At 47.3% G+C, this 71,424-nt stretch overlaps 2 protein-coding genes across 2 annotated transcripts; both read left to right on the top strand.

Annotated features, from left to right (window-relative positions):
- The first annotated feature begins 26,876 nt into the window (after nt 1-26,876).
- Nucleotides 26,877-39,765, top strand: AEN (apoptosis enhancing nuclease). Its single transcript, XM_082617484.1, has 4 exons — nt 26,877-27,060; nt 32,056-32,632; nt 35,038-35,238; nt 36,200-39,765. Exons 2-4 carry the CDS (start codon nt 32,120-32,122, stop codon nt 36,434-36,436), a joined length of 951 nt encoding a protein of 316 aa, XP_082473610.1. The 5' UTR covers nt 26,877-27,060; nt 32,056-32,119; the 3' UTR covers nt 36,437-39,765.
- Nucleotides 39,766-42,698: 2,933 nt separating this feature from the next.
- Nucleotides 42,699-56,102, top strand: ISG20 (interferon stimulated exonuclease gene 20). Its single transcript, XM_082616850.1, has 4 exons — nt 42,699-42,945; nt 43,241-43,492; nt 54,151-54,351; nt 55,887-56,102. Exons 2-4 carry the CDS (start codon nt 43,265-43,267, stop codon nt 55,971-55,973), a joined length of 516 nt encoding a protein of 171 aa, XP_082472976.1. The 5' UTR covers nt 42,699-42,945; nt 43,241-43,264; the 3' UTR covers nt 55,974-56,102.
- Nucleotides 56,103-71,424: the final 15,322 nt, after the last annotated feature.

The raw sequence follows: 71,424 nt of genomic DNA, 5'->3' as shown, positions 1-71,424 counted from the left end.
CTGTATTATCCATGGGTCTGTTTCTGGGCTCTCTAGTCAAGTCTGTCAGCATATTTTAACTTCTCTATGGCTATTCCATCCAGTACTAATTACTGGATGGAATAGCTTTATGATAAACTTTGATATTTCATAGGGAAGTCTCCCTCCTTAATCCTCATAATTCTCTTCAGTATTCTTGGCTTTTTTGTCTTCATATAAATTTTAAGATCAGTTTGTTAAGTTCACACAAGAAATCCCCTTTTTATTAGAACTGTCATAAATTTATAAACTAAGGAAAATTAACATTGTAATGTTATTATCATAATCCACAAATATGCCATGTCTCTCCATTTATTTAGGTCTTCTTTTATAACTTTCAATAAAATTTTAGAATAGGGACTTCCCTGGCGGTCCACTTGTTGGGACTCCACGCTTCCACTGCAGGGGGCAAGGGTCTGATCCCTGGTCAGGGAATTAAGATCCCGCATGCTGTGCAGCACGGCCAACTGATTAAAAAATAAAATAAAATAAAATTTTAGAATATCCTCAATAAGTAACACATCATTATTAGATTTATTCTTAGGTACCTAAGAATTTTTCTTGTTATTCCGAATAACTTCATTTATTAAATTACCTTTTTGAGTAAGGTGTTGCTCAGGAATGCTATTGATTTTTTTAAATTGAGAAATAGGTCACACACCATAAAATTCACCCTTTTAGGATGTACAATTCAGCGGTTTTTAGCATATTCACAAGGTTTTGCAATTCCAGAATATTTTCGTCACCACAAAAATAAACACTGCACCATTAGCTGTCACTCCCCATTTCCCACTCTCCTTAGTTCCCGGCAGCCACTAATTTGTTTTTTGTCTCTATGGACTTACCTCCTCTGGAAATAAGTTCATATTAATATAATCATACAGTATGTGGCCTTTTGCATCTGGCTTCTTTCACTTAGCATAGTGTTTTCCAGATCTGTCCATGCTGTAGCATGTATCAGGACTTTAAATAATATTCCACTATTTGGATAGACCACATTTGTTTATTCATTTAGCAGTTGATGGACATTTGAGTTGCTTCCACTTTTTCGCTGTTATGAATAATGCTGCTATGAACATTGTGTTTACAAGTTTTTATGTAAACATGTTTTCAATAACCTTGTGTATGTACCTAAACGTGGAAATGTTGGGTCATATGGTAAATCGAGTTAACATTTTGAAGAACTGCCAAACTGTTTTCCAAGGCAGCTGCACCATTTTACACTCCCACTAACAACGTATGAGGGTTCCAAAATCTCCACATCCTTGCCCGCTCTTGTTCTCAAACGCTTTTAAAATTATAGCCATCCTAGTGGGTATATCTCATTGTGGCTTTGATTTGCATGTCCCTAATGGCTAATGATGTTGCATATCTTTTTGCCTGCTTGTTGGACATTTATATATCTTCTTTGGAGAGCTGTATATTCAAATCTTCCACCCACTTTTTAATTGAGGTGTTTTTTTTTTTTTTTTTTTTTTGTGGTACGAGGGCCTCTCACTGTTGTGGCCTCTCCCGTTGCAGAGCACAGGCTCCGGACGCGCAGGCTCAGCGGCCATGGCTCACGGGCCCAGCCGCTCTGCGGCATGTGGGATCTTCCCGGCCGGGGCACGAACCCGTGTCCCCTGCATCAGCAGGCAGACTCTCAACCACTGCGCCATCAGGGAAGCCCCTGAGGTGTGTTTTTATTATTGAGTTATAAAAGTTCTTTAAGGATCCTAGACTCTTATCACATATGTGATCTGCAAATATTTTCCTCCATTCTATGGGTTATCTTTCCATTTCTTGGTAGTGTCCTTTGCAACACAAACGTTTTTAATTTTGATTAAGTTCAATTTATCTATTTTTCCTTTGGTTGCTTGAGCTTTAAGTGTCATATTTTAGAAAGCTTTGCCTAAGCCACATGGGTATAAGTTCACAGACTTATACCAGTGTTTTGTAGTTTTAGCTCTTACCTTTTCGTCTTTGATCCATTTTGAGTAAATTTTTGTATACTGTGTGAGGTTACAAGTTCAAAATCGCACTTTTGCATATAGATATCCAGTTGTCCCACTACTATTTATTAAAGAGACTCTTCTTTTCACCATTGAATTATCTTGGCACTGTTGTTGAAAATCAATTGACCATAGACATATGGATTTATTTCTGGACCTCAACTTTATTCCACTGATCTATGTTTATCCTTATGCCAGTACCATGTAGTCTTAATCAGGGTAGTTTTGCAGTAAGTTTTGAAATTGTGAAGTGTGAGTCCTCCAACTTTGTTCTTCTTTTTCAAGAGTGTTTTGGTTATTCTGGGTCCCTTGAATTCCAATGTGAATTTTAGGAACAGCATGTCAATTTCTGCAAACACAGCAACAAAAAAGAGCAGCCGGAATTTTGATATGGATTGTGTTGCATCTGTAGATCAATTTATGTATATTGTCATTTTAACAATATTAAGTCTTCCAATACATGAATATGGGATATTTTCCCACTGATTTAGATGTTTAAATTTCTTGCAGCAATGATTTCTAGTTTTTGAGGTACAAGTCTCACACATCTTTCATTAAATTTATTCCTCACATTCTATTACTTTTGATGCTATTGCAAGTGGAATTGTTTCCTTAATTTCACTTTTGGATTGTTCATTGCTAGAAATAGAACTGATTTTGTATATTGCTAACCTGCAAACTTGCTGAGTTTGTTTATTAGTTTTAATTGATTTTTTTGGATTCCTTAATAATTTTTCATATAAAAGAACATGTTATCTGCAAATAGAGAAGTTTACTTATCCCTTTCTAATCCTTTTATTTCTTTGTCTTGCTGAATAGCCCTGAATAGAAATTCCAGTACAATATAGAATATAAGTGGTGAGACCTTACATCTTCATCTTGTTCCTGATCTAAGGAGGAAAACTCTGTCTTTCACCATCAAGTGTGATGTTAGCTATGAGGTTTTTTGTTTTTTTGTTTTGTTTTAAGACACCTTTTATCAGTTTGAGGAAGTTCCTTTCCACTCTTAGCCTGTTGGAAGTTTCTATCATGAAAGGGTGTAGAATTTTGTCAAAAGCTTTTTCTTGTCTATTGAATTGATCTTGTGGGTTTTTCCCCCATTATTCTATTGATATGGGGTGTTACAGTGATTGATTTCTAGATTTTAAATCAGTCTTGCATTCCTAGAATAAATCCCTCTTGGTCATGGTGTAAAATTCTTTTAATATGCCTCTGGATTTGGTTTTCTAGTATTTTCTTGAGGATTTTTGCATCTGTACTCATAAGGACTGTTTATCTGTAGTTTTCTTTTCTTATGATGTCTCTATCTGGTTTGATACGGGGGTAATACTGGCCTCAGAGAATGAGTCTGGAAATGTTCCCTCCTTTTCTATTTTTTGGAAGAATTTGCAAAGGATTGGTGTTAATTCTTCTTGAAATATTTGGTAGAATTCAACAGTGAAGCCACCTGGTCCTGGGCTTTTCTTTGAGAGAAGTTTTTTGATTGCTGATTTGATCTCTTCACTTGTTAGGGTCTGTTCAGATTTTCTATTTCTTCTTGAGACAATTTTAATAATTTGTGTATCCCTAGGAATTTGCCCATATCATTTATGTTACCTAATTTGTTGGCATACATCGTTCATAGTATTCTCTTACAATGATTCTTCTTTCTGTAAGGTTAGCAGTAATATTTCCTCTTTCACTCCTGATTTTAGTAATTTGAATCTTCTCTCTCATTTTCTTGGTCAAGCTACGTAGAGAATTGTTAATTTCTATGATCTTTTAAAATAACCACTTTCAGTTTCATTGATTTTCAATTATGTTATTGATTTTTGATACTGATATTTTATCAAATAATCTTAGTTCATAACATTTGTCTGCAGACTCTCTTAAATTTTCTATATAGATGATCCTGTATTCTGAAATGAGGACAATTTGGTACCTTCATGGTCCAATCCAGTACCATGTTGATTACAAGCAGTCACATTCCTGACTTCAAAGAGAATTGTTCTTATATTTCAATATTAAATGTGATGTTAGCTGTGAGTAGACACCCTTTATTAAGGAGTAGCAATTTCCTTTCATTCCAGGTTGGCTAAAAGGTTTCATCTTAAATCAATATTGAATTTTATCAAATGCTTCTAGATTTATTCAGTTGCTTATAAGATTTTTTCTTTTAATCTATTAAAAATTAATTAATTTACATAGATTTTTCCAAATATTAAAAATTCTCGGATTTCTCTGGTGGTGCAGTGGTTAAGAATCCGCCTGCCAGGGGCCTCCCTGGTGGCGCAGTGGTTGAGAGTCCGCCTGCCGATGCAGGGGATACGGGTTCGTGCCCCGGTCTGGGAGGATCCCATATGCCGCGGAGCGGCTGGGCCCGTGAGCCATGGCCGCTGGGCCTGCGCGTCCGGAGCCTGTGCTCCGCAACGGGGGAGGCCACAACAGTGAGAGGCCCGCATACCGCAAAAAAAAAAAAAAAAAAGAATTCGCCTGCCAATGCAGGGGACACAGGTTCCATCCCTGGTCCAGGAGGATCCCACATGCTGTGGAGAACTGAGCCGATGTGTCACAACTACTGAGCCTGTGCTCTAGAGCCCGCAAGCCACAACTACTGGAGCCTGTGTGCCACAACTACTGAAGCCCGTGCACCTAGAGTCCGTGCTCCATGACAAGAGAAGCCACCGCAATGAGAAGCCCGCACACCGCAATAAAGAGTAGCCCCCCCTCGCCGCATCTAGAGAAAGCCTGTGCACAGAAACAAAGACCCAACGCAACCAAAAATAAATAAATAAATTAATTAATTAAAAAAAATCTTACACTCCTTGAATAAACTTTACTTGCTTATTATATGAATTTAGCTTACTAAAATTTATTTTGTGTTTTCTACACCTATGTATATAAATAAGATGGGCCTATACATTTATTTCCCATATTTCTTGTGGTTTGTTGTTGTTGTCTTTCTTCCCTTCCTTCCTCCCTCCCTCTCTCCCTCCCTCCCTTCCTTCCTTCCTTCTTTTTCTGGTAAGTGTGGTTATGTAATACAGAGTTATTCTGTTCCTCAACGCTATGGTAGAATTTGCATATAAAACCATCTGAACCTGATGGTTTGTGTGTTTTAGGGCAGAGCCTGGTGGATTTTTGTTAAAGATTCATCAATTCAATGATATCTTCCTGGCCAATTACTTAATCATTAAAATCATTGTCATGCCCCATTTAATGCTTTCTTCTTTAAATTCTACGTTAAATATGGACACAAAAGGGGGAAAGTGGCGGGGGGGCAGGGGGGGCAGTGGTGGTGGTGGGATGAATTGGGAGATTGGGATTGACATGTATACACTAATATGTATAAAACAGATAACTAATAAGAACCTGCTGTATAAAAAAATTAAATAAAATTCAATAAATAAATAAATAAATAAATAAATAAATAAATAAATTCTACGATAGTTGTTACACCAAGTTTGTTTTGGTTAGTATTGTCCAAATATACTTTTTCTTAACTCTTGACATTCAAAGTTTCTATATCCATGTGATTATGTATGTCTCTTAAAATTTGGTTATAGCTGGATTTTTTAAAGCTATCTGAACATTTCTGTTTCTTAACTGGAAGATATAGTACACAGACTTATTGTGATTAGAAATATTATAATTATTTCTACCTTCTTATTTATTGTTTTCTATTCACCTTGGTTTTTTTCTTCTTTTCTTTTTCTTTCTCAAGGCTTATCCATGTTGTAGCATATGTCAGGATTTTCTTCCTTTTTAAGGCTGAATAATATTCCATTGATGTATATGCCACATTTTGTTTATCCATTCATCTATTGATGGATACTTGGGTTGCTTCCACCTCTTGGCTTTTATGAATAATGCTGCTATAAACATGGGTGTATAAATATATAATCACCTCCTTTTCAACTTAAAAAAAATCTCCTGGTCTTGCACAGTTTTCCACACTTGGGGAAAATGATGAATTTCCCATTCCTTACAATGTATTTGTATTGTATTATCCAATAATAATCCTGTGTCACTTTTAGAATTGCCCAGATTAGCTGAACCATCAAATTTATAACATATATTTATTTATATAATTTATACCTTTTATATATTTATAATTCTCCATTACTGGATTTTAATTTCCCAGAGATAAGTATAGTCTAAATTTTAGAACTGCCTTTCAAAGAACTAGTGTTCATTGTCGAAATTATACTTTATCTTTAAAGAACAGTCATCTCTCATCTTTAGATATGATGTCATCCCACCAGTTATTGGGCTAATCCTTGAAATTAAAATTTAAAGCTCTTTTGGTAATCTAGAAAGGGTTGAGAAATGCAACTCATTTGAGATGAAAGCTGAGAGATCCTTAGTTCGCTGTGATACCCACCGTGTGTGTAGCAGGTGAGGTAACTGTGTTTGCTGTACTTGTTCTCTGATTCCACATTTGAGATGTGTGGTTGCTAACATGGGACAGGTGCTTTCTTAACCACCCATAGCAAGTGAGTCTCTCAGCAGCTGTAATCTAATTTCATTAGATTACAAGATTGAAAAGCTTCATTATGAAATGTTAACCCGCCTGGAAACTCAGTTACACCTTCAGAATGCCTGACCTTCCCATAATCTTTTTTTTTTTTTTTTTTCTCACTGTGGAGCATGCAGAACTTCCCAGACCAGGGATGGAACCCGCGCCCCCTGCAGTGTAAGTGCAGATTCTTAACCCCTGGGCCACCAGGGAAGTCCTCCCATAATCTTTTGACAACTGGTCTAAGTTTTCCAAATTCCAAGAAATAAATGGATGAGGATATTGAGGAATCTAGCAGTACCCGGGGTTACCTTTATTTGGCTAGTGGTGATGGAAGTTAAAGTCAGCTAAGCTGCCAATCTGCCCTCCAGTTAAATTTTAATCTAAAGAAGAATTTTTATCCATAGAGAAGATGTCTATTTCCTGTGAAGAGGGAGTGTCTAAAAGTCAAATTCCAGAAGAAGCCATCACTTATCAGCTGTGTGGTTTCTAGCAAGTTATTTAAACAGTTGTTAAACAAAGCTAGAGAAAAGAATACCCAATCTAACAGGGTTGTTGTGATAATTAAATATGGCAATATTTAAGTGTTCATTTTTTTATTAGTAGCTGTTATAAATTTATGTAAAATACTGGATGTGAGAGCACTAAAAAATGTGAAGTACTATTAAAAATGTAAGGAAAATGTAATTATCATCATCATCATTGTTACTTCAGGTTTGGAAGGACGCATGGTCAGGAAGTATATATTAGGAACAGAACCAAGCTTATTGGGAAGGAGGATGAGGCCAACCAGCTCGGCTGATGATGCATCTGAGTCTACTAGCAACCAAATGTCTAGTATCAGCTCTTTACTGATAAGGTCAAACCATCTCGTGGTCACTGAATACCCCAGGCAAGGTCTGAAGTAACCTACATAGAGTCTAAGACACAGTCTCCACATTTGTCCCAGTTAAGTCCATCTGGAAGAGTGCTAGATAAGTAATAGATCCCTAATATATTTCACCTACTCTTATATTTGTATCATATTACATGTTAATTATAGAAACTGCATAGTCACGTTTCAGATAATTTAGAAAACATGATAAAAAGAAAAAATTAAAAAATAATAATTTAATAAATAAATAAAATTAGATAAAAAAGAAAAAAGCCACCTACAATCTCTTCACTTTAGCGGAAAGTTTATCACACTTTGATGTACTCTGTCATGTATTTTCTGAATGCATGAAGCCATGAGTTTAATCATAACGGTAAAGGCAATTCTACATTCTACTCATTTCCCTCCTTAAAACTATATCATGAGTGTTTTCTTTGCTTATGTTTCAACATTAACATAGGGTTTTAGAGTTGGTAGAACATTCCACCCATTCAATAGACAACGTGCCAGTCTCCCATTGTTGGATATCTATGTCACCTCCATTTTTTTTTTTTTTTTTTTTTTTTTTTGCGGTATGTGGGCCTTTCACTGTTGTGGCCTCTCCCGTTGCGGAGCACGGGCTCCGGATGCTCAGGCTCAGCGGCCATGGCTCACGGGCCCAGCCGCTCTGTGGCATGTGAGATCTTCCCGGACCGGGGCACGAACCCGTGTCCCCTGATTCGGCAGGCGGACTCTCAACCACTGCGCCACCAGGGAAGCCCTTGTCACCATTTTTAAAAAGTATGTAATGCTATAATGGACAATTTTATGCGTTTAGATTTTCCTGTAATTAAGATTATTTTATTAGAATAGATCCACAGAAAAATTCCTGGCCCAAAGGGAATGAATATGTTTATGGACCTTGATACAAGTTGCAAAATTACATTCGCATGAATTTAACCAACTTAAAATCTTCACAAGTTATTAGTGCTCATTTCACCATATGCTCTCCAGCATTGGGAAGTAGACATTTTAATTTTTTGTTAACATCATATGTGAAAAATGGTATCCCACATTTTCAAAATTTACATTTCTAGAAGCCCCAGCCCTGATCCGGCAGCAGGTCTAAATGAGGACTGTCAGTTGTCAGTTTGCAGCTGCAGCCTCAGAATGATTTTCGGGGTGTTGGCGGCCTCCACCATGGAGGCTCTGCTGGTGTTTGGAGCCTGAACCTAGCTCCACAGGCCTGGAGGGCTCCGCTGCCCAAGGACCGCTAACCAGCCATGTGGCTGACAAGGTCTTGGTGCTCCGTGCCTCTGAAGTGTGAGAGCCGAGTTCAGGACACAGGTCACTGGTCCACCAGAGACCCTACGGCTTCACGTAGTATCAAACGGCAAAAGCTCTCCCAGAGACCTCCATCTCAACGCTAAGACCTAGCTCCACTCAACGGCCAGCAAGCTCCAGTGCTGGACACCCTATGCCAAACAACTAGCAAGACAGGAACACAACCCCACCCATTAGCAGAGAAGCTGCCTAAAATCATAATAAGGTCACAGACACCCCAAAACACACCACTGGACGTGGTTCTGCCCAGCAGAAAGACAAGATTCAGCCTCATCCACCAGAACACAGGCACCAGTCCCCTCCACCAGGAAACCTACACAACCCACTGAACCAACTTTAGCCACTGGGGGCAGACACCAAAAACAACGGGAACTACGAACCTGCAGCCTGCAAAAAGGAGACCCCAAACACAGTAAGCTAAGAAAAATGAGAAGACAGAGAAACACACAGCAGATGAGGGAGCAAGGTAAAAACCCACCAGACCAAACAAATGAAGAGGAAATATGCAGTCTATCTGAAAAAGAATTCAGAGTAATGATAGTAGAGATGATCCAAAATCTTGGAAATAGAATGGAGAAAATACAAGAAACATTTAACAAGGACCTACAGGAACTAAAGAGCAAACAAACAATGATGAACAACACAATAAGTGAAATTAAAAATTCTCTAGAAGGAATCAATAGAAGAATAACTGAGGCAGAAGAATGGATAAGTGACCTGGAAGATAAAATAGTGGAAATAACTATCTCAGACCAGAATAAAGAAAAAAGAATGAAAAGAATTGATGACAGTCTCAGAGACCTCTGGGGCAACATTAAATGCACCAATATTCGAATTATAGGAGTCCCAGAAGAAGAAGAGAAAAAGAAAGGGACTGAGAAGATATTTGAAGAGATTATAGTTGAAAACTTCCCTAATATGGGAAAGGAAATAGTCAGTCAAGTCCAGGAAGCACAGAGAGTCCCATACAGGATAAACAAGGAGAAACACGCCAAGACACATATTAATCAAACTATCAAAAATTAAATACAAAGAAAAAAATATTAAAAGCAGCAAGGGAAAAACAACAAATAACAACAAGGGAATCCTCATAAGGGTAACAGCTGATCTTTCAGCAGAAACTCTGCAAGCCAGAAGGGAGTAGCAGGACATAGTTACACATGTGTACTAGCCACTTGAGAGCATGTGTGTGTGCACACATACACACACAACACTGAAAGGTTACTATTTTAGGTGCAAATAAATTGAATAAATTTGGGGTCAAAGAAAAAAAATTACATTTCTATATTAAATAAAGCAGAATTTTTGCCCAAATGTTGGTATATTCGTTGTTTTTCCACTTTTGTAAATTGTCTGTTTAATCCTCTTAACCCCTGAATAAATAATTTTGATGATTCATATAAGGGAGACAATTGGGTCTTTCCAGCAGAAAGAGCACTGATAACTCAAGGTGAGTTATGCAGTATGACCTCTGCTTCTTCATCTATAAAACGGGCAGTTTCTAGAATCAAGAGAGATACACCATGTGAAATACTTGGTGAACTCTCAAGCATTTTAGAAAGGTAATGAATAGAGAATTAATATTATTACTCTCAATTCATTGACAGCCTAGAGTTCTAAGATTCACAAAGAGAATGGCTCTAAGAAAAATATACTGGGTGAAGGGGCAAAATCAGGCCAAATGACGAGATGTTGGAGGACACCATGTACTACCTAGAAACCTAACAGGTTCCCACCAAGAGACAGATGCAGAATCTGTTCCCAGACCTAATTTTCCTGAATAAGCTAAAAGTAATCCATATTGGGCAAGATTTGGAGTTGATCTAGTACAAAGTTACCTTGGCTTTCAACTAAAATTTCCAGACACTTGGATAGGAGAGCAAGTACATATAAATAGAAACCTCTTTCTCCTTAGGGGGAATTCTACTGCTAAGGGGGAGAAAAGATACTCACCCTTCCCAACTGTTGCATATATTCAAAATGCACATTTAATGACTGTTCCAGTAAGTGTGGCTGTATAAGTGTGAATACCTGAGGCACAGCTATTGATATATGGCTCCGTTGTTGATGGTGGTGGGTTTTGCTGGTTTGTTAACATGTTGATTGTGTTCACGAGAATTTTTTTTTTACAGCTACATTTAAACTGCCAGTCAGAAAATGTAAAACATTGTTATGTTTAGGTGGTGAGTGATTAAAGTTTTTTCTTCTCCCTATTTTTCTGTATTTTTATTAATGAGATATTTTAGTCCTTAGATCTAGAAATGTAAAGAATGTTCTGTGTGAGCAAATATCTGGGTGATCAATGAAAAACATGATTTTTAAAATGTTTCCAGATACCTGCATATTTTGAAATGTGAAAATGGAAGGGGGGTGAAAACAGCCTTATTAGCAGGAAATAGGCTGCTCTGTGTGGTCTGGTTGTGGGTAGCACAGATGTCTGTGTGTCAGTCAAAGGTCTGCACCTGCACGGCACCAGCCAGCCAGTAGTGAAGCAAAAATTTCAGCTTGAGTGAAGCCATTATCAGTTCCTGTCAAACACAGGAGGGCAGAAAACTCACATGACTGCAGGGCCTGACAGATGACAGTAATGAAGTGAGCAGGTGAGGTGGGGACAAAAATATTTCACTTTCCTCTCTACTACTAAAAAAAAAAAACGATAAGGTTGGTGATAAATGGCCTTGGTGACACTGACAAAAAGGAGAGGTGGGCCTAGGTTGGACGGGACCCCAGCCCTTCCTATGGGGTCAGTGCTTTTTGGCGTGCACAATGCCAACTCCCATGTTCAAGAGACACAGAAATCCCAGACTTCTGTGCAAACATTTTCGATCTTGAAGACAAGTACTTCAAATATTTTAAATTCTGTAAGAGCCCAGTAAACACTTTGTGCCCCATCTGGCACCCTCGGCCGCCAGTTCGCGAACCCTAGATCCATGGGTTTTTCTCCATTGGTTTGGTTGCTTTCTGAAGCAAAAGGGTAAGGTTGGAGTCTCGGTTTACCCGCGTATACAGGCGAGGATTGGGGCAGGTGGTTCTGTGCCGGCGCTGCCTGGGTGCGCTCGCGCGGGGATGCGCGTGCCTGAAGAGTTGGTGAGAAGGGTGAGCGTTTGCATACTTGAATTCGGGGAGAACTAGTCTGCGTGTGGTCAGGCGATCTGGGTCTGATCTGCCAAGGCGCGGAGATTTGGGGGAAGTGGGGCTATAGGAATTGTCCCTGTGGAAATGAAGCTTTCTGCGGGATCGCCCTTTGGGAGTATCCTTGGAGTTCTAGGGCCCCTCTCCTGCCCTGGTCAGCTGGGGCAGTGGGACAAGGACCAGGACAGACAGGTGGACCCGGGTCTAGCTCTAGTGCCTGTCCCGTGAGGGTAAAGCTGGCTTGAGCACTTATGCGGGACCCTACTCCAGCATTCAACCCCGGAGGGGCTCGGGATCCCGGAGCCCAACCGCTCCGGAGGAGACAGGAAAAGCGGTGAGCTCCTGGCCCGCCGCCCTCCACGGGCTGTTGCTATGGCCACAGGGGACTTTTGATGTGAAGTGCGGTGACCCCCCCCACTTCCCTTCTTTGCCTGCCTTCTGGATGACGTCATGGACGTCCGCGGCCCTGACGGGCCACCTGTGGGTTGGTCTCGCTTTAAAGCAGCTGTTCTCCACCGGCCCCCGCAGCCGCAGCGACTCTTGTCATCACCGAGAGGACCATGCCGGGACTCTGGACCTGCCTCTCGCCCTGGCGGAGCGGCCACTGCTCCGGACAGCACTGATTACCTGAGAGAGGCAAGTATTCAAGGGATGCTTCACAAATTATCTTCCTGAAAGCGCAACCGCCTCTCCGCCCCTCCCCCTTGCCCCTGATCTGCAGCTTTTGGTGGGAGAAGGGACGAGCCAGCGGTGGTGGCTGAGGGGCTTTCTTACAGAAAGAAGTCGAGAGCAGCGGTCTTTCTCCCTAGCCGTGGAGACCCATGCCAGGTAAAGTCCCGACCAGGGTCCCCCGTCCGATTCTCTGTCCCAGGTCGAGGGCTCGGGATTGGAAGAACAGCCGACTGGAACTGAGTGAGGTTCGCGAGGCTGAGTCTGGGGCTGCTTCGGAAGGCCGGAGGAGGGGGCAGTCGGGCTTGGCATCTGCTAAAGGTGCCGAGCCCGCCGCCAAATTCACGAAGAGGAGGGAAGACGGTGAGGGCGCCTAGAAAGCGGGAAGCGGCTCCTAAACCCGGCACCCGAGCGCTCCTGACGGGGTGCTCGACCAGCTCGAGTTGTGGGGACATCTAGTTCTCGGACCCACTCTCGGGGCGACGCCGAAACCCGGTTTGCCGTTTGTCTGGCTCGGTCCGGCACCCCGTCGGAGATGGGCAGCACCACAGCCTCTGGAGTGGGCGGTCTCCGGCCCCAGCCTCCCCAAGCCCACCGCCGCCGCCTGGTCTCCAGCGCTGCTCGCCCTTCAGATTCCGGATGCAGCGGACCTGTTGCGTGCAGAAAAGCGGCGGGGTGAGGTGTTCCAGGCCTCTCCTCCCTGCCTTGCCAGCCACGGCGCGCCACAAGATCTGAGCGCCGGGAGTCCCGCGACTTTGCCTGCAGACTCCCAGAGAGCCCAGTGCTGAAAGAGAAAATGGGAGAACTGCCGGGGGGCAACTGGGTAGCCACCCCACTGCAAAGGGCTCTTCGTACCAGCTGCGATTGGGGCAAATTATCCCACTAACCCGGGGAGGGAAACGTAGAGGCGCGGGGGATTGAGCCCGGGAGGGAGTCGGGTCCGCTGAAAAAGCGCATCTGGTGCAGACACGTCCGAGTCTCGCCTTTGACCCCGGCGGACGGAGCGCCTGCACTTCAGCTCCCTGCCTCGGGGTTAGAACCGAGCTGCTCAAGGTCCCCAGAGCCCCTTCACGGCGAGTCCGAAGCTCCAGCTTCAGCACCAGACGCTGGACAGCGCCCCGCCGAATTGCGCCCAAGGGTGGGTTCCTGCGGGCTACTCCGCTTCCTAGCCCGTCGCCGCTCGCAGTCTCTCAGATCCCACTCGGAGGAGACAAGGAGGTGAGACAGGGTTCACCGAGAAATGGATGGGGAGGATACTCATCTTCCTCGTTTCTCCAGGAGCTTAGGTATCGGATTCTAGGAGGGCATTCTATCTTCCTTCCGGTAAAAGCAGCTGGAATAACTTGGTGCTAAATGCAGGCAGGATGCCGAAGAGAAAAGAGGCGCGCCTGTAAGTGGTGAGCTTAGTTACGCACAAGCGGGAAAGTGATTCTACCGGGAACCCCAGGCACTGGTGTACTGTGAAAGGTCGCCACATTCAAGTCATGTTCTCTCTACCGCTTCCCCCCACCCCGACTCCCGCCCTGCCTCTCTCCCCACAATCCCCATATGCCTTAACGCCAGTGAATGAAGGGAAAAGCGTGGGATGGTGGGAGAAGATATTGAGGTCGAGGTAAAAAGCACATTTTATCAGGGTTGCCATAGCTCGGTGTAAACGAAATCTGTCCTAATTGAACATCAAGGTCTGCATTTTTAGCCAAAGGCGCCCAATGTGCCCTTTGTATGAGGAGCTGAATGTTCTGCCAGGAAGGAAAAAAGCCGCAGAGGGGAAGACGTTATCACAAAAGGGCTAACAGAGGTGGGGGAGGAGGAGAAGGGGACAGGACCCTGGCACTAGAGTGTGGTTACCAGGCAACCAGCCCCAGCCTCTTGTTGCCTTGGTTACAGTGAGTGGAGGGGCTTTGGCCATTGATTATCCGTGAGCACCTTTATTCTTAAAAATATCTGCTGGGGAGCCCCTGCTTTCCCCCGTGTGGATGTGAGTCAACAACCGCCCCAGCAAAATCCCTGGGGGTTAAGAGGAAATCCTGGAAGGCAAATTTTTCCTTTGAAGTCAAGGTGCCTGGCGAAGCAGCTACCTTTCCACCACCGCAGTCCTTCCCACCCTCTCCCTTGCCCCCTTCAGAGAGGTGAGCATATCCTACTCTGTCCTTTCTCTGGGATTTACAATTAGGGCTTTTATTTTTTTCATGTGGTCCTTTAGACGCAAGGGCTTCCCCCACTCCGACCCCGCATGCTTTGCTTTTCCCCCTTTAAATGAGAAAGACACATTTGCTCTTCATGGATGAACTGGAGGGAGAGCGGCTTTCTCCTGGGTTTGGCAGTGGTTCCTCCCTCCCTCAGCACCTCTCTCATGCTGGAAGGGGTGAATTCTAGATCATCACCTCTTTTCACCTCTTCCCGCAGACCACACAGAAAGCACAGATAGGTAGACACGGGACTCCCTTAGCAAAAGCCACTAGCATCACCAGCCTCAGATTCCTCAAAATTCTCTTTTCTTCCTCTTCAGCTCTGCCTTCATAATTAGGGAATGCAGCACTTAAAGCTTCTAATACTCTGATCTTTTTCATTTCCCTGGATTGACAAACATTGATTCCACTTTTCACCTGTCAGACTTGTCTGCCTGCATTCATTTGTAGTATCTGGGTAGAAAATCATTTTACCCATAATTTTCCCAAGGCAGCTATAACATTCTCAGAATGATTTAAGGGGAAATCACTAGTAAGTTAATAGAACAACCTGTGTTCTGTGCACTACTTCATCTAGAACACTTCTTAAGAGCCATGAACTTTGTCTTTTCACAACAAAACCTTGTTCTAAACTGAGCTATCACTTGACAATCCAGGAATGGAGGAAATCTCTATTCCAGGCAGTAACTATCATATCTTTATCTTTGTTGCCCTGCATCACAAACACACATATCTTTCCTTTTCACTTTTTCTTCACTCATTGCTAATGTAAAATTTTTAAAAATCATTATAATTTCAGACTAAGTTGAAGGCCAAAATTATCCTCCATGGGCTGGCTAGATATAGTTTTGGGGACATTTGCATTAAAATGCTTCTCCTTCACATGTTACTATAGAAACTTGTTTTTAGTCCAGACTAGACAGCTGGTCTGCTTTTTGTACTTTTCTTCCCAAAGAAGTGCCTTCCTTTATGAATTCTCTGGGGCAGCTATCATTGATCACATCAATAATGTCCCATAGCAACAGTGGTTTCTTTTTTCTTTTTTAAAAATTATTATTCCCTTTCTGCTCATTTTCTTTATGGACAAAGGTTTTACTTTCCTTTCAAGAAAAGAACTGAGATCTTATTCGCCAGAAAGGAAGAAGCATTCTTTCATTGGTTGGTGTGTATTGCCTTGTTAACCAATCAGAGCATGCCATTTATCCTTTTCTGACTAGCTAAGTGAGCAGAGTACCCAGAATGATTGAATCTGCGTTAGTACCATCCAGTAGCAAAGGTTGGAACTCAGAGTTCTGAGACCCAGGATATGCTATTTGCTTTGACTAATCCAGATTGCATTTGACTTGCAATGATGAATTCACTACCTAGTTATTTGTAGCTTACTTGAACACATCTGGATTACACGTTATTCTATGATTCTTTTTGTTCATTTTAAAATATATTATGATCATCTTTCCAAGTCAGTGCAGATTATTGGTATCAGCACACCAGTGGTCCAGGGATCTTTCTGATTTCCCTTAGAAGTGTAGAATTAGTCCCCACCCTTAGGGATTTGGTGAAAATCTGGGAGGATGAGAATGGGAAGTCAGAAGAGAGAAGAGCTTTGTTACTTATGATGAACAGATATCTCAGCTTTTGGATTCATTCTGTCCAACTTTGGTGTCCCTGGTAGTTTTTGTTTTGTTTTGTTTTTCTATTTTAATTCTTCACAGCTGCCCTACTGGCCTGTATTTTCAGTGACAAATAGAAAAGCTGGATGGATGGAAACAATGACCCTCTAATTAGGTGTAAGAGAAGACATAACTTCTCAGGAAGGCTGTGGCAGGTAGGTGGTGGAGATCCCTGGAACTGGAGATTACCCCAGTCTGTCATGGCACTGGAGTTGGGCAGGTCTATTTTTTTCTTTCTTCCTCCACCAAACAGCCCTATTTAAGGATGTTGGCATTAGTCTCCACTTCTCTAAAAGGAAGGGGGCATCAAAGTTCCTTCCCTTCCAAGACAGAAACCGTCTGACAACAGCCTGAGAAATCTTAATGTAAGTACAGACTCCCTTGGTCGATCTTTTCTTGTTTTTTGCTGGAGGGGATGCTGGGAATGGACAGATGCTTGACCATGATGGTGCTATCAAGAGCCACCTCCTTTAGTGACCCAATCTGTGCCAGAGTTTGAGTGGGACCATGACCAGAGTATAAGCCCTTCAATATTAGGGGCCATGTCATGCACACCTGTGATTCCCTGGAGCTTAGTCATGCTTAACGTAGGGGCCCAGCAAATATTTGAACTGAATCCTACAGGCTAGTGTTAGGACAAGTCCCTCAACTTCCTTTTTATGACAGTGGCAGCTCTAGCCCTGCACCCTCCCCCACCCATCTCTTCCAAAAGCTTCGTATTCCCTAGCTGTCTTCACAAAAGATAAATGAAGGCTCAGTTAATTGTTTCCATGGTTACATGGAAGTGGCCACATTGAGGATCCCTATCACCCCTTACTGTCTGAAGGAAAAAGAGAGGAGGGGTTTGGGGATCTTTGTCACGGAGGAAACCATGGAAACAAGCGTTGCTAAGGGGATGGCTCTAAATTCAGAGGAAAGAAACTAGAAGTGGGGAGAGGGAGTTGGTGGGCTCAAGGGCAGGTCATTTTTCAAGGTACATTTCTCTGAGGCTAGAGCAGCCTCTTTCACTTCTTGCATCCTCCCCCAACACAGACAGAGCCCAGAGTTAAAAAATTTTAGAAAACTGGGGCCACTGTCAAGCTCAAGTCCATCTTTATTGGTCCTGCAAGGGAAAAGCCAATGAAAATGGAGTAATTGTGTTCACACCTCATGATTATACTCATTTCTGAACTTTGCCTCTTTGCCAATCAGTTTTGTATGCTATGAGCCAGGCGCTGTGCCAGGCACTGGAAAATAATCATCAGCAAAACAGTCCCTACTCTCAAGGTGAGCTGATAGCAGGACAGCCACTTGGTGGCTCTAGGGCCAGGGTTGCTCACATGGGCTGGATTGGACAGTCCTGCATGGCAGTGTCCAGAGGGCTGTCAGGAGTCTCTCCAAACTCTTTTTGTAATACCTATTAGCTTATCTATTACCACCTGAAGTTTGCCTGAGAGCTCACTGAGAAAGGCCTGTTTTCCCTGGGAATACCTAGGGCTCTAGCCCCTCTGGTGAACACCTTGCACCTTGCCCTATTAGCACTCAGGCCCTTGTCTCTGAAACTATACACCAAGGATGATGAACTAGTCCTCTCTCAACAGTGCCAAAGAGATGCAGGGGTTTTTTTTGTTTTTTTTTTTTAATTTTTTGGCTTCACCACGCAGGGTGCAGGATCTTAGTTCCCTGACCAGGGACTGAACCCACACCCCCTGCAATGGAAGTGCGGAGTCTTAACCACCGAACCGCCAGGGAAGTCCCTATTATTATTATTATTATCATTATCATTTTACAAAAAATTAAAGGCAACAAGTCCCTCTTTCTTCCTTGATGGGTTAGCTGGGGGGTGGGAGTTCTCAGCTCCCTGCAGCTTGAAGTTGGAGAGTTAGCACCTCACTGGGGAGTGGAGAGATGGGGGGGGGTCTTAACCTCCTGGGGAGGGATACCCCTCTCTTAAATCCAGCTGAGAGCTGGGGGGCTGGGCCTCCGAGCTTGGTTCTGCCAGTCTTCTCCATGTCCCCCCTCTAACCTTCAGTTTCTCTGGGCCAGCCCTTCCCCACTCAGGGTGCACAGAACAAGCCCAGGGATGGCGGGCTGGGCTACAGAGGTAGAGTTGTAATTAAAAAGAGAAAGAATTGGGCTTCCCTGGCGGCGCAGTGGTTGAGAGTCCCGCCTGCCGATGCAGGGGACACGGGTTCGTGCCCCGGTCCGGGAGGATCCCACATGCCTCTGAGCGGCTGGGCCCGTGAGCCATGGCCGCTGAGCCTGCGCGTCCGGAGCCTGCCTGTGCTCCGCAACGGGTGAGGCCACAACAGAGAGAGGCCCGCGTACCGCAAAAAAAAAAAAGAAAGAAAGAATTAAAAGCAGCACCAAAAGGGAAGGGTAATTACCCTTCAGCTGCTGCAGAAATACAATTAGGGCCGTGCACTCTGAGCCGCCAGGATATTGTGGCTTTTGCTAATTATGAAGCGGATATGCCCTGGCAGCACAATTAGAGGCCGGCCAGGCACCGGGGGCCTGGCCTCTCCTCCATCAGTGCCCAGGCCTGGGGAAATTCAGCCCGGAGCCCAGTGCCGGGACTGGCTGGGTGGAGGTGGGGGCGCAGGACCAGGACTCCACCCTCCCCCGGCCCACAACCGGTGTCCCTTTTCCTCTCCTGCCTATTCTGCTAGGCCCAGCCCCCATCCCCACTTCACTCGGAGCCGTGGCTCTGTAAGCAGTGGGTGGATTGTCACCCTGTGCCTTCACCGTGGAGTAGGGCGGAGATGGGAAAGGGGAGGCTGGTAGAGAGGGGTCACCGTGACCTGGAGCTCTTCGTTTTTCCCTTCTCCGTGATAGTACAGCGCTTTGTGATTCCCGGAAAAAGGTAGAGAAATGAGCCGCCCGCTGTCTCCCTTTAAAAATAAGGTCCCCCTATTATTAAAGAAATACGTTCATTAGAGGAAATGAAACACTCCAAAGAAAAAGAAAATAAGAATACAATTCCTCCCCCCCCCATCCCCATCAGAGGCTCCGGAGAATTCTGGGGTGGGGGAGGGGTGGTGGGCTGGTGGGAGGAGGTGACCTTGGGGGTGGAGGCGGGGACACAAGCTGGCCCGGCGGGAGTGTCGGGCTGGCCGAACGCCTGGCCGGAGCGGCGGGTGCGGCCGTGGACCAGCCAGCCCCATCTGGAAGACTAGTGATTTTGTTGTTGTCTCCCTGCGTTCAACAACAAGTCCCAGTCTGCCGCATGGTGCCGGCCGCCGCAGCGAGGGGGAGAGGGGCGGGGCGCTGGGGCTGGGGGCGGGCCGCGCACTTGGTGGCTCTTCCTCCGTGTGTTGTTTCTGTGCCTTCTGTCTCCTAGAAAGCACCTCTGGAAACTACCTTGAGCACTCCCTTGGGCAGCACACCTCAGGCGGACTCTTCCAGAAACAAGGACAGACTACAGTGTGTGTGTGTGAGAGAGAGAGAGAGAGAGAGAGAGAGAGAGTGTGTGTGTGTGTGTGTGTGTGTGTGTGTGTGTGTGGTGGGGTGCGGGGAAGCATGAGGGTGGGAGGGATGGACTGGGTCTCAGTCCTCTGGGAGTGGCGAGCTGCTTCCACACCACTGACAAGGGCAGGGAGAGAGAATCCCCCCGCAGGGGCCCAGGCGTCTAGTTGTCTCTGGCAGGAGAGAGCCAGAGCGTGTGCAGGCACAAAGGGGCATGTACTTATGACCAGGGTGCCTGTGACGTTGGTGCCCTGGCAGCCACCTGGAGGACACGCCTAACCCTGGCCGGCCCGGACCTCACCTTGGCTACCCCAGGGAGGAGAGAGTGGACTTGTGTGTGCAGAACTTCTTGGCCCCAGAATCTGCCTCCGTGCTGTTGGGCCCAGAAGTGTCGCCAAGGGAAAACTGAGGTGAGAAAGCCCAGCCCCACAACTGAGCCTGGAAACCAGTCCCCCACTATGGCAGAAGCAGTGATCATACAAACCATTTCCCATCCTTTGTCCATGCCTCCGTGTGGGGGGCACCTTACCCTCAGATGGTCACCAAGTTCCAATGGTGAGACTCTCAGTGGGACAAACTTTTCAAGCAGCAAACTCAGATGCCCTCCCCAGTCCTTTCTAAGTATATTCCCACCCTCCTCCTCCACCCTGGAGAAGGAGGCACTCCTGGGGCCCTTGGGCCAGAGAAGGGAAGTGTTGGTCAGCAGCCTCGGGAGGCAAAAAAATGACTGGGAAAGTGTTTGTTTGTTTGTTTGTTTTAGAACACTAACACATTTTACCAATTTAAATTGGGTTGGGAGTTGTACTCCTTTAGGGAACCCTAAAAATGCAACCATTGTTAAGCTCACCCTGCCTCTGCCCCTCGCCAGCTGTGTGACCTTTGGCAAGACACTTAACCTCTCTGAACCAATCAGTCCTTCACTTCCACCCAGAGGCTGTTGCTGTCAGTGTCTCAGCTCCTCCAAACTGGCTCTCTCCTCCATTTCCTGCCTCTTAAATTCTCTTTACTCCAATCTTGCCTTAAACCAGTGGGCAGCCAGTCCTATTAGAAATCTCATTCACACTTGAGAAGGCTGCAAATTGGTGTCACTCAGCAGGTGCCTGCCCTTCACTGGAGGAAAGAGGCCTGGATTGGGCAGAAGGGGGCAGAGGTGGGGAACAGGGGAGGAGGGGAGTCAAATCTCTCCCAGGCAGTCCTCAGTATCCAGGGCTGCTATGGAGACAGAAGGGAGAGAGATCCTGCCTCAGTGAAACAAGCATCTGGAGAGGGTAGTGGGGTGCACTCCTGATTTGAGAGATGGACAAGAGTGCCCCTGTTGATATGTAGCAAGGTGCAAAATAGAGGGAGCAAGGCATTCCCTGGGGGGTGGGGAGGGAGTCCTGGCTTCAAAGTCGGACACACCCCAGTTCCAATCCTGGCTGCACCACTTACTAGCTGTGTGACTTTGAGGCAGTCACTTAACATCTCTGAGCCTCAGATTCTTTAATTGTAAAATGGAATTGATCACATCTACCTTGCTAGGTTATGTTTATTAATCAATGGAAGTGCCAATAATATATAATGGCATATGTAAATACTCAACAGTAGTCTCTTTTGCCTCCTCTTTCATAGTTTTTCTTTTCCAGGATCTGGGGTACCCACAAGTCCCCTTCCCTGAAGTAGCAACAAATGAGAACCACCATGTCTCTATTTGTCTCCTACATCGCATAGAAGTTTTATCCCATTTAAACGTTTATTCTTCCCCTCCCCAGATCAGTATCTTGTTCACTTCAGGAGGCTCAATATATGTTTAAAGAATGATTATAGACCAAATGTCCCCGCCCCCACCCCCCTCCTTCTCTTCCCTCCCCGCACTTCTCCGTTTTAAAAATGCAGAAACCAAGACTTAGGTTGTATGATTTACCTCTAAGTCACTCGGCAAAATAGACAGCTTACTACTTCTTAAGGTAACTTTCTAAGAGTCTCAGAACACAAAATGGTTGGTGATCCAAGTGTCGGGCATCTGGAGTCCCCTTACCTCAACTGCATCGCCCGGGTTTATGCAGCCAGCAGCCAGATCTGCGCGTGCGTTTCCAGGGATGAGCGGGGAGGCAGCGCCCTCCGATGGATCCTGTAGGTAGCTGCGCCTTAGCGCCCAGTCTCAATCTTGGCTGCAAGCTAGAATCACCTGATAAGCTTTAAAAATCTCCATATTCAGGTCACATTGCAGACCTGTTATATCAGAATCTTGGTGTGTCACCCAAGTGTCAATATTTTTTAAAGCTCCGCAGGCAATTCTAATGTTCAGCCAAGATTGAGCAATAATTACAATAATTACAAAGATTAATTTTATATGTGAAATAAAAGCAATAATTACAGATTAATTTTATATGTGAAGAAATTGTAGTGTAGTGTAGAAATTGTAGTGTAGAATGGAAAACGTTAACGGTGGAGAATAAAATTCCCCTGGATCAAATCTTGCCAGTTTTCCACAAAAAGTCAGTCATGTGAGACTTGACATGGTTCTAAAAATCCTGGAAAATCTCTGGATTTTCCAACTCCCCTGGAGTTGGGAGAAGGTATAAAATACCGTAATTGTCTTGATGACAGGCTGTGTCCAGGTAGGTTCAAAGTCACTGTTGGATCAAGAGTGCTAGTAGAGCGGGAATGTGCTTGAATAAGATAAGTTATTTACATTGGCTTCCAGGTTGTGTCCGCTTCATACCCTCTAACACATCGGATTTTAAACTTGAGCATGCATGAGGGAGCTGTTAATCTGCTTGTTAAAACACAGATCGCTGGGCCCCACCCACCCCTGAATTTCTGAGTCAGTGGGTCCAACAAATTTCCAGGTGATGCCTAGGCTGCTGGTTTAGAGAATCGCTGCTACAAAAAATGGCCAGATCGACACCCGCCTTCAGGTCTGCACCTGGTCCAGCAACATGGGAATCCCCGTAGCATCCCAAATAGTCCTCAAAACAGGCATGCAAGGAAGGCAGAATGGTACTTCAGAGTGTGGCATAATGATTTGTAAGCACAAAACACAGGTCAAGTCTGATGTCTCAAGTGCTTCTGGATTGACAAGGTTGGGGGGGATAGGGTGGGGTCCCTGGGGGCTTTGATCATGGGCTTTCCCCCACCAAGCCCCAACTCAAAAGGGTCTGTTATAGAGGAGCCCCAGTCTTTGTGGAAGGAGGAGATAGTTTCATTTCAGGAATGGGAAGGTGAAGTCCCTAAAGGTTGGGGTTGGAGGTACTGCCATTCACAGTCAAGATGCCAGTATTGGGCCATCCATATTGTATACTTGTGGACCTTCAACTTTTTTGCTTGATAATATCTTCTATCGTAAGTTGTGGTAGTTACAAATGATGTATCGTAAATATTGACATCTTTAAAAAAATGTGTCTGTAAATGAATGTAGTGGACACATAAATATCTATCAGAGCAATTTGATACTAACATTAACCATTTTTAAAATACATGAAAAAACTCTTACCATCAATGTTAAATTTTATCTGAGTCCTATGCTCCTGGAAAGCAGCAATGGTGAAGAAATTTCTCCCATCCTTTTGTGTTCCACAAACTAGTTACTGCAAAGAAACACCCTGCCCCATATGACTGTGATAAGACTCCAGGATTCCCCCATTGTTTACCTATGACGAGTCCTGGCACAGACACTCCAAATTCCCACGGACACTCCAAATTCCCATTCTTTGCCTCATTGATGATTAGCTGAACTGCTGAACCCATGGATCAATTGGAATAAAACGCTCATTAACCAAAATTTGGTTAAGCTTCTTTTCTTCCCCTAGGTCCCTGAACTATGGCCCACCCTCAGCCAGAGCCAGTTTACAATCCCTCCTTAATGACCCCTCCAGGGAATAGGCTGGCCTCAGGGTAAAACAATCTCCATATCTAATATCAATTTACTAACCTAATAGGATCTGGGATCTGGTCACTGCCACCTCCATATCCTGTTCTTTCTAGCCCCCTTTACTCCTCCTTGTAAAGGAAAACCCTTTTTGCCTACCCTTGAGAACTAGCAGAGCATTTTCTCTATTGCAATAAATATCCCCTCCCAAACACCCGCCCCCCTAATCCTTTCAAATAAAGTCTCTCCTTACTAAATCTGGATTTGTTTTTTATTACATGCAACATTCTTTTTTCTTCTTCAACTTACACTTCCATTCAACTTCCACTATGGAGATTTATCCTAGCATAATCTATTTTCATGCTTGGCAATATTTTCTGTAGAACCTGATCATACTTTAATGTCACAAAATTATGTATATCAATTTGAACTTGTTAACTCTAGAAAAATGTCCTGTGACCCATGAGGTTCCACGTGTTATTTTTTTTTCCTTCTGGATTGAGACATTGTTGCTATTATTTCTATTACAAGTGAGCAAATGATAAATATACAACATTTCATTACGTGAGAAATAATCTTTACACATAAAAAGTGAGTTTTAATTAGAAATGCCATTGGAAACATGTCTCTAGGAGATAGATGGGGCCAGTTATTTTTCATTAAGTTTATAAATCTGGGGATGAATATCACTTTTTGCAAGAATGGGAAAGAGTTGGGCCTTCTGTTTTGTTTTTATGGATGTAAACACTGATAAAAACATTGTTCACATAAAAAGCAGATAGAAGTGGAAGGAGTTTTCTCTGGCAATGTCAGCTCTTTTCATTTCTGTTAATTATCTAGCCTGAAAAAAATTTTTTTAATGACCCATTAGCTGGCAACATGATTAAATCCTCCTCGGATCATAGCGAAAGCAAAGAATCAGAAACCCACCAGACTTGTAGAAGGGTTTCTTGCCCAATCCTCAATAATAACCCATATTTAGAGCAGTCTTGTTGAAACTGATAGGTGTCATTTCAGGCGAGCTCCGAAAAGCCTGGTCCTTTATGTCTCAGCACAGAAAGAATTCAGCAAGAGGCAAAGTGATAGATAAGAAGTGATTTATTAGAATGGGACGCTTGTGAGGCTTACAAGCGGGAAGGCAAGAGGATGCCACGCCCAAGAACTTAGTGGGAACTTAGATTTATAATCAAAGGAAAAGGGGGGAGGGGGAAAAGACCACTTTCTTCTTCATTCTTTTTTTTTTTTTTTTTTTTTTTTTTTTGCGGTACGCCTCTCACTGTTGTGGCCTCTCCCGTTGTGGAGCACAGGCTCCGGACGCGCAGGCTCAGCGGCCATGGCTCACGGGCCCAGCCGCTCCATGGCATGTGGGATCTTCACAGACCGGGGCAGGAACCCGTGTCCCCTGCATCGGCAGGTGGACTCTCAACCACTGCGCCACCAGGGAAGCCCCTCTTCTTCATTCTTGAGTAGACGTCATGCTTCCATCATCAACTCCTCGTCCAGGTTGGGCAGGGGAGTTTTTTGTCCCTACGTGGTCAAGCCAGGACTCTAAAAATTATTTCAGGTCTCTGTACAATGAGCACCTTTCCATACTGAGCTCACTGGGCAGGATGTGGGTCTCATGCCACCATTGTTTTATTGTTTTGGGGCATGTCTCGTGCTTCTGTCACATGGATTTTGTGGCTAGGCAAGCCTGCTTGGTTTTATGGTTAAGTAAACCTGCTTTCTTGAATGATCATTAATCTTACTGTGGTCTCCCAAAGCCTCCTAAAGTTCCCTATCTACAATCCCATAATGGGGTTTCTAAGCTGACTATTTATTATCCTACTCAATCCCTATCATTATTTTTCTTCTTCCCCAAAACTACTTTTATTTCCCAGGGTAATGCCATAGAGCAAGATTTAGAATGTGTGTGTGTGACTTTCCTTTGTAAAGTGGGAGACAGCTGGTTATAAAAAGGGAGAGGGAAGCTGGACTCCAAGGACTCCAGGTCTATTCCCAGGTCTAGTCCCATGGAAGTTGAGGATCTGGTTACTGACTCTCTTAAAATCCTCCTTGCCCCGAGAGTTGCCTCTGACAGAGTCTCCATGTCTGAAAACAGCTACTCTGCATCCCCTTCCCTTCTGCTCTCTGTCCTCTCAATGTTGCCTCCGAAAGAGCTCTGGAATCTGTCCCAAGCTCTTTATCCTCTCTACCACTCTGGCCACCAGAATCTTATCCCACCTGAATGCCCACAATCACCCCAACACCCACGCCTCTTTCTCCAGGCCTGGTCCATTCCTTTCCTACTGCAGCCAGAGTGAGCTTCCCCAAACGCAAATCCGCTGGTGAACCAGCTCTGGCTTGAATTTCTTCCAGCTCCCCCAAGACTTCAGGAATCTGAGTAGAAAGCCTTATCCCTCTAGTGGCCTTCTCCTTTGTCCTGCTTCCCTCAAATCTGTAACCAGGTCAGAAATAGCCAATTTTTGGAACATGTACCCCTGGCCTTCTGAGTACATTTGCGATGCCACTGCTGCTTGCACAATGGAGCTAGAAGGAATCTGACTGCGTTGGTCTTTGTTTGGACCCTCGCTGTTTTCCCTTAATTTCTTGAAATGTCAATTTCCTTAATTGTAAAACAGAAATAATAGTACACATCTCAAAGCGTTCGTCAGATTAAAGGGGTGTATTGCCTGGCACACTGTTAATGCTCACATAATAAATGCAAACTCATTGTTATTGTTTTTATTATTCACATTGCACTGTTATCTGTTAACCTCTGTTACTGCGCCAAACCATGAGCAACTAGAGTCCCCAGCGATTGTTCTTATTCTGTGTATCCCAATGCCGAGCCCATAGTTAGGAACTTATTACTTATGAGTAAAGTATCGCAAAAGGATAAATGAAAAAGTAGCGCCGAAGGAGCAAACCTGACTTTTAAAAATCTTTTTTTAGTGGCTATCGTGTATATTATTTCACTGAAACCCCTCGACACCCGAGGAGGTAGGAGTTATTCCTATTCTGCAGATGTGGGTGTGTATTCTGTAAGTCAGCCTGCCTTTAGTGGCACGGAGCTCATAGGAGCCCACATCCCGGCCCAGGGAGCGGGATGGATTGGACAAAAGTGGGAGCAGAAGTGGGCGATAGGAGGCCACGATCCCCTCCAAACGCTTTAAAATTTCCCGCGGGCTGGGCCAGCCTTGGGCACAAACCACACCCCTCTAGAAGTCCCCGCCCCTTACGCTCCCAAGCGCCAACCCGCAGCGAGCCAGGCTCCCGGCCAATCAGAAGAGGTCTTAGGCGGGCGCTGCGGTTCAGCAAGCCAACAGGCTGGCGGCCGGAGCAGGGCTTGCCCGGGCGTGTTGGAGCTGCAGGTTCCCTGGACGCCACGTGCTGGCGTGAGAAGACTCGCTGGGCTTCCAGGTGATCTCGGGGACCATGCTGGGGATCACGGGGTCGGGTAGGCTGGCGCGACGTGTCCCCGGCCGTAGGGCCCCGCGCGGTGTGTCCGCCCCCGGCTTGTGGCGGGGGACGCCCGGCCGGCCCGGCCCGGCTCCCGGGCTCCCCCAAGTGCAGGCCTGGCCCCGGGCACCGCCTGGCCCCCATCCCACCCTGCTCGGGGGTCTCGGGCCTGAGTGGGCGGCGCTGGGCGATGGGGCTCGGCCTGGTGGGTGTCTGCCCGGCCGCCGCGACCAGTGAGTGACCAATGCCTCCAGTCCTTCCCTGGGTGAGGCCGGACTCCCACACGTCACTCCTCGGAACGCCGGCGCGGGGGGAGATCGTGCAGGGCTCTCCTCTGACTGTTCTCGTCTTGTGAACTTTTAGTAGCACAGGGGATCTTACCGAGCCAGCTTTTCTCAAATTCGGGCGATTATTAGTATCATGGCAAGGGGGTGGGGCCGCGCACTCTTTGAAATACAGATTCCAGGCCCCGTTTCCCCAAATGGCAGTTACGAAGGTGTGGGGAGTAGGCCTGGAAATCAGCCTTTTAAACAGACGTTTAAACAGACTAGGTTGGGGAAGCCCCTAACCTAGTTCAGTGCAGGATTTCATAAACCCTCGTTTTAAGTTAGGAGACAGTGCCTTGGTCCAGTTGATCTAGCTCTTTAGGGCCAGAGCAGGGTCTAGAACTGCCCACCTTCCTGATCAGCCAGCAGGTTGGTGGCCCTGAGGGCACTGGGAATTCTGACTTCGAGGTTCCTTTGGGCCTTTGCCCAAAGACCTGGTGGCTGCTGATTCAAAGTGCTGGTTCTGGGCTGGAGAGAGATTTGTTTGCCTCACTGAAATACTTTTATTTGAGCAAAACTTCTCCTGAGCTTCCCTAAGCTCCATGTGGGAGCCCAGGATGAGGAAGGTGTCCCCTTGATGATTAATTGTTGGTTCTGACGTGTCAGCTAGGTCAGGGCATGTAGAGAACTGCTTTCATCTCTTGCCACACAGGGCCAGGGCCACAGAGACCTTTTTTTCTCAGGGATCCTAATTTCTGGCTTCTTTGAAACCTTGGCAACAGTGTTAGGGAGGCCACTGACCCTTGTCCTGGCCTCAGCTCCTGACCTGTAAGGTCCTTAGCCGTCCCAGAGAAGGGAAAGGGCCCTCCTCCCCTACAAAAGTCAGTTATTAGTGGGTCTCTGTCTTCTTAGGCCTCCCCATTACTGGGCTGAGACAAATTGAGGTTCTGTATTTGTCAGCCTTAATATGTGACTTGTCAATATGAGGAAGTTGATTACAGTTAAGAGCCCTTTTAAAAAGGAGAAGACTTCTTGGGGAAGGGATAAGCAAGCAGAGGGAGGATAAGTCAGGATGGGTCACTGTGCCTCCCCCTGGCCCAGGCATCACCAAATGGCAGTTCATCTCCCCTCCCATTTCTCTTAGCCTCTGCCGCTATTGCAGCACTCTCCAGGAACAGTTCTTTCTCACTGTCCGCACTGCACCCATCTCCTCTCCCCTTACCTCCTTGCTTTCCAATTGCTGCACCAAACTCCTTGCCTTCCAACAATGGATGTGCTTTGCCTCCTGGACTTTGTGTCTGTGTTTTTTTCTGTCTGGATGCCCTTCCCTTCTTGGGCTCCTGGTAGACCTTTCTGAACCCTTCAAAGTGTCCCCTCCACTGCCAGGGCTTTTCTAACCTAGCGCTTCTGCTTTTTAAATACCTGGCCTGGTGACTCAGGCATGGGTCCTTTGTCCATTGCTCCCATCCTGAGCACACTCTTGTAAGTTCCTGACTACTTCTCTTCCGACCAAACCAGAGTTCCCTGAGGATGTGGTCACTTCCAGCTCTGTAGTCCCCACAGTCTGGCAGATAGCAGGCCTGGTGTCAGCTTCCGGAGAGGATCCGCTCCATGCCAGGTTCCGGGCTGGCTGTAGGGGAAGGGACAGAGACAAACAAAGCTCTCTACCTGCCTTCAGAGTGCTCTGAGGTAGGCTGTATGTAACTGTTGACTTTGAAGAGTGCAGTAAATTCTCTGATTGTGCTGCAGAACAGAGAGAGGTGAACTTCTTTGCTCCCCAGTTAGACTGTAATTGTATGGGGTCAGGGCTACTGTGCCATATTTCAGTGACCTCCCTAGGTGCCTTTGGGGCTCCCTCACTTGACCTGCCGAGACCAGTATAGGGACACCACCTGGGGTAGGAAAAGCCACCAGAGTGTGACGGGCTTCCCAGAGAGCAGGCAGAAGGTAGAGTGGTAAAAAGCGGACAGGGGCAGTTCCTCCAGCCAGGCCTACCGTGTGCCTTACGCCCAAATGGCATCAGGCTGAAGGTGGGCCCCTCTTCCTCAGCCCTGGGGTACTTTTTTCAGGCCTTTGCCCCTAACATGTCCACTGATTCCTCTCCCTTCTACCTGGAGGGCTACTGTTCCACATTCACGCAGACTTAACCTCTTCAGCCTGTCCTGCTTCCCTGGCACTTCTCACGCAGCCCTTCACACACCTTCTGCTCTGTTTCTGTCTCTGCAGTGAGACTCAACTCTTGGAGTCCAGGATCTTTCTTTGTAACTCTCTGCCCAGCTCTTGCCACAGTTGGGACCCCAGGGGCCTCAGTGTGACATTGGCCTGTGCAACCCGGAGGATTGTTCCAGAAGGGCTTCCTGGAGGATGTAGAAAGGGTAGGGGGGATGTGAGTGGGAAGGGAGGCAGGAGGAAGGCCTGTGGGTTGGGAGTCCAGGCTGAGGCAGCTCTGGCCTGGGAAGAACTGGTTACCAACCATGAGCAGGGGTCTTCACCTCTGGGGGAAAGGGAGCATATAATACGTGCCAGGAGGGAATTCCCCGGTGGTCCAGTGGTTAGGACTCGGCGCTTCCACTGCCGAGGCCTGGGTTCAATCCCTGGTTGGGAAACTAAGATCCCGCAAGCCGGGTGACCATAAATGAATGGATGGATGGATGGATGGATGGCCCGGATTCAATCCCTGGTTGGGGAACTAAGGTCCCACAAGCCGCATGACCAAAAATGAGTGAATGAATGAATGAATGAATAAATAAATAAAATTAAATTAAATTAAAAATCAAATTATTAAAATGGCAAAAGGGACTTCCCTGGCAGTCCAGTGGTTAAGACTCCGTGCTTCCAATGCAGGGTGTGCGGGTTCGACCCCTGGTTGGGGAACTGAGATCCCACATGCCGCTCAGCCAAAATAAATAAATAAATAAAAGGCAAACAATAAAAAGATAAAGTCCTTTAAAAATATACATATATGCAGGGAGCATATAATATATGCATTTTAATGGGGATTTGGCCACAATCCAAATACACACTAACCAAGGGAAACTTGGGACATGACACTGCTGACTGCATAGAAAATCCCTTTGTTCCTATTAAGAATAGTTGATTCAGGAGTTAAGGATGAGCAGCTAAATTTTATCCAGATGTACTAGGAAATAGCATTTTCATGAATACAGATGCAACTAAAATTGGTCACCTATAAAGATTTTAAAGGCTACATCAAGGTATATAGTCTTGACTAAAGACAGATTAATGAACCAAATGACCGTAATAATTAGTATTCTTAATAATAGGGTGGGGGAGGGAAGGATTGGGAGTTTGGGATTAGTAGATGCAAACTATTTTGTATAGCATGGATAAACAACAAGGTCCTACTGTATAGCACAGGGAACTATATTCAATATCCTGTGATAAACCATAATGGAAAAGACTGAAAAAGAATATGTATACATGTAACTGAGTCCCTTTGCTGTACAGCAGAAATTAACAACATTGTAAATAAACTATACGTCAACAGAATTAAAAATAAAGCATAATAAGTTAAAAAAATAATATGCAGATCCTAGCACACATGGATTGTGCCTTTTCCTCTTCACACGGGAAGGAGAGTAGGGCCATTTTATATGCAAAGAACCTGAAGCTCAGTGGTTAGGTAACTTATACAGAGCTGAGTTAGCCCCTGCACTGTCTACTTCAAAGCGCTGGTGTTCTGGTGTGTTCAAAACATACTGGCTGTCTTAATACAGCAAACAAGATGAGGTTTTTCAGGCTACATCCTTCACTGTTGGGAAGATGCCGGCCTTATTGCATGGGATTTGCAAACCCATGTGAACAACAAATATTTTCTGTGGCAGTGGTGTGTGATAGCATCTCTTTACAACCCAGCGTTCAGGGATGGAGAGCTTGTGGGAGGTACCACAGGAATCTGCAGCACTATAGGTCAGGGCTTTTTCTGTTTCTCTTTTAGAGTTGAGCTGCTTTACCAGCACACCAGTGCCTGTAGGCTTCAGTGATTAAACTACATGTCCAACTGTATTTAAATGTTTGTAGACAGTGTTGTGATGAGTGAATTAGAAGAAAGGCCTTTAATAGATTACATCATTTTAGTTAACACATACCAAAAATACAACTATTGCGGGCCTCCTGTGAAATATTTTCTCCAGGTTTTGCTGTGGGTCTTGCGTTCACATTTCATAAAGTTTTTGTTTTTGTTTTTTTTAAAATAGAATATCATATATATGCCATTTCTGTAACCTTTATTTTCTCATAGCCATACCTCTAAAATGTTTTGATGCTAATGGTATTGGAGGTAAACTATGGCTTGGAGGTTGAGAGCATGGATTCTGGGTTCACATCAGCCTTTGTCTAGGTATTAATCGGGCAAGTTACTTAACCTCTGTGCCTCAGTTTTTGTACCTGTGGTATGAGGATAATAATGCTTTGTTCAAGTTGTTGGGAAGATTGAGTGATTCCATGTAAAGTACTTAAAACAGTGGTTTTGCAGGTGGTATTGATTGTATGAGTGCAATTATTATTAAAATAGGTCCTTGACTCCAACTGGGATGCTGAGACAAAGTGTAGGGCTCTGGGGCAGCCTGGCAGTAGAGCACTGCAGGGAGGGAGGAAGAGAGATGGAGGGGCAGGGCTGGCCTGGAACACTCCTCACCCAGCCCCTCTGCCCTATGTGTTCTCTCCCCAGGCTGCCGCCCCGTAGGCAGATTACCTCCCAGACCTCCCTTGCCCTGAGCGGTGAGCTGATTGGGATGGTGGCCCGGGAAGCTCCTGAGTCTGCCCAGTGCCTGTGCCCTTCCCTGGCCAGCCTGAATGCCAAGGATATGCTTCGGAGGAAACACAAGAGGAAGAGCCGACAGCACCAGCGGTTCATGGCCCGGAAGGCCTTGCTGCAGGAGTATGGGTTGCGGAACACACCCCCGGAGCCAGGATCCTCCCCAGACACCGAAGCCACCAGCAGTGTGAGGCAGCGTCCAAGGGCTGAATCGGGAGGTGCCCCAGGCAGCAGAAGGCCCACCCCCAGAGAATCTGCTGGGCCCTTGCCCAGCAAGTGCGTGGCTATCGACTGTGAGATGGTGGGCACGGGACCCCGAGGACGGGTGAGTGAGCTGGCCCGCTGCTCCGTGGTGAGTTACCACGGCGAGGTCCTCTACGACAAGTACATCCAGCCTGAGATGCCCATCGTGGACTACCGCACTCGCTGGAGCGGCATCACCAGGCAGCACATGCGCAAGGCCATCCCCTTCCAGGTGGCCCAGAAAGAGGTGAGGGCAGGGCTGGGGGCTTGGGGTCAGTGTGACGGGCTGGGAAGAGACGCCCCGGGCCTGAGTCAACACTTAGCCACTAGAAGCGAGAGACCATTGGGAAGTTACTTAACTTCTCCAAACAGTGGGTTTCCTCTCCATAGAAAAGGGTGAATAGAAATCCTGCCCTACCTGCGTGGAAGGGGTGCTGGGGTGTCCCATGTGGTAGTGTTTATGGAGAGGCCGCGCTGACTGTAAGATGCAAAATAGCTTCTTTTCTGTTATAAAAGCACTATGTGTCTGTGTAAAATGTGTAAGGCCCACAGTGCTGTCACCTTCAGGTGTTAAATGTTTTGGTATTTTTTTAATGTTAGTTTTTCATTGCTTTGAAAAAAATTAGTGTTAGGACCACACTGACATGCCAGGAATTCCCAAACGTCCTCGAGCATAGGAAACACCTAAATCCTTATTAATGATCTTGGATCCTTGTCCTCAGATTCCTCCATAGAGATTCTGATCCTGCAGGTCTCTAGGCCTTGGGAGGGCTCTGATGTGTGTGTTCCTAAAAACCGTCATGCTGTGTAAACTTTTACGATAAAAACCCCAGAGCTGATGGGGAAAAGGGGTTAGGGACACAATGCCCAAAAAACTTCATTAATGACACCCCAAAAATAAAAAGATAGAAACCTAATAACAGTGGGAGCACAGTTTTGCACAGGTTCAGTGGTTGAGAAGTGCGTAAGTACGGCACTCTGTCTTGAAAAGACCTGGAGCGCTCTGGGAAGTGGGTGTCAGGGGTGGCGGCTCGCACTGTGGGAGGGGTTGAGGGAATTACCCGAAGTCAGGAGGTGGGAAGCCAGGTGTGGGCAGCACGCTGGTGAACTGCGCTGGCTGGTAGACTTGCAAGGCGTGGGCGCTTTCTGGATTCCCCAGTGGCTCTGCTCAGCTAGGTGAGGTTTCTGCATTCACTTTCGCCCTTCTGTTTCTCAAGGGCAAAATTTGTATTATTTTCAAGTCACATCCTAATATATCAATCGTGTTGGAACATTTTGCATTTTCAAACCAAGCGTTGTAGCAGAACTATTTAACATTTCCGGTTTATTCTTGGGATGAGGTGCATTTAGGAAATACTGATATGTCATCTTGTGTCTTCCTTTTTCACATAAGATACACCCTAAGGATTTCTTTCAAAAGGTTATTTATCAAGCAGGTTGATCAGGAATAGAAGCAGCAGGAAGGGAGGTAGGTGGTGAACCCTCCAGCTCCCTGTTGCTTCCCTCAGCCTGCCAAGAGCTGGACCACATTGCATCTGCCTGGACTCTGAGCCAGTGTGGAGTGTGCTGGGTGCCTTCCCACCACATGGCTTGTGTTTGTGTGTGTGTGTGTGTGTGTGTGTGTGTGTGTGTGTGTGTGTGTGTTATGGGGGGATGGTGACTAGAGTGGGGTGGCCCGTGCCTACCACTAAAGTCTAAATGCACCTTATCCATATGCCGTGAAGGCTGAGTTTAGCGATAAACCACGCGTCACTAGCAGAGGCAGCTGTGGGAGGCTGGTGGCTGGTGATAAGGAGATGCCTGTGGCCCTGGACGTGGCCTCCCTAGGGCCTGAGGAGGGCGGGAGGCAGGAAAGAGAGGCGCGCATTGTGTAGCTGGTGAGAGCTGAGCCAGAGAGCGTGTTTCGAGGGTGAGAAGTGGGAGTCCTGTACAGCAGAGGGGCAAAGGGACAGAATCCTGAAGATAAGGACCGTTCCATTAATGCTGTAAAAGCTGCAGTTGGTGATACGTCTCCAGTGCCTGGCACAGTTCTGGGACTTCACCCTGACACACTCCTGTGTGCTGAGCTGTCACAGAGCATCACTAGTCCAGGCAGACATGGTCCCTGCGTGTTACCATGAGCTCACAGTGGGGGGCAGCCAGACAGGCCACGCGGAGCTGAATGTGTGCTTAGAAAATGTGAATCCCCCGAAGGAGAGAACAGTGGGGGTCCTGATGGCGTTGGGGGTGGCCTGCTGATGTGTAAGCTGAGACCTGCCATGAGAGGAGTTGGTGGGGGTGGGGGGTGCCGGGGGGCTGGCGAGGTCTTCCGGGCTGAGAGAGAAGAGCCTGTGCCGGCAGGAAAGAGTGCTTGTATTGGGTCACTTACCCATCCAAGAGCCCCTTAATGCTCACTACCACCCCACCAGTGCCGTCGCCAGCTTTCCTGTTTTGCAGGTGTGGGGGAAGCTTAAGCGGCCCCCTGATTATAGCAAGTAGTGAGTAGAGGGTCTGGATTCAAACTTGGGGCAACTTGGTTGACAGTGGAGCCCGTGGTTGCCCCTCTGCGCTGCCTCACTCCAGAGGGGTCCCCACACCCACTGGTCAGGGTGTCAGGATGTGTCTTGTGCCCACCTGACAGTGGGGCCTTCCCGACTCCTCCTCTGCTCACAGATCCTCAAGCTCCTGAAGGGCAAGGTGTTGGTGGGGCACGCCCTGCACAATGACTTCCAGGCCCTCAAGTACATCCACCCTCGGGGCCAGACCCGGGACACCACTTATGTCCCCAGCCTCCTCAGCCAGCCCAGCCTCCACGCCCGGACCCGCGTCTCTCTCAAGGACCTGGCCCTGCAGCTGCTGCACAAGAAAATCCAGGTGCGTGGTGCAGGGGGGCTGGGGGAGCGAGAGGGCCTGGCCTCCATGCTGGCCTGGCCACGGACAGGCCGTGGGCTGTGCCTCCAGCCTCCCAGTCCCAGTCCTGGGGCTCCCGCATGTCCACACAGCTCTGGGTGTTTTCTCTCCATCGCCCTCCTTCCCCAGTGCTTTGTGACAGCCAGCCACACCCTCCCGGGCTGCTGTCTTTCAGATCTGTCTCCCACCCAGTTCCTGGCTCTGTCCCCACGCTTGCATGTAGAACTCCATCTCCTGCAGCCTTCGGTCAGGGGCAGCTGATCACTCTTGCTCCTGCTGTGCTTCACATTCATAATTCCATCTGCTCCTCAAGGCTTTGAAGCAGGGATTTTTTTTTTTAAATAAATTTACTTATTTTATATATTTATTTTAGGCTGCATTGGGTCTTCGTTGCTGGGCGTGGGCTTTCTCTAGCTGCAGAGAGCGGAGGCTACTCTTCGTTGCGCTGTGCGGGCTTCTCATTGCGGTGGCTTCTCTTGTGGAGCACGGGCTCTAGGCACACGGGCTTCAGTAGTTGTGGTATGCAGGCTCAGTAGTTGTGGCTCGCGGGATCTAGAGCTCAGGCTCAGTAGTTGTGGCTCACAGGCTTCATTGCTCTGCGGCATGTGGGATCTTCCCTGACCAGGGCTTGAACCTGTGTCCCCTGTGTTAGCAGGCGGATTCTTAACCACTGTGCCACCAGGGAAGCCCTGAAGCAGAGATTTTTAACCGGGTTTTCTATTTGAGGAAACAGGCTTCAAGAAGCTAGGCTTGTGGTACAGCTGGGATTCTAGCACTTGTCTGTGTGACTAGGACCCATGCCCTTCTCGCTGTACCAGGCTGTACACCCGCATTCTGAGAGTACGCATCTCTGGGCCAGGACCCGGCCCGGGCCGCTGGGCCCCACCAGGACTGCGGGCAGTGATGCGTGGGCTCTCGTCCACAGGTGGGCCAGCATGGGCACTCGTCGGTGGAAGATGCCGTGACGGCCATGGAGCTCTACCGGCTGGTGGAGGTGCAGTGGGAACAGCAGGAGGCCAGCAGCCTCCAACCCCACCCTGAGGACAGAGAGCCCGACAGCAGCACAGACATGGAGCAGTATATGGAGGACCAGTACTGGCCGGAGGACCTGGCCCAGGGCACCAGCAGAGGAACAGGGGAGGCACCGGGCAGAACGGAGTGAGGGAGGAGAAGCTCCACTGGGGAGCGGGGACCAGGAGAGTGGCTGGGGCCGGATGCCACCAGTGTCCCACAGGGTCTGAAGTGTTGGGACCATCTGCCCACAACACAGTCCCCGATTCTGTGTTTTTGCTGATGGCACTTTATAGGCACCATGAAAATGGCAGGTGGGCTAGCTGCTTGAGCCCAGCAGGAGTAGGGGATGCGCGGGCAGACTTCCCACCCCCAGGCTGTGCTCTCTAAAGGGATGATCTCTCCCTCCTTGGGGGTGGGGGGTGGGGGTGTCCCTATTCAGGAATTCCCTTGTCTCGCCCCAGTGACCTGGGGTAAAGCTCTCTTCCTGTTGTCACCATCTACCTCTTCCTCCACAGTCATTTTCAGGAGAATAACTACACCCTGAAGCTACAGAGTTAAGGCCACTCAAGGGTCATTTTGTCCCTCTCTCTCAGAACTGGAACCCTGGCTGTAGCCATTGTAGGAGCTGCCAGGCTACAATGGAATAGCAGAGACATCAGCTGGTGGGGAGCTGGGTCTTCACTTGCTCACCACCAGAAGTCACCAGGCACTGTTCTGGGAGGAGGGAAGGCAGATAAGCTTTGGGTGGAGTCTGGCATATGTATTTTGACCCAAGTCAGGCATTCCTCCTGCCCACCCAGCGCTAGGCTCTCTTAAGCAAAAGTCTGAGAAACAAGACAGCGGTTTGAATTCTGGGACCCCTGTGCAGAATTGCCCACAGGGATCTTTATTTATTGAGAGCAAGGCCATGGGTCTGTAGGGGAGCAGAGGGCAGGTCCACTGGGACCGGGCCGGGCATCGACAGCTGTGCAGCTGTTGCACACGGGTGGGTGCCCCCAATCACTGTGGTGGTTGGGTTTTCTCCAGATTTCTAAAAATGTTCTGTGTCGGGATTCATCTCCTACCCCTCTTTCCTTGTTTCCTAAGGGGCAGTTTGGGGGTATTGGGGTAACCCGGAGCTCAGGTCACACAGAACCTTTGAGCCCCATCTTTGCTCACCACTCAATAGCTTTGAGACTTAGGCAAGTGTGTGACTTCACTCTTGAGTCTGTTCCCTCATCTGTAAAATGGGAATAATGACACCACCTACCTCACAGGGTTGTTAGGAGGATGAAGTGCTGAGTGCTTGGCCCAGTGCCTGGCGCCTAGTAAGCCGGACCGGCTGTGTTTTCTTTAAGGATCAGTGTTGGGCTTTCCGGGTAACACCTGAACACGCCCTCGGGTTGAGTGCCTTTGACCCAGACAGGACTGTCCTCGTGGCTGTTCCAGCAGGTGGGGCACAGGCCGCTGAGGACAACTCAGAGGTTCCGGGCTCTCACTGTTCCCCGTGATGCTTGGATTTCACGTCAGTCTGAGCAAAGCAGCAGGGCCAGGAAGGGAGAGACACTGAAACCACACAACTGCAAAAGCAGGGCCGCAGATTGCTCTGGGAGCTGGCTGAGTCACTGACCACGCCTGGCCTGGCTCCAGGACTTTGTTCTAGGTTCCTTAAATGTCTGTAGCTGATGCCACACTCACAGTTGAGAAGTAGCTTTGGTTCTTTGGTCTGTGGGTTGAGGAAGGATGAAGCTGCTAGCAGTGGGGAGATGTACGGGGTTTGAAATCAGCTTTGCTGTAAAACCCGGAAAAAAAACTCAATTGAAAAGTGGGTGAAGTGGCCTTTTCTTTGAATTCTTTAGCTAGGGTGGGAGGGTGGCTTGGGGGAGGGATGGTGGGGATGCTGGGGCGCTGAGTCTTGCTGGCTGCTTTGACCTTTGAGGTGGGCGGCTTTCAAGATGATGCTTTGGGATGTAGCAAGAAAATACTACAGAATTTATATAGTTTATTATTTTTTTCCTTTATTTTTTATTTTTTTAACATCTTTATTGGAGTTTAATTGCTTTACAATGTTGTGTTAGTTTCTGCTGTATAACAAAGTGAATCAGCTGTACATATACATATATCCCCATATCTCCTCCTTCTTGCGTCTCCCTCCCACCCTCCCTATCCCACCCCTCTAGGTGGTCACAAAGCACCGAGCTGATCTCCCTGTGCTATGCGGCTGTTTCCCACTATAGTTTATTTTTGCAAATTTTATAACTGCCCTAGTATAGAGCACAAGTTTATTAAACTTCTTTCTCTTTGAAGGTATGTACTCACTTTTTTATTTTTAAAAACTTTTTTTAGTTTTAAATATAAAATACACGATATAAAATTTACCATCTTAGCCATTTTTAAGGGTAGAGTTAAGTAGTGTTACATATATTCACATTGTTGTGCAACCCGTCTCCAGAACTGTATTATCTTGCAAAACTGAGACTCTATACTCATTAAACAATAGCTCCTTATTCCCTCCTCCTTCCAACGCCTGGCAACTACCATCCTTTCTGTTTTTATGAATTTGATTAGGTACCTCGTGTAAGTGGAATCCTACAGTATTTGCCTTTTTGTGTCTGGCTTATTTCACTTAACATAATGTCCTCAGAGTTTGTCCCCAAGGTTGTAGTATGTGTCAGAATTTCCTTCCATTTTAAGGCTAAATAATAATTCATTTGTATGTATATGACACCTTTTGTTCATTCATCCATCCATACATCAACAGACATTTGGGTTACTTCTCCCTCTTGGTTATTGTGAGTAATGCTGCTATGTCTCTCCAGGACCCTGCTTTCAATTCTTTTGGGTATACATCCAGAAGTGGGATTGCTGGACCATGGTAATTGTGTTTGTTTATTTATTTATTTTTGGCCACTCTGTGGCTTGCAGGATCTTAGTTTTCCCCAACCAGGGATTGAACTCCGGCCCACAGCAGTGAAAGCTCAAGTCCTAACCACTGGACTGCCAGGGAATGCCGTGTTTCATTTTTTTTGAGGAATCTCTATACTGTTTTACACAGTGGCTGCACCATTTTACATTCCCACCAACAGTGCACAAGGGTTCTAATTTCTCCATATCCTTACCAACACTTGTTATTTGTGGTCTTTTTGATAATAGTCATCCTGACAGGTGTGAGGTGCTATACCTCGTTGTGGTTTTGATTTGCATTTCCCTGATGATTAGTAAAGTTGAGTATCTTTTTCACATATTTATTGGTATATAGTTTATTTTTAACACATTCTTTTTTATGTCTGTGTTTTAAAAAATGTACCCCAGGGACTTCCCTGGTGGTCCAGTGGTTAAGAATCCTCCTTCCAATGCAGGGGACACGGGTTCAATCCCTGGTTGGGGAACTAAGACCCGACACAGCCAAAAAAGAACAAAAAAACAAAAACACAAAACTATTCCATAGCACAGTTTGACATGTTTTAAGTTGAACCACATTAAATTGCTGGTATTTGACTGAGGTGTTTCCATCTGTGGTATATAATTTAGAAATTCACATACACATTTTAGGGGTACGTGACCAGCTGAGGTTGGAGACAGTTGAGCTGGATTTCAAAGGGCAGGTTGCCTGTAGGGAGAGGTATCTGACCCACCGTTATGATTCATCCACTCAGCCTGTGTCCTGTGCTGGGGGTTCAGAGAAGGCCATACAGTGGCAGCCTTTGAACCTGCTACAGGCACTGCAGGTGGGCCAACTGGCAGGATGCGTGTCTGTGTCTTGTAAGACTGAGAGGTTTGCCCTGAATGACTCACTTTCCTCCTGACCCAAGGAAATTTGTGGATTGGTCTGGCCAATGAGTGACACCAGTTAAACCTGGGAAGCATCCCCACTAGTAGGAAATCCCCAGCCCATCCCCCTGGCTGGGGTCAGGGATTCCTCTCCTAGGCTGTTACTCACCAATGCTTGTGTCCAACCTCAGAGTGCACAACGCATTTGAAAAAATTCAGTGTGATCCAGGCAGGGTTCCAGGTGCAAGTGGGAGGGGGAACAGTAAGTGAACAAGTACAATATGTGGTATCTCAGATGGCATCAATTCTTATAGAAGAAACCCGGGAAGGGGCTGAGGGTGGAGTTTTAAATAGAGGCCAAGAAAGGCCTTGGTGGGAGACCTGAGGGAAAGGGAGAAAACTGGACAGATAACCTGGAGGAAGAGCTTTCCAGACTGGCACAGCAAATGCCCAGGCTCGGGACAGAGAAGAAGCCAGTGTGCAGGAAGGAGGTGAGAAGGGGGTGCTAATTGAAGGTGTGGGACAGGGACTGACCTTGTGGCACGACTGTACATCTCCTTGACCTGAAGGCGCAGACCCGATTATACCCCTGCTAACCTTAGGGCTTAGCACGTGATGAATGAATTAAGGAATGACTGATTTCTTCTGAATTTAGGTCAAACCCTAAAAAAGAGTCTTAGATTGGATAGTGGTGCAAGATGAGATTGGAAAGCTAGGTGGGACAGATGTAAGAGGGTCTTGGGGACTGCGTGGGAGTTGAGGTTTTTTTTTTTTTTTTTTTTTGGAGAGCAGGAAGTCACTGTAGGTTCTTGAGCAAAGTGCCATGACAGTGTAAGAGATTCGATTTTGGAGAACTTAATCTGGTAAGATTTGAAGGATAATTTAGAGCAGGGCATGAAGATGGAGGTAGGGCAGGTGGAGACTGGGGTAGGGTGTGGGTAGAAAAGGAGAAATGCAGAGAAGACTGGAAGATGCAGGTTTGGAGTTGACCACGGAGCAGGTTTAGGACCCGTGGGGAAAAGGATCGCAGGGGCGAGTACGTGTTCTGTCTGAATCCTGAGGTGGCCAGTGGAAGAGAGGGGGTGAGGCCTGTAGTGGGGATGTTGATGTGGGCCGATCACCAGAGGGTGCATGGGGTCCTACGGGGACTGTAGAAACAGAAACCTCCAATTGGATCTTTAGGGGGTTACTTTTTTTTTTTTTGCGGTACGCGGGCCTCTCACTGTTGTGGCCTCTCCCGTTGCGGAGCACAGGCTCCGGACGCGCAGGCTCAGCGGCCATGGCTCACGGGCCTAGCCGCTCCGCGGCACGTGGGATCTTCCCGGACCGGGGCACGAACCTGTGTCCCCTGCATCGGCAGGCGGACTCTCAACCACTGCGCCACCAGGGAAGCCCTAGCGGGGGGTTACTTTTTTAAATGCATGTTCATTTAAAGTAACGGGAATTTTGCTTCATCTCCCCCTAAATCAGGGTGACAATCCTTTATGCATTTGAGAAACAGAAAATTCCCAGACAGCCTGAATTCAAGAAAAAGTAGCTCATTCAGAATGGGAACCCCAAATAACCTCTTCTAACTCAACTTCCCACCAATTGAGCAACAAACAGGAACAATGACTTATCCTTTAAACGTACATCAGTATCTGGTTTTCTTTTTGAGGTCTGTTAAATGAAGCTGGATGTCACTTGGTGAAAACACCGAGAACCTGGGGAAATTCCTTTCCAAGCCACAAATCTTTGTGACAACGGGGGGCTGTCAGATTCAGCTCGACAGCTCAAAGCTTGTTCCATATGGATCTGGGGTAGGAGGCAAGATGGGAGCGCTCAACTCACCACAGTATATAATGGACAATTTCCTCATTAAAGCCAATTCTATTTTTGCCCCGGATGTAACTCACTCATTTATTCAATAAATGTTGAGTGCTCCCTATGTGTTAGGCATTGTTCTAAGGGGTCAAAGTTCTAGCTTGGGAGAGTGTAGCCCCTGGGAAATATGGCCGGGCTGGTAGGGCTCCCTCCAGGCCTGCTTCTCCTTGTCCTCAAACAGTGTCAGTCCAGCTGGAGGCAGAGCACGTCGAGGGCAGACCAATGATCCTTTCTGAGGCATCCCTGAGCCAAGAGAGGCCGTAGGGCTTTACTGGGTCGGCAGTGGGGGCTAGCCCCCCTTGCACCCCAACCTTCTCCTGCCCTTCCCAATCAATAACCTCAGTGTCCCAAGAGCCAGCTCTCCCTGCCCCCATAAAAGACCCTCACAGAGGGACTTCCCTGGTGGTCCATTGGTTAAGACTCCACGCTCCCAATGCAGGGGGCCCGGGTTCGATCCCTGGTCAGGGAACTAGATCCCGCATGCCACAACTAAGAGCCTGCATACCGCAACGAAGATCCCGCATGCCACAACAAAGACCTGGTGCAGCCAAATAAATAAATTAAATTAAATTAAATTAAATTAAATTAATACATACATACATACCTCACAGAGTTGTCAGATTGGTGGTGGCCCCGGAAGTTGTGGGACATTCCCTGGGCTCCAGTCCTGGGGAAGTTTATTCCCCGGGCAGAGGGTGAGAAATGAAAGACAGATGTTGCAATCCACTCCATCCACATCAGCTGCGTCATCCGAGGAGGGGGAGGGCTTGAGCGATTAGTTGGAGGGCAGGGGCAAAGATGGGACACCCAGACTCGGAGCCGGCAGGCTTCGTCAATTCTGACTCAGGACACCGAGCTCCCCACCTGCTGGCCGCCCGAGGAGATGAAGCAGCCCAGTCCACGTGCCCCGCCTCCCGCCCCTGATTTCACTTGATACCAAACCAGAAACTGAAACAGGGTCAGGATTCCCGGCTTGAAGTCAGAGTTGAGTCACTGCTAAGAGCAACTGCAGTAGCTGAGAAGGGGCACCAGAGAGGCAGGCCGGTGAGAGTGGGAGACAGGGTGGTGGGTTCAAGGCATTTCTCCGGGGTAGCAGTCAGGGGAGGTGCTGGGAGGGGGTATCCTGGTCCTGAGGCTGCCGGGCAGGACCAGAGAGAGGCCCTGGGACTGCCAGCTGAAGAAGCCAGTTGGGGTGGCAAGAGGCCAACTTCCTTCTGTGCCAGGTGGTGTTTGTGACAAAGGGCAGGGCAGAGGGTGTAGGCTGGCTGGGAGGTGGCTGAGGACGCCTGGGGTCTCAGCTGGCCCTCATGTGATGCCCTTCCTGCCACTCCCTCTCCAGCACATCTGAGGGTCCCGGTGGAACATGGCAAGAGGCATAAATGTGGTGGCCATGGACTGCGAGATGGTGGGGCTGGGGCCCCTCAGGGAGAGCGGCTTGGCTCGCTGCAGCCTCGTGGACTACCACGGCACCGTGCTCTACGACAAGTTCATCCGGCCTGAGGGCGAGATCACCGACTACAGAACCCCCGTCAGCGGGATCACAGCTCAGAACATGGAGGGGGCCACCCCGTTTGCCGTGGCCAGGCTGGAGGTAAGAGAAGGGCCATATGCCATCCAGGCCAACACACATATACCCCCCCCCCACATACACACTTCCCCAGCACCTCCCCTGGTTGCCGGAGCTGTGACCTGTGACCCCAGCCATGTCAGATTCCCTGCCACCCATGCGTGGGGAGCACCAGAGCATGAGAAACCCGTTGGTGTGTCCATCACATCCCTGAGGCTTCCTGCCATCAGACAACCTTAGACTCGTGTCTGGGAGCAGCCTTCGGGGCATCTGGTACACCTTGCTGGTCTTACGATGGGGAAGCTGAGTCCTGCCTGCTGTTCCCTGCACACTGATTTGGGGGCTAGATTCCTCCTTTCCTCTATACCAGCTGCCTCTGAGGAGCCCTGTGGGGGAAATGGGGGATGGGTCCTGGGTGGAGGCCCTCACTGGCTGGGCGCTTGGCAGGGCGCCCTCCTGGTCCTGAAGGACAGGCCAGCCAGAGTCCACTGAGCTCAGGGAGAGCTTGCTCCCAGACCCACCACAGGCCATCCACTCATAGAGATGGGTGTGGCACACCAAAGTCTCCCATTCTCTTGCCCTTCAACTTGTGACATCTCCAGTCTACTTTCTGTTTCTCTGAATCACTAGAAGAAAACGAAACTCAAAACTCAACCACTCTAGAAGTGGCACCAGGGTTAGCCACTCATGGGAAGGTGAACTCACCTTGGGGAAGTTCATGAAGAACACAGAGAACTGAGGTTCACCTCAATCCCACATACTGCACGTGTGCCAGGCTCCAGGTGCCAGAGATAAGCCCACAACAATAGCCCCTGTTTTCTGAGCACTGGCTACTCACTGGATGCTCTCCTGAGCTCCAACCAGGAGCTCATTCATGCCTCACGAAACAGTCTGCCAAAAGTGTCTTCAGGAGTTGTTAGCTCAGAACTAAGAGGGCCAGGTTTGAATCCTGGCTTTGTTCCTTACCTGCTAAGTTACCTTGAGCAAGTTCCTCACCCTCTCTGTACCCCATTTCACCATCCGGAAAAGAAAATGGGGGTGATGACAGCAGCAATCTCACAGGATTATTGTGAGGGCCTGGAGGCCTGGAGGGCCTGGAGAGAGTGCCTATATAAGTACTCAAAAACTGTTAGCTGTTAGGATTCTTTCCTTGTTGTCCCCATATTACAGATGAGGAAACTGAGGCTTTCTTGAACGAAACAGTGATTTGGTAGGGCTGCTGAAACAAAGTACTACAAGGTGGGTGGCTTAAACAACAGAAATGTCTTCTCTCACAGTTCTAGAGACTAGTTCTAGAAGTCCCAGATCAAGGTGTCAGCAGGGCTGTTTCCTTCTGAAGGCTGCAAGGGAAAACCTGTTCTGTGTCTCCCTCTTAGCTTTTGACAATTTGCTGGCCATCTCTGATGTTCCTTGGTTTGGAGAAATGTCACCCCAATCTTCACCTTCATATTCACATGGCATTCTCCCTGTGTGCATGTCTCACAAATTTCCCCCTTTTATAAGGATATCAGTTGTATTTGTTAGGGACTCAACCTATTCCATTATGACATCCTAACAATGACGTCTGCAATGACCCTATTTCCAAATAAGTCACATTTTGAGGTGGTTGGGGTTAGGATTTCAACAAATGAATTTGAGGGGGAATGCAATTCAACCCATAACACTAAGCAACTCGCACAAGTTCAGATAACTAGAATGTGGAAGGCTCAAAACCTCTAGAGCTGTGTGTCCAGTAGGGTCCCACCAGTTACGGGTGACAGGTGAGCACCTGAAAAGTGGCTGGTCTGTCTGAACTGAGATGTGCTGTAAGTGTAAAATATGCACTGGATTTCAAAGACTCGAATGAAAAAAGAACCATAAAGTATTTCAATAATTTAAAAATATAGATTATATGTAGAATGGTAGTAGTTTTATATATTTTTATATATTAGGTTAAATAAAACATTAAAACTAATTTCACCTATTTCTCTTTACCTTTTAAAATATGGCTGGTGATGATTTAAAATTACATGTGTGGCTCACGTTATGTTTCTTTCTATTGGACAACACTGTTCTAGAGGTACTAAGAGGGTACTAAGGAGCCTTGAGGAGGGGGCAGAGTACATCAGGGAGGTCCTGGAAAGGCTCCATGAGGCTGGTGCTATTTGCCAAAGGGGAGGGAGGAGTCTGTGTATGCAACTCAGTGGACCATAGAGAGCCACTGAAGATTCTTGAGCAAGAGCATGGCAGGATCAAAACCACTGTCAAGAAAACCTGAATGGGGGTGCTGGGGAGATGGATGGGAGTGAGGAAAGAGATGGCAGCAGAGAGAAGAGTTAGAGACCCCAGGGAGCAGTGCCTTAGTCATCAGTAGCATCCAGAGGATCAGAAAGAAGGAAACATTAGGACAGAGGAGAACAAAGGTGAGTCACCGAGAAGGGGAGGGCAACACGAAGAAAGGTGGTGTGGTTTAGGTGCCGATGGGAGACCCAGGGATACTACATGGAGCTGCCCACACTCAAATCCCCACTGAGCAGTCAGGTGGGCGGCTTGGCCCCATCCCTTCTCCTCCTCCCCAGCCTCCCTCCCCATCCCAGCAGCAGAAAGGGCAGAAAAGAAATGTGATTCTCTGGACACCCTCCAGCACTGGCCTGGGAGTCAGGACACCTCGGTCCTCATCCAGACTTGGTGCCAAAATGCTTTTGTTTCTCAGTTGGAGATTATGCCGGGCCCTTCCAGTGTGTAACAAGGAGTGCCGTCCAGAGTAGGCACTTAACAGCTGTTCGAGGAGGGAGGTGGGGATCTAAAGACCAGGCAGCTCTTTGGAACCACATCTGCGGTTCACATTTCCTGCTCCATCACTTACTGGTTTGTGTGACATTTGGCAAGTTACTGAAACTTTCTGAGCCTGAGTTTCCTCATCAGTGAAGGGGGAGTACTAATGCCTCCTTCCTGGCCTTGTGTAGGTTGGGTGTAGTGATGTTGTCTGTATCCCTAAGCACAGTGCCTGGTTCATGGCTGATGGTCATCAATGTGCCTGTGGAGAGAACAAGGCAGAAAGTCAAATTTTACAACCCGTCTCCTCTCCAACTTCCCTTGAGAACCTCGGTCTTAGATTCTGGCCCTCGTTTTCTGCCTGCTGCACAACGTATGCTCCCTGCCCCTGTCTTCTACCCTGCTGCCAGAGACACTTCCCCAGGCCTGGCTCAGATCATAGCCCCCGCTCCCATCCCCACCCCCTGGTTCAAGTACCTCCAAGGTTCCCATTGCCTAAGGCCCGGCAACCCAACGTCCATGGTCCTCTAAATACCACCTACCTACCTGTTCTGCCTTCTCTCTCAGCTCAGCCATCGCCCATCGTGCTTCAGACCCAATCCTACTCTCTCCCATGCCCCATCCCTTTCCCTAGAAATACTGCCACTCTGGCAGGCCCAGGCCAGAGGAGTCCTGTGTGATGCCCTGCCCGACCTCCTCACCCTCCCCACCCACAACTCTACCCCCCTGGGGGTCTCACCCTCCTTGCTATAGCCCACACACTTCCTTTCTTTCTTTGGCTGTGCCGCCTGGCTTTCGGGATCTTAGTTCCCCAACCAGGGATAGAACCCGTGCCCCCTGCAGTGGAAGCGCTGAGTCCTAACCACTGGACCGCCAGGGAACTCCCATAGCCCACACGCTTTAGAGCTTGCCTAGCCACACACACGGGTCTGTCTAGCTCCACAGCTCCTGCCATGTACTTTATCTGCCCCAGGTTGGATATTGTGCTTTGAACATAGAAGGTGCCCTGAGAATGTTTGTGGGATTGGAGTTGAATTGATTTTCACAATACAGGAGTTCTGGCAGCTGTGTGGAAGAGAATTGCCTCTGCCCTCGTGTTGGCCTTTGCTGTCATAATACAGTAATACACGTACAGCCCAGGGGGCAGGGAGCAAGCACTGTCTTGATTTATTTTTTTAAAAATATTTATTTATTTATTTATTATTTATTATTTATTTTGGCTGCACTGGATCTTCGTTGTGGCATGCGGGACCTTTAGTTGGGGCATGCGGACTTTTAGCACACTGTCTTTAGACTTGGCTGGATGTGGGTCCAATCCCAGCTCTGGCACCTGATTGCCCTGTGTCCTCTGGCTTGTTGCTAAACCTCTCTGTGCCCCTCAGTAGGATCCTCTGTAACACAGGGGTGATGAAGCAGCACAGGTGTATCCAGCATCATGTCCAGGCCCTGTTCTAAGCACTTGTCATACCCCACTACCTTTAGGCCCCACCACAGCCCCGGGAGGTAGTTAACTAGTATCATCACCCCATTTCGCAGATGAGCAAACTTAGGCACAAGGCTGAGCAAACTGTCCAAGAAAGGGGTGGAGCAGAGACTCAACTTCTGGCCTGAGGGCTTGCTTTGTGATGTTCTGATCCTGTGATCAAAGTGTGTAAATGCGCACTGTGAAGGCTAAGTGCCTGATGTACAAATGGGTAGTGTCGGCACAGCGTGGGAGTGAAACTGTGGTATGAGGCAACCGCCATCATCTGTTTTTATGAACGAGGACGCTGAGGCACCTTGACCTCACTCATCACCCACAGTATTTTTTTTTTTTTTTGCGGTACACGGGCCTCTCACTGCTGTGGCCTCTCCCATTGCGGAGCACAGGCTCCGGACGCGCAGGCTCAGCGGCCATGGCTCACGGACCCAGCCGCTCCGCGGCATGTGGGATCTTCCCGGACCGGGGCACGAACCCGTGTCCCCTGCATCGGCAGGCAGACTCTCAACCACTGCGCCACCAGGGAAGCGCACCCACAGTATTTAATCCCAAAGACCAGGCTTACAGATCCCAAGCTGTGCTGGGGAGCCCCCAAAGGGCAGAAGCCTATTAGCCATTTATCAGACCCCACAAGTCCAGGCGACACCTCTCAGCTGGGCCACCAGCTCACCAGGCGTTGGTTTCTTGCAGTCCTTTTTCAAAGGTGGCTCGCCAGCCTGTCTCTTCCTGCAAGTGGGCCTGGCTAGCAGTGAGCCATAGACCAGGCCTTAGAAGCCAGGCGGCCTCCAGGGAGCCACTGAGCCCCCCGGTCCACCCAGGGCCCATGCAGCCACGAGGCACAGGATTTTGAGGGGGCTCCTCTCACCCCCTTTTCTGTTTTTTATTTTTGTAGTGGGATGACATTGCTTTTATAATGCAAGGTAACTGCCTTGTTATCTTCTGATGCCTATAGGTCTCACTGTCATCCAGAACGGTGGTTCTCAGTGCAGATGTGATTTTGCCCACAAGGGCAAATCCGGAGGCGATATCTGGAGGCATTTAACAATATCTGGAGGCATTTTTTTTTTTTTTACAGTAAGATCAGGTATTTTTATTTTATTTTTTAATTTTTATTTTTAACATCTTTATTGGAGTATAATTGCTTTACAATGGTGTGTTAGTTTCTGCTTTATAACAAAGTGAATCAGTTATACATATACATATGTCCCCATATGTCTTGCATCTCCCTCCCTCCCACCCTCCCTATCCCACCCCTCTAGGTGGTCACAAAGCACCGAGCTGATCTCCCTGTGCTATGCGGCTGCTTCCCACTAGCTATCTATTTTACGTTTGGTAGTGTATATATGTCCATGCCACTCTCTCACTTCGTCCCAGCTTACCCTTCCCCCTCCCTGTATCCTCAAGTCCATTCTCTAGTAGGTCTGCATCTTTATTCCCGTCTTGCCCCTAGGTTCTTCTGACATTTTTTCTTTCTTTTTTTTTATTTTTAGATTACATATATATGTGTTAGCATATGGTATTTGTTTTTCTCTTTCTGACTTACTTCACTCTGTATGACAGTCTCTAGGTCCATCCACCTCACTACAAGTAACTCAGTTTCATTCCGTTCTATGGCTGAGTAATATTCCATTGTATATATGTGCCACATCTTCTTTATCCATTCATCTGTCGATGGACACTTAGGTTGCTTCCATGTCCTGGCTATTGTAAATAGTGCTGCAATGAACATTGGGGTGCATGTGTCTTTTTGAATTATGGTTTTCTCCAAGTATATGCCCAGTAATGGGATTGCTGGGTCGTATGGTAGTTCTACTTTTAGTTTTTTAAGGAAACTCCATACTGTTCTCCATAGTGGCTGTATCAATTTACATTCCCACCAACAGTGCAAGAGGATTTGGAGGCATTTCTGATTGTCATAAGTGAGGTGCGGAAGGCCGCTACTGACATCCAGTGGCTTGAGGCCAGGGATGGTGCTGAATGAACATCCTACAATGCACAGGACACACACTCACACCAAAGGAGTATCTGGCCCCAAATGTTAGTAGTTCCAAGGCTGAGAACCCTGTTCTACAGAGAGCCCCACAGATCAGACTGTCAGCACAGGAAGGAACCTGCGAGGAGACCAAGATCCAGAGAGGGGTAGTGACTTGCTAAGGACACACAGCAAGCTGGGCTACAACTCAGTGCTCAGATGCAGGGCTCTCACCTGACAGGTCAATGCTCTTTTAATTCATTTTTTAATCTAACGGTAATTGTCCATAGACTGTAACTCATTTTTGTAAGTAAATGCTCTTTTAATGTTAACCTGGTATGCTGAGTAGCATCCAGCCCATGACTGGGATTGGGGAATGATAATGACACTCTTAGTTTGCAGATAAAGAAACTAAATCTTGTGTGGCATCGTGGTTTAGGTGGGAAACAGAAAGGAAGCCACAGTAGCTTGTAAACAGGGACTGGTTTCAGCTGTACCAGTGCTGTAGCCCTTGCCTGGGTCGGAGTGCCCTGTTGGGGCCCCAGCACCTGGCAGGTCTCTCTGGGGCTCAGCCAGATGGAGGAGGATGACTTCGTCATCCAGGTTTACCCCGGGTAAGCAGACAGAAGCTGGGGACAGGGGCACCCAGAGAACTTGGCAGGGCACGGAAGGAAAGAGGGGGACCGGGGCCGCTCCTGAAGATGACAGTAGGGGACCTGGGCCTCCACAAGGGCAACATTCTTCAGAGTCCCTTATAATCATGTCTCCTGGCAGCCAGGAATGAATGAATGGGCAGATGGAAGAACAGATGCATGATGGGAGCAGTGGGCTCTAAGGGGCTGGACAGGCATCCATGCCGGGATTTCCAAACTTGGCAGATGGGAAGAATACCCTGGAACATTTGCTAATGCCCCTCCCCTGGTGGTGTTGATTCTGCAGGTCTGGAGTAGCGCCCTGCCTGCCCTCTGGATTTCTAACAAGGGTCTCGGCTGATTTTTTTGATCAGGCCTGGGAAATACTTGGACTAGAGGGAAAACACAGTGGAAAGAGAATTTGGGCAGACACCAGGGCCTGTCACTCCTCTGCGTGTGACATGGGTACACACCACTGGCACCCCCCCTTCCCCTGTTGGTAAGATGGTATGACAATCCCCGCCTCATAGGGGCCATATTCCTGATTCAAGAAATCTTCAGTGAGTGCCGTCATGGGCCCAGCAGTAGAAATTATTAATTTCCACCCTGAAATTAATAATGCTAATATAATCCCTAGGTTCTCAGTAGGTAGTAATAATAACAGCTCTGATAATAGTGACAGGGTCAGGCAGATCCGGACACCGCATCTCAGCAATCAACTCACCAGCTGTGTGACCTGTGCAAGCCTCTTACCCTCTCTGATCCACAACCCCCTTCACTATAAAACGACACTAAGAATATCCTTGTTGAGAGGCTCCATGATGAGGTGAGGAAAGTACCTGGCCCAGTGCCCGGCAATGAGAACAGATCGATGCATGTCCCTTTCCCCCACCCACTCCAGTTCTTTCCAGGAATTTGAGCCTCCCTCCCCTGTGTTTGACACACCTGCCTCATGACACTGATTCAGGGCAGGTCCGAAGCCAGCAGGTCACACAGCCCTGAGGCCCCTCCAGCTGGCCTCCACACCACCCTGGGTTTCCCTCCCAGCCCTGCCACAGAAAGTCCATGGAGCCTCACCTCCCCAGGCCCTCACCTTACAAATGGGGAAACTGAAGCCCAGAGACCATCTTCGACCTCCCTGAGACCACAGAGCGAGTCCCAGCAGCCTTTCCCTGCCCGGTGCCCAGCATCTTTGTCCTGAAGAGTTGGCATCTCTCTGCTAAACAGACTGTTCTCCTCCTTTCCCTGCTTCTTCCTTCCTTCTGCTTGTCCACCTCTTATCTGTCTCATGATGAGTCTCATGGTCCTGAATGTACCCCTCTCCCCCCGCCACCACCGGGACCCAGGGGCTCGGGAAGTGATGTATTTCCCAGGAATCTATCTCACAATGACTCCACCCTCTTAGGCCTGGGACCGGCTGCTGTGGCTGACTCTAGGGTGGCACAGTCCCCTCAGAGCTTTGTGTGAACTGGGCCTGAGTCAGCTCATAGACAGGAAAACAGGCCCCATTGTTCAGAAACATAAAGGATGTCAGCAAGGAAAGGCGTGTGACCCACAGCTGCCCAGCACAGCCACATCCACTGGCCCTGGGCCTCTACCCCTCCACTGTGTGCTGCCTGAGCCCTTTCCTCCACACGTAGGATTCCCCTCGAGCCGCTGCTCTGAGGTCGTGTGCCCTTACTACTCAGGGTGACCCACAGACCAGCAGAATCAGCACCACCTGCTAGAAATGCAGAATCCCACATCCGAATCCAGATTTTGGTGAGATTCACCAGGGGATTCCTAAGCCCAAGTGTGACAAGAACTGGTGTCCCTCAGGAGTGGCTCAGCTTTATTCTTTGAGTGCTTTCTCCAGTCCCTAGGTTGGGCGAGGGTCTGTCCGGAGGAGGACCCCAAGAAAACCACTGTACCGGTGGGGCAGGCTGGTGACATTACCTGTTGACGGTGGATGGACCGACTCTGCCTCCAGTGCAGTGACCGTGGACAGGTCACCTTGCTTCTTGGAGCCTTAGCTTCTTTCTGCAAAGTGGCCACAAGGGGGAGCAAGTCAAACGCCCCATGGGATGTCTGGGGAAGCCACTAGAAGCAGAAGCAGGACACGGGATGGCGTTAGCCATCCAGAGGGCTCCTTCCTGGGGTACAGAGGAAGAGACGAAGGCTGCCGGAGAGCTGTCCTAGGTGGGCCTGAGATGGCCATGAGCTGCCCTTCAGCTGGCGCCTGGTACAGCTCGCCCCAAGGGCCCCCTTCCGTCCTCCCCAGTGGCAGCCAAGGGAAGGAAAGGTGACCCACCTGTGTGGCCAGTGATCGAGGCTCTCCATAGGGCCACCGTGGGAGAGGAGGTGAGAACGGAGACCTGGGAATACGTGCAGGGCACAAGACTGGGGCACCCTGAGGGCTGCCCTCTGCAGCTTGGCCACTGGGCTGGAGGAGGCCTGGAGCAGGCGGCTCTTCCAGTATAATGTGGTGGTGATAAGCTGGTTTTGAGGGCTGGCCCTGCCACGAACTAGCCGTGTGACTTGTCCCAGTTATCTAATGACTTAGCTTAGCACGTCACCCCAAAACCTAGTGCTCCAAACAGTGTCAATATTTATGTCGCTCAGGCATCTGCAGTCTGGGCAGGGCTCGGCAGACGGGGACAGCTGGTTGGCTGAGGCACCTGGCAGGCCCGGGATTAGAATCACAGGATGGTTCGCTCACCCACCTGTGCCGTGGCTGGTGCTGGGGCTCCTTGGGCACATCTCCCTACGTCAGGGTGGTCCCCCAGCATGGTGGCTTCAGGGTAATTCAGGGCTCCCGGGACACTGGCCCCACAGAGAGATCAGAAGTCACACAGCCCGGCCCATATTCAAGGTGAGGGGAATTAGACTCCATCTTTTCTGTGAGGAGTGTCAAGGAATCTGCAAATATTTTAAATTCATCAGAGTCACCTTGAGTAAATTACTCCACTTCTTAGCACTTTAGTTTTTTCAACTGCAAAATTCAGTTAAACACAACCCTCCCTCATAGCTGTATGGGTTTTCTATGGCTGCTATAACAGAACTGTAGACTGGGTGGTTTAAAAGAACGAAAATTTATTGTCTTACACTTCTGTGGTTCCAAAGTCCGATGTGGGTCTCACTGGGCTGAGATCAAGGTGTCAGTAGGGCCGTGTTCATTTCTGGAGCCTTTGGAGGGGGATCTGTTTCCTTGCCCTTGCCTGCTTCTATGGCTGCCCCTGTTCCTAACTCTCAGCCCCTTCCTCCACCTCCACAGCCAGAGGCAGCCTGTCCAGTTCACATGTCAGATCTCTCTGACCTTCACATATAAGGACCTTGGGATTATGCTGGGCCCACCTGGATCATCCAGAAACTCTCCCTATTTTAAGGCCATTTGATTAGCAACCTCAAGTCCATCTGCAACTTTAATTTTCCCTTGCCATGTAACATGTTCACAGGGCCTGGGGATTAGGGAGTGGGCATCTCTGGGGGGTCAACCCGCCTGCCACAGGAGGGCTGTTAAAGGGATTAAACGACATAATGTATGTGATGCACAACGAATGCCTGGCTCATGGGACCATGGCCATTGCTATCACACAGAAACCACGGAAGGAGTTGTGATGGGCCTTCCGGCATCACTAAACTGTTGAGGGTGAAGGGGCCTGGTCCAGTCTCCTCATTTTATCGATGATATATATGTTCCAAGCCCAGAGAGGGATGGTGATTTGCTCACAGTCACACAGCAAGTCCAGGAGGACTTTGCTCATAGTCACACAGCTCAGGCCAGCCCCCCGTGATGGCACCAAGTTGCCCCAGACCCACCTGAAGTACCCTGGGTGACGTGTAGGGTGTGTGTCTTCCTGGCCAGATTCTGCAGCTCCTCAGAGGCAAGCTGGTGGTGGGTCATGACCTGAAGCACGACTTCAAGGCGCTGAAGGAGAACATGAGAAACTACGCCATCTACGACACGACCGCGGACAAGCTTCTTTGGCGTGAGGCCGGCCTGCTGTACTGCCGGCGTGTCTCCCTCCGCCTGCTGAGCCAGCGCCTCCTTGGGCGGTGCATCCAGGTGAGGACCACCCCTCTCCCAAGCTGGGGCCAGACTGCCGGCTCTGGGGACCTGGCCCTTCCCGCTAGGACTGTAAAGTCTCCCAGTAGCTGCGGAGCAAATATTTGGCCCCAAAGATGCTGAGCCTCCCCTTAGTCCTGAGAGGCTGTGTGCTGTGAGAGGGTAGGGGTTTCTCCAGGAGGGCAGGGCGTTTATGTGAGAGCTGACCCAGGAAGCCCTGGTAGAGCGAGGATGAGCAGCAGGGAAGGGAAGGCACCCAATCAAGGCATTTTTGTGTGTTTTCAAAATCATGCCAGTTTCCCTGTGGGTAACTGAAGCTTAATCCCCCTGCCCAACTCTGCGAAATGGTGTAGAGCACAGAGTGCAGATGTATCCAGGGTGCCCCACTACTTACACACACCTCCCTTTAGGCAGGAACTGATGCTGCTCCCGGGGCCCTAATTCCTCAGCACTTGCAGCCACAGACAGAGCAGGCCCCCCCAGAGCCCCAGGCAGAAGCCTCTGGAATTGCCCCCCAGATAGGAAAGCGGCAGATATCCAATGAGGGGGGTTCCAAAAGTGAGAGAGGGACCCTGAGCTCAAACCCACAGGCAAAGCAGTCTCCAGGAGCCGGCAGGCCTGTGCTGGGGCCTGGGAGCTCACCGAGGTGGAAGGGCCCAGGGAGGCGGGCTGGACACTAGGAGCTGTGGCCACACATGGGCCCTTCCAGCTCAGCGGATGTTTATGAAGCACCTGCTCTGGGCCAGGCTGGACCAGAGGCTGAGCACCTGGGCGAGCAAGGCCCAGCCCATCCTTGAGAAACTCGTGGTTGAACGGAGGGTGGCCCGAGACCTGAGCATCAGCACATCTGTGGGGCTTGTCCACAGAGGGGAGGGCAGGTGTCCTGGAGCAGGGACGGAGGATGGGGGGCAGGCAGGACACCAGGTCTGAGTGGAGTGTGACGGGGGCGTCTTAGTGGAGGAGGCAAGAGAGGGGGCGCCGGGGAGGGGAGAGTCCGATCCCCAGCCTGAGGAGTGGGGGGCGGCTTGGCTGGGGAGCAGGAACGTCAGGGGATGGGCCTGAGGTTGGGCCCCTCTGTTGGGCTTGTGGCACCAAGGACCAAGGACAGAGTGTCAGCACGTGGATTCACTGAAGAGCCCTGTTCACGTGCTGAGCAAGGAGCCCCTTAGAAACATCTGTGTCCACATTCCTCGGTGCCCTGGGGCTCCCTGTGAGAACTGCTTCAGCCCCTCTCGGTCGGAGGCCCAGTCTGCAGTGCCCGGCCCACACCCAGCAGATCGTAATCACCTGGAGGGCACAGGCTGGCCCTCAGGATGCTGGATTCTGTGCCTGGCCATGCCTGGGTCTAGTGCTAATGGGTGAAGCCAGGCCTGCTCCAGCCACCTGCTGAGTACAGGGTGTCAGAGGCCTGGGGAGACTCACCCACTGACCCACTTCAGCCCCGGAAGTCAGGGTGTGAGCAGGGAAGGCCCGGGTCACATGGGCGCCTGGATTCAGCCGCACCCCTAGTCCCCACTCTGTACCTGTGTCTGCAGGACAGCGAGTTGGGACACAACTCGGTGGAAGACCCCAGGGCAACAATGGAGCTCTACCGAATCTCCAGGAGAATTCGAGCACTATGAGGGCTGCCCATCTGGTGGTATTCAGGCCCAGCCTCAAGGACTACAGACCTTCGTCTCTTCAACACAAAAATGCCCTTGTTTTTGGAAAAACATTTTTAGCAATAAAATGGCTCTATATTTTCTCTACTCCCTCGGATTCTCCTCTTGTCTTTTTCTTTCTTCTCTCTGAGCCGGGTGTTGGTGGACACCACCTAGCACTGAAAGGACAACGAACACTTGAGCCAGGATAGGGACAAGTGTCAATTTCCTTAACATCTTGAATCCTGTGGGTCCAGGAAGAAGTTCCTGTGACTTAATACCCCTGCCTCAGGGCTTCCCTGGTGGTGTGGTGGTTGAGCATCCGCCTGCTGATACAGGGGACACGGGTTCGAGCCCTGGTCCGGGAAAATCCCACATGCCGCAGACCCATGATGTTCCCCATTACCTGCGCCAGTCCCCTGCCCTGTCCCCTCCCCCTGGTACTTTAGCTCAGGGAGGAAGGAGCGCAGAGGGACTCGACTGAATAAGGGGCCTGCGAACCTCGGGAGGAGTTTTCAGCCGCTTTCCCCGCAGTCGGGAGGAGGGGCGCTGACGCTGCAGCCGGACCCTGCGCCTCCCTTGCCCCGTTTCCCCTCAGGACGCTCAGGCCGACCCCCTCCCCACGCCCCCCAGGCCCCGCGAGCCAGGCCGAGGGCAGGGGCGAGAGGAGGGACCGAAATTCCCCGGGACCACACGCTGGGGGCCGCTCTTTCTGCACAGCAGCGGCGGGTGGCAGTGAACCCCTGCCCCTCAGAAGCCGATCTTGCCCTGCCGCCAGGGCACCGGACCAGGCGGACGGTCTGCGCCCACTTACCCGGCCCACCGTCCCCACGACTGTCGCGGCTTCGGCCGCCGGGGCCCCTCCAGAGCCGGCAGCCTCAGCGAGGCCGCCCTCCCCTCGGGCTCCGGGGCACTTCCGTGACGGCGGAGGGAAGAGACCCCGAGCCGGGAGTTCCAGCTCTGCGGAAACGCGGGCTATGTTCTGGGCGCAGGGGGTGGGACAGCTCTGCCCCGAGGCCTTCCGGGAGGGAGGGGGGCTCCGGGGGAGGGAGCCGCCAGGAGGGCAGGGCCCCAACGGGGGTCCTGGAGGGGCGGCCCGGCCTGGGGGCCCCGCCCACTGTGACCGCAGCCCAGGCCTTTTTCCTGGAATCCTACACTAAAAAGTTAGAAAGAAAAGCGCTCTGGAGTAAGTATTCACTAATGATTGTTGCTGCTGTGCTTCCTATTCTATTAAACTTGTAAAATCCATAAAACACTTTAAGTTCAAAGTTAACTTTGAATTTTTACCTGTCATTATGTCTCCGCTATTCCCAATTGTGGTTAATGTCAGAGACTGTGGCATCACTAGTTAAAAATGAGTTTGTTAAAAAAATAGAGCTCAGGCCCACCGGACCTACTGAATCACAATCTGCACTTTTACAATCTCCCCAGTGTACTTTTGTACCCATGAATAGTTGAAAGTTTCATTTCTACCTCGACATGTCTTTTCTGTCTGAGATATACACACATTTTATCCAGTTTGATATAAATAAAACACTCAAAAATGCATATGACTGTGTTGAAACCATCATTTTATCATTTCTTTTCCAGATAAGTATAGTCTCTATACTGGTTTTGTAGATCACATGCCATACTCTTTTCTTGTAGTTAGAAATAAGATAGAGAACTTACTTTGTAAAAAAAAAAAAAAGAATATATATATATATATATATATATATATATATATATATATATTAGTGGATAATTGAAGACACTCTTCTAAATTAAAACCAGTTCTCTTAACTTGCTGTTTTCTTCTTGGGTCACATTATGAACTCTTCTCGTGGCCACACGGTATGTGTACATTTAATTTCAGGGACTGCTGGCATTCCAGGATGTGCCCATACATTTCTCTCAAGAGGACTGGGAATGCCTGGACCAAGATCAATGGGAATTGTACAGTGATGTGATGTTAGAGAAGTATAGGAAACTGCTCTCCTTGGGTGAGGATACCTTCCTTCCAGAATTCCTTATCCACCCACAGGGTTTAGAGTCCTTCATTTGTAGAATGTCTCCTGGAATCTTCTGCTTCCTACAATAGGGTTTCAGATTGCAACGTTTCAGGAAAGATTGGGAGTTTGTCGGTATAATTTATCTTATTCTTTAAAATTGCAGTCTCCCTTTTAATATACTTTGTAACTGCTTGGGATGTGTCTATATGAACTGTGTACTATATGCTTCTGTTATAGTCCTTACAATATTTTATTGTCTTATTTTCTGTAACAATTTTCCAAGGATTCTTTGGGCTTAAGGTATATTAAAAGGGAGACTGCAATTCTGGGACTTCCCTGGTGATGCAGTCGTTAACAATTCGCCTGCCAATGCAGGGGACATGGGTTTGATCCCCAGTCTGGGAAGATCCCACGTGCCACGGGGCAACTAAGCCAGGGGGCTACAACTACTGAGCCTGCACGCCACAACTACTGAAGCCAGTGTGCCTTGAGTCCGTGCACCATTTATTTTTTGGAGAATCAAACCACCTCTGAGTGATTAAAATTTAGACTAGCTAGTCAAAATGCTTTATCACCTGTTCTTCTAAAACACTGATCAACGGAACAAGTTTTACTAGGGATAACAGTGTAATTGTGTTCTAGAGTTCATATCGGCAATATGGTTTATGACCTTGATGCTGGATCACGACATTTCAATGGTATAACTGCTATTAACTGTCTGTTTGTTCAACGATTAAAGTCTCACGTGATCTGAGTTCAGACTGGAGTCATCCTGCTTGGTTTCTATCCAGTGCAGATTTCTCCCAGTATGAAAGGACAAGAGTAATACGGCTTACTCTACAAAATGTCTTCAAACTAAATGATGATATAATCTACATTCAATTAATTTATACATACCCTACTGTAGAACAGGGTTTGTTACGCTGGCAGAGCCCAGTAATTATGTAAAACTGAAACCTTTAACTGCACTGGTTCAAGTCCTCTTCCTAAGAATATGTTTATAATCAACATTCTTTCACAAATGACCCAATTTAATTCACCATAGCATTCCTCATATTAACTAAATGGAAAATCCTAAGCTATATACAAATCCAGAAAGGGTCAACAATCATCAGCCCCCATGGATTATTACAAGCCATTGCTGAGGCATTCAAATTACTTATTAAAGAACTTCTATGTCCATCAACACCATCAGTTTATATATTATTGCCCCAATGCTAGCCTTAACCCTGGCTCTCACAACATGAATTCCTCTTCCCATATCTTATCCACTAATTCATATAAATGTAAGCATACTATTTATATTAACCATATCACACCTAGCCATTTTTTCCATCCTCAGATCTGGATGAGCTTCAGATTCAAAATAGTCACTCATTGGAGCCCTAGGTACAGTAAAACATACAATCTCATATGAAGTAATGTAGCAGTTATTCTATTCTCAGTCTTACTGATAAATGGATCATTTACACTTTCAACAGTAATTATTACAGGAGAACACTTATGACTAATTTTCTCCTGACCGCTACCCAGAATTTGATTATCTCCACAGTAGCAGAAATCCAATGAAGCCCCACTTGATTTAACAGAAGTAGAATCAAAACCTGTAATTGTCTTCAGTGTAAAAAATGTAGCAGACCCACTCACCTTGTCCTTCCTAGAGAATATGTCAATTTCCTTATAGTAAACATTTCCACAACAATCTATTTTTAGGAGCATTTGACAATCCCTAGGTGCCAGAATTATATACATCCCAAGTCATCATTAAAACACATCTAACAATCTCCTTTCTATGAATTTGAGCATCCTACCCACACTTTTGATATGATCAACATCTACATCTCTTATAAAAAGTTTTTCACTACTAACATTAGCCCGATGTATATGAGAGTTTTCACTACCTGTCATCACACCAGGCAACCCACCACAAACTTAAGAAATATGTCTGACAAAAGAGTTACTTTGATAGAGTAAATCATAGAAGTTTCAATGCTCTTATTCCTGGAATTTAATTCTTCCTAAGAATTTTACATTCTTCATGCTACCACATTACACCACATGCTATATAGTATGGTTCTCTTAGTAAGGTTCAGGCCCATACCCCCAAAATGTTGTCGTATATCCTTCCTGTACTAGTAAACTCTCATTGTTTTTACTATCATTCTACTGACTATTATCTCAGGAAATATAATTGTATAAGAAACTCACACTGGTTAATGGTATCCCCATTCTTATAAAAAACACGAATCCATAAGCTACAGAAGCATCCAACAAATATTTCCTAAAACAATCTACCACATCAATACTACTTATAATGGCTATTATCATTAATCTAATATACTCTGGTCAAAGAACACAAAGAATAACAAAAATCTTTAATCCAGCAGCATCCACCCTCATGAAAATCGCCCTTGTCACAAAAGTAGGACTTTCCCCATTTCACTTCTGAGTGTCTGAAGTAACACAAGGCATTCCATGAACAGCAGGCCTGATGCTATTTACATGACAAAAGTGCACCCCTATCAGTTTTATACCACATGTCACCATCAATCAACCTAAATTTACTATTAATCATAGTGATATTATAAATCATAGCTGGAGGCTAAGGCAGACTTAGCCATACTCACCTGGAAAAAATTACACCCTCCTCATCAATTGCCCATATAGGATGAATAACAGCTATTATAAAGTATATTCCAATTATAACAATCCTAAACATACTAATTTATATCATAACAACACTCTCTGCTTCTTATTTATGCCCAGATCATGTACTACAAGAGTATCATTATCACACACGTGAGATAAAACACCTCCCTTCACAATCCTTTTCCTCACCATTATAGTATCATTAGGACATCACCCATCACGATCAGGGTTTTTACCCAAATGAATAATTATCCAAGAGATAACAAAAATGATAACATCATTCTACCAACACTGAAAGCCATCATAGCCGTCCTCAACATACATTTCTACTTGCAGCTGACATACTCCACGTCACTAACTATGTTCCCTTCATTAAACAACAGAAAAATAAAACAATTTGAACATACAATGAAATAACCTTCCTATCATTACCAATCATAATATCCACACGATTCCTACACATACACTCATTCAATCAGTGCTGGACTAGGAATTTAGGTCAGTTCAGACCAAGTGCTTTCATAACCCTAAACAAGGAAAATTTACTTAATTCCTAAAACTAAGGATTCCAAGACTTCATCCCACATCAATTGAATGTAAAGCAAACATTGTAATTCAGCCAAATCTTTAGGAGATTGATGAGTTTTAACCCCAGTAAACTTTAGTTAACAGGCAAATCCTCTAGTCAACTGGCTTCAATCTGCTCCTCCTTCATTTGAGAAAGAAAACAAGAGAAAAAAGGCAGGAAAATCTCTGGCAGAATTGAAGCTGTTTCTCTGAAATTACAGTTCAATTTGGTGATTCACCACAGGGTTTGCGAGAAAGAGGGCTCAATCTCTGTCTTTACATTTACAGTCTAAAGCTAGCTCAGTCATTTTACCTCTGTTCATACACTGCTGATTATTTTCAACAGATCACAAACATATCGACATTTTATATTTACTATTTGGTGTTTGAGCTGGAGTAGCAGGCAGCACCTTAAGTATATTAATCCAGGCTGAGATATGCTAACCTGGAGCGCTACTTGGAGATGCCCAGATCTGTAAGGTAGTCATAACAGTCCCTTCACTTGTAATAATTTTCTTTATAGTTGTATCCATTATACTGCAGGGTTTGAAAACTGACTTGGGCCACTAATAAATAGGAAACCAGAGGTTGCATTTTCCCGAATAAATCATATAAACTTTTGACTATTTCCCCCATGATTCTTACTCCTACTCATATCACCAACAGTAGAAGCTGGTTCTGGTACCAGTGGAACCGTGTATTCAGCTCTAGCCTGCAATCTGGCCCATGCAGGAGCTTCTGTCAACCTAACCATTTCCTCCTTACATTTAGCTGGTGTCTCTTCAGTTCTAGGTGCTATTACTTTTATCATTATAGTCTTTCATACAAAACCAGCAGTCATATCCCAATACCAAACACCATTATTTGTTTAATCTTCCCCAAATATAGCCATATTACTATAATTACCAATGTCAGTCCGAGAAGCCAGAATTGCCATACTGTTAAGAGATAGAGATCTCAACACTACTTTCTTTGACCCTGCAGGAGGAGACCGAATCCTATACCAACACCTATTTTGATTCTTTGGTCACCCTGAAGTCTGTATTCATGGCCTACCAGGGTTTGTTATAAACTCACATATCATTACATACTATTTAGGGCAAAAAGTGCCTTTCAGCTATTTGGGAATAGTATGAGTCATGTCTACTGGCTTTTTAGGATTTCTCTTCTGGGCCCATCATATGTTTACCATAGGGATAGCAACTCTTTCTTTAATATTTCTTTTTTTTTCTTTTGGCTGTGTTGGGTCTTGGTTGCTGCACGTGGGCTTTCTATGGTTGTGGTGAGCGGCAGCTACTCTTCGTTGTGGTGTGCGGCCTTTTCATTGCAGTGGCTTCTCTTGTTGCAGAGTATAGGCTCTGGCGTGTGGGCTCAGTAGCTGTGGCTCGCGGGCTCTAGAGGGCAGGCTCAGTAGTTGTAGCACACGGGCTTTTTGCTCCGCGGCATGTGGAATCTTCCCGGACCTGGGATCGAACCCGTTTCCCCTGTTTTGGCAGGCCAATTCTTTACCACTGCATCACCAGGGAAGTCCCTGATTAGCAACTCTTCACGGAGGTAATATTATATAAGATCCCACTCTATTATGAGTTTTAGGCTTTATTTTCCTTTTTGCAGTAGGTGGTTTGACAGGAATCATCTTAGCCAACTCATCCCCAGACACTGTCCTCCAGGATACATACTATGTAGTAGCACACTTCCATGATGTAGTGTCCATGGGAGCAGTCTTCACTATTATAGGAGGCTTCCTACACTGATTCCCACTATTCTCAGGTTACACAGTTAACTCAGCAGTAGCAAAACTCACTTCACAGGTATATTTGTAGTAGTAAATATGACTTCCTGCAGCACTTTCTTGGCCTCTCAGGGAGGTTACTACATTCCTCTGAGGCACACACAACATGAAATATTTTGTCTTTAGGCTCATTCCTCTCAGTAGCAGCAGTAATGCTAATAATCTTCATACTGTGAAAAACATTTGTGTCCAAACGAGAAGTCTCAGCAGTGGAAACGGCTACTCCTAACCTAGAATGGTTGCACGGATGTCCCCCACCATATCCTATATTTGAAGATCCTACCTATGTAAATGTAAAATAAGGAAGGACTCAAGTCCTTTTCAAGCAGTTTGAAGCCAACAGCATAACAATTATGTCTTTCTCAATAAATGAGATAAAAGTAAAAAGTGATGTAAATTTTTCAAAGTTAAATTATAGGCTAAAATAGTGTATATCACGAAGGCATATCAATTTCATTTAGGCTCTCAAGATACAACATCACCGATTATGGAAGAACTTTTACATTTTCATCACACACATTAATAGTGATTTTTAAAAGAAGTTCTCTAGTCCTCTATATTATTTCACTAATATTGACAACTAAACTAACTCATATACGTACAATAGATGCACAGGTAGAGAAAATTTGAACAATTTACCAGCCATTATTGCAATCTTAATTGCCCTATCATCATTGTGAAACCTTTACATGATACATGAAATCAATAACTCTTCCCAAACCATAAAAACTATGGGTCAGTAACGATACTGATGCTACAAATACACAGATTATGAAGATTTAAATGTTGACTCCTCTGTAATCCCCACATCAGAGCTAAAACCAGGAGAATAATGATTAATAGAAGTCAACAACCTAGCAGTATAGAGATAGTCACTGAATATTAGTTTCATCTGAAATTGTTGTACACTCCTGAGCTGTTCCTTCTCAGGCCTAAAAAGAGCTGCTATCCCAGGGCACCTAAATTAAAGAATCTTAATACCAACAGGACCAGGCCTATGTTGTGGACAATGATCAGTAGAAGTCATTTTCCTGAGTTCAAAGACAGGACAGAGGGATATGGCTGAGATATGGGGTGAATCTGGAGCCCATGGGGATGCACTCTCCAAGCTCCAGGATAGGAATGGGGCTTCTGGGGTCCCAGGCCACCCACCACGCCCTCCCGAGCAGGATCTTGGCAACATTCCCTGTCAGTGATGAGGCAGCCCTAGCACTTGTCATGCCCCAGTGCTGTGTCCTATGTGGGTCCCATGCTCTTGGGACCACACCCACACTCTGCAGGTCCACGCTGCAGGGTCCTTCCTGCCTCAGGAGTAGAGACCACACAGCAAGCAGTTTCCTCCCCAACCAGCAGGAGGAGGGAAGGAGAGCAGGGGCACCAGGGGAATCTCACTCAGACAACAACGCCCCAGGGGTGCCAGCGGGGACAGTGATGATGCAGATGAGGCACAGACCAAGAGACGGAACCAGAGGACCCAAAAGGCAGCTGGTCAGGTCCTGGCTCATCTGCACGCTGGACACCTTTGTCCCTCATACACCCCCTTCCTCATACACCCTCTCCTTAAATGCAGATTCTTCAGATGCAAACAGGCAGAGCTTCAGACTGAAAGTCAGCTCTTCCAAAGTGACCCATCAGCAAACACGGCAGGATTCCACTCCAGTGGGCGACCTGGAGTCCACAACTCAGGGACTGAAGTGGATATCGGTGCCAGGGGCAGTGGGAGGGAATGGGGAGTGAGACTTCCATGGTTGTGGAATTTTGGTTTTGCAAGATGAAAAGTTCTAGGAATGGTGGTGATGGCTCCACGAGAAAGTGAATAGATCTGATGCCTCAGAAACGTGCACTTAAAATGGTGATGATGGTAAAGGGTATGTGACGTGTGTTTTATTTCACTTAAAATAAATTCTTAAAATAATGTCTTGTTCATTGAGATTCCATTTCGACTCCCCTTCGTCACAAATGTCGGAGGCCCAGACACAGTCCCCTACCTTAGGGGCCATCATGGTACCCTCACACGGCACATGGGAGACCATTCTTGGGGGGGGCTAGTCTGTGCTCACCTGACCTCTGTTCAGGGGGACCCAGGCAGTGGTGACCCCCATAGATTAGACATATGATATGATATGTTATTAATATGATACCACCAAGTGTTGTCACTCACCAGAACACAGAGCAGCAACCCATTCAAACATGCCTGACCTCATATGAATGTGAGAAGATTAAGAGAAGAAAAGGTAGCACAGGTTAATCAGGGCAACACCCTTAATGCAGAGGTTGGAAATCTCAAAGGGGAAAAGACACACTGCAGGCAAAGAGCACATATGGGGTCTCCCCGTACATGTGATCCTGACCCATGCAGATGTGGTGAGACCCACACATTCCCCACACCCTTTACCTGGGGTCACACGTCCACACTCACCACGGTGACCCCACCTCCCCAGACCCTGCATCTAAAGTCACACTTTCTCTCTCAACAGGTGACCCCTCCTACCGAGACCCCTCCACCTGAGTCACATGTCCACAGTCCCAGGGTGAACCACCTCCTCTGACTCCCCCAACTGGGCTCACACTTGCACAGTCTCCAGGGTGACCTCACCTCCCCAGACCCTGCACCTGGGGTGACATGTCCCCTTGGTCAGGACACCATGACTCTGCTGGTGGCTCCCCACATGTGGAAACAAGCTGTGTTTCTGGGACCTCCTGGGATGGGAAAAAGTGTCAGGTGGGTCTCCTCTCCTCACACTTATCCCAGAGATGTCCTCCTCTTTTCTCTTTGGTTCTGTTGATTTTACCTGTTTTTAAAGCTTTCATGCTAGAGTTGAACACACTACTTGGTTTTGGCAGGCTCAGTCCTTTCTTGTCTCACATAGTTGTTGAGATAACTCACAGGACAGCAGGGCTGAAAGCCGAGGGGCAGCTCTGGAGGCTTCTGAGTAGGGACGGTAGACTGGAAGGAGAGCTCAGCAGCAGCCTCAGCTGTTACCCATCGGCCTTTTGCCCGATCTGCGTGCCCTGCAATCAATTCACCAGCTAAACCTGCCTCCCTACGCACCATGCACGTGCTGGTGAATTGGAATTATTGCCAGGTAGCCCTCCTGCAGATTCTCCACGAGCCCCAGGGAACGTGAACCTTGCAGGGATTAAGACTAAGGCCCCGACCATAGCACTGACCCTTGGGAGGACCAGGTAACCACACTCAGAAGAGAGGCTGTTACTTAGACAAGCCCACCTCAGCTCCAGACCCCAGACATCTAAGCACTGACCTTCAGATGCAGGCACGGAGCTTCCCAGTACTGAGGCCAGGCTGGGTTTCTACCCGGGTTCCCATAGTCCTAGCGTACACAGAACATGGTCAGGTCTAAATCTTCTTAGTATAGACAACACATGGTCATCTCTAAACATAATCAGTAGACAGGACATACAGAGGTCTAAATCTACCGTGTAGACAGAACTTGATCATGTTTAAACTAGCTTAGGGCTGATCTCATAGGAGGTACAGATCACACACATGGGTCTCTCATCTTTGGACACCCGCATCAGGAAAGTGAACAAAATCTTTGTCATTAAACATTTCAACAGGCAAAACAGAAATGTTACCAATATCTCTGGCCACCTGATGGTCAGGATCCACGGGTAAGCCACGAACTTCTGAGAGTGCAGCCCAGTCTGCTGCCAGGCCAGACAAGAAGTGGCCTGATTCCAGCCTCCCAGGCTTCCAGAAGGAGGTGGCCACACTGGAAGCCCAGGCAGGACAGTCCTGCATGGTCCAGGCCGGGAGATCCAGTCTGTCTATTCCGCTGGCCGATTCCGGGCGGGGCGCTCAGGGCCGCTGAGAGCCCTGCACTCAGGTCCTGCTTCCCTGCAGCGTGTGTGTATGTGTGTGCGTGTGTGTGTTTGTGTGTGTAGAGGGGACGGTGGCTGACGGCTCCCATGGCTCTGGTCCCGGGCACCACGCTGTCTTAGAGGGGAGGCACGGGGAGAGGTAAGGGCACAGAAGCCGTTGGAGAGGAGAACCCACCGTGGAACTCCTTGTACACTGGCTCGCCCCACCTGGTGACCCACCTGCCCATCGTGGGCCGCATGTCACCCCCCACCGCCCACCCCCGAGGGCAGGGCGCCTGCTCTTTCAGAAGCACAAGGTCTCACATGAAGAAAACCCAGTGGGGACTCTCACGCCCCCACTCCTGATGCTGAGTTTGGGAGAATGAACCCCCTTGACTGGGCGATGGGACCCTGTGAGGAAAGAGGTGGCGGCCCCATCCAAGTTGGGGCCTGGCTGAGAGATGGGAACACAGGAGCCAAGTGCAGAGCCTGGAGGCCAGGCCAACAGGAGGGGCACCCCCAGCCTTGGCCAGGCTCTCCAACTGTGACACTGTAGCTTTAGGGGACCTGGGGCAGGTGACTGAATGTAATGGGGGTCTAAACTGGACCCTGAATGGGGCTTAAAGAAGGTGTGAAGGATGTTACTGAGACAGTCACAGTCATTGGAAGACAGACTCTGTGTCAGGACATCCTGCTCCATCCATTTAAATCCCTGAGATCTGTGACCTTTACGTGGCTACGCAGGATTGTTAGAGCAGCTGCGTGTGGATATATCTGCAAGTGGTTCCAGCAAACACACAGTTGTGCACACAGGCGGGCACAGCACACACACAAACATATGCAGGTGCACAGCACAAATATATTCACACACCAGCATATGAACACACATGCACGCATATGCCCATGCACAAACTAACGTGAGCAAGTGCACACTAACGTGTGCAAGTGCACATACCTATGCACGTGCACAGCATATGTATGCAAACAGGCACATGCAAACGCATGTACATAGCACACACACAGGGAATAAAGTGAATCCATAAAGTGAATCCATAAAGTGAATCCGTAAAGCATTAATTCCTGAACACAAGTGAAGTTGACATGTATTTTTCCCTTTTCTTAGCTTTGATGTTTTTCACAATAAAAAAGTTTAAGAAAAAAGTTAATGGCAAATGACTTTTGATTCATAGGATTTTCTGATGTTATTCCACAAGTATTATGACAGGAGAAATGAATGTAGATATTACATGTGTCCACTAATGGATGAATGGAGAAGAAAAACATGGTCCATCAATACAAGGGAATGTTATTCAGCCTAAAAAGGAAGGCAATTCTGACACAGGCTGCAGCAGGGATGAACCTGGAGGGCATTAATGCTCAGTGTTGTAAGCTAGACACAAAAAAACAAACAGTGCTTGATCCACTCATACAAGGTCCCTAGAGCAGTCGGAAACATAGAGACAGAAAGTAGGATGTTGAGTGCCAGGGGCTGAGGGAGGGACAATGGGGACTGAGTGTTTAATGGGGACTGTTTCAATTTTGCAAGATGAAAAAGTTCTGGAGGACGATAACGGTCAGGTTTGCACAACAGTGCAAATTACTTCTGGACCCTGAAATGTGCACTTAAAAATGGTTAAGATAGTAAAGTTTATGTTTTGTGTATTTGACCACAATTTTTCAAACTTTTTAAGAAAAACAACAGGAAGTAGTCCATGAATACCACAAGATGCACAACTTCACTAACAACCGAGGGATTAAAACCATACGAAAACTACTGTGCACACACCTACCAAAATGGCAGACATGAAGACACAGTATCAAATATCAGCAGGATGTGGAGCAATGGAAAGCCTGGTGTGCAGTGGGGGGTGCAACCACTTCTGAAACAATCGGGCCTTAGAGAGCGAAGTCCGTGCACACAGACCCACAGTGTTCCTCCCAGCTGAACACAAACCCCCCAGCCCTGCACCAGGACACACGGACATGGACTCTGCAGCCACAGGAGCCAAACCTGAAAGAACCTGAAGGTCATCACAAGCGGATGAAGAAATGAACCATGCACGCTTCTATGAAGGAATATTCCACAGCAATGGAGTATATTTTGTTTAAAGGTAGTAAAACTATAAAAATTATTTTTTGAAAGAAACTATATTCACAAGATGAAAGAATCTATAATTCTGGCACCTAGCGATTGTCGAATGCTCCTAAAAATAGATTGTTGTGGAAATGTTTATTATAAGGAAATTGACATATTCTCTAAGAAGGACGGGGTGAATGGGCCTGCTACATTTTCTACATTGAAGACATATACAGGTTTTGATTCTACTTCTGTGAAATCAAGTGGGGCTTCATTGGATTTCTGCTACTGTGGAGATAATCAAATTCTGGGTAGGGGTCAGGAGAAAATTAGTCATAGGTGTTCTCGTGTAATAATTATTGTTGAAAGTGTAAATGATCCATTTATCAGTAAGACTGAGAATACAAAAACTGCTACATTACTTCATAGGAGATTGTGTGTGCTACTGTCCCTAGAGCTCCAGTGAGTGAATATTTTGAATGTGAAGCTCATCCAGATCTGAGGATGGAAAAAATGGCTAGGTGTGATATGGCTAATATAAATAATATGCCTACATTTATATTAATTAGTGGATAAGGTATGGGAAGGGGAATTCATGTTGTGAGAGCCAGGGTTAAGGCTAGCACTGGGGCAATAATATATAAATTGATGATGTTGATGGACATAGTGGTTCTTTAATAAGTAATTTGAATGCCTCAGCAATGGGTTGTAGTCATCCATGGGGGCTGATGATTTTTGGCCCTTTCTGGATTTGTATATAGCCTAGGATTTTCCATTTAGTTAATATGAGGAATGCTATGGTGAATTAAATTGGGTCATTTGTGAAAGAATGTTGATTATAAACATATTCTTAGGAAGAGGACTTGAACCAGTGCAGATAAAGGTTTCAGTTTTACATAATTACCGGGATCTGCCAGCGTAACAAATCCGGTTCTACAGTAGGGTATGTATAAATTAATTGAATGTAGATTATATCATCATTTAGTTTGAAGACATTTTGTAGAGTAAGCCGTATTACTCTTGTCCTTTCATACTGGGAGAAATCTGCACTGGATAGAAACCAAGCAGGATGACTCCAGTCTGAACTCAGATCACGTGAGACTTTAATCATTGAACAGACAATTAATAGCAGTTATACCATTGAAATGTCATGATCCAGCATCAAGGTCATAAACCATATTGCCGATATGAACTCCAGAATACAATTACACTGTTATCCCTAGTAAAACTTGTTCCGTTGATCAGTGTTTTAGAAGAACAGGTGATAAAGCATTTTGACTAGCTAGTCTAAATTTTGATGACTCAGAGGTGTTTTTATTCTCCAAAAAGTAAATGGCGCATGGGCTCAAGGCACACCAGCTTCAGTAGTTGTGGCACACAGGCTCAGTAGTTGTGGCCCACTGGCTTAGTTGCTCCGTGGCAAGTGGCATCTTCCCGGATCAGGGATCGAACCCGTGTCCCCTGCATTGGCAGGTGAATTCTTAACCACTGTATCACCAGGGAAGTCCCAGAATCGCAGTCTCCCTTTTAATATACCTTAAGCCCAAAGAATCCTTGGAAAATTGTTACAGAAAATAAGACAATAAAATATTGTAAGGACTATAACAGAAGCATACAGTACACAGTTCATATAGACACATCCCAAGCAGTTACAAAGTATATTAAAAGGGAGGCTGCAATTTTATTTTTTTTATTATTTTTTAACATCTTTATTGGAGTGTAATTGCTTTACAATGATGTGTTATTTTCTGCTTTATAACAAAAAGAATCAGTTATACATATGCATATGTTCCCATATTTATACCCTCTTGCATGTCCCTCCCTCCCACCCTCCCTATCCCACCCCTCTAGGTGGTCACAAAGCACCGAGCTGCTCTCCCTGTGCTATGTGGCTGATGGAGACTGCAATTTTAAAAGAATAAGATAAATTATACCCACAAACTCCCAATATTTCCTGAAACATTGCAATCTGAAACCCTATGGTAGGAAGCAGAAGATTCCAGGAGACATTCTACAAATGAAGGACTCTAAACCCTGTGGGTGGATAAGGAATTCTGGAAGGAAGGTATCCTCACCCAAGGAGAGCAGGTTCCTATACTTCTCTAACATCACATCTGATCTTGGTCCAGGCATTCTCACTCCTCTTGAGAGAAATCTATGGCCATAACCTGGAACTTCAGCAGTCCCTGAAATTAAAAGTACACATACCGTGTGGCCACGGGAAGTGTTCATAATGTGACCCAAGAAGAAAAGAGCAAGTTAAGAGAACTGGTTTTAATTTAGAAGAGTGTCTTCAATTACCCACTAATATATATATATATATATATATATATATATATATTTTAAACAAAGTAACTTTCTCTACCTTATTTCTAACTACAAGAAAAGAGTGTGGCATGTGATCCACAAAACCAGTATAGAGACTATACTTATCTGGAAAAGAAATGATAAAATGATGGTTTCAGCACAAGCACATGCATTTTTGAGTGTTTTATTTATATCAAATTGGATAAAATGTGTGTATTTCTCAGACAG

The sequence above is a fragment of the Mesoplodon mirus genome (genome assembly GCF_964341445.2).
Source record: "Mesoplodon mirus genome assembly, chromosome: 4".
NCBI classification, from domain to species: domain Eukaryota; kingdom Metazoa; phylum Chordata; class Mammalia; order Artiodactyla; family Ziphiidae; genus Mesoplodon; species Mesoplodon mirus.
Note: the sequence above shows the minus strand (reverse complement) of the source record. Positions and strands in the feature narration are given on the sequence as shown.

Bases quoted from the DNA above. Each gene is read 5' to 3' on its own strand.
- ISG20 (XM_082616850.1), top strand. From the start codon at position 43,265: ATGGCAAGAGGCATAAATGTGGTGGCCATGGACTGCGAGATGGTGGGG. The intron at 43,493-54,150 runs GTAAGAGAAGGG...CTTCCTGGCCAG, and splicing joins TTGCCGTGGCCAGGCTGGAG to ATTCTGCAGCTCCTCAGAGG. The intron at 54,352-55,886 runs GTGAGGACCACC...CTGTGTCTGCAG, and splicing joins TCCTTGGGCGGTGCATCCAG to GACAGCGAGTTGGGACACAA.
- AEN (XM_082617484.1), top strand. From the start codon at position 32,120: ATGGTGGCCCGGGAAGCTCCTGAGTCTGCCCAGTGCCTGTGCCCTTCC. The intron at 32,633-35,037 runs GTGAGGGCAGGG...CTCTGCTCACAG, and splicing joins TCCAGGTGGCCCAGAAAGAG to ATCCTCAAGCTCCTGAAGGG. The intron at 35,239-36,199 runs GTGCGTGGTGCA...TCTCGTCCACAG, and splicing joins TGCTGCACAAGAAAATCCAG to GTGGGCCAGCATGGGCACTC.